Source organism: Bidens hawaiensis, unplaced genomic scaffold, assembly GCF_021521415.1.
Source record: "Bidens hawaiensis isolate Kalapana, Puna unplaced genomic scaffold, B.hawaiensis_p1.1 tig00010069_1, whole genome shotgun sequence".
In the NCBI taxonomy this organism is placed as follows: Eukaryota; Viridiplantae; Streptophyta; class Magnoliopsida; order Asterales; family Asteraceae; genus Bidens; species Bidens hawaiensis.
This window is the reverse complement of record NW_027491760.1, coordinates 155,042-227,130: the sequence shown is the minus strand read 5'-3', so window position 1 is coordinate 227,130 and position 72,089 is coordinate 155,042. Positions and strand designations below refer to the sequence as shown.

General features: G+C 39.2%; 5 protein-coding genes across 6 annotated transcripts; 3 read left to right on the top strand and 2 right to left on the bottom strand.

The window, feature by feature from the left end:
* The first annotated feature begins 18,014 nt into the window (after window positions 1-18,014).
* On the top strand, window positions 18,015-26,693 carry LOC143534135 (ABC transporter C family member 4-like). The gene is made up of 11 exons (XM_077028710.1): window positions 18,015-20,072; window positions 21,765-22,085; window positions 22,169-22,255; window positions 22,337-22,963; window positions 23,139-23,303; window positions 23,383-23,677; window positions 23,757-23,971; window positions 24,045-24,350; window positions 25,068-25,131; window positions 25,212-25,451; window positions 26,359-26,693. Exons 1-11 carry the CDS (start codon window positions 18,015-18,017, stop codon window positions 26,457-26,459), a joined length of 4,479 nt encoding a protein of 1,492 aa, XP_076884825.1. The 3' UTR covers window positions 26,460-26,693.
* A 3,575-nt stretch (window positions 26,694-30,268) lies between these two features.
* LOC143534155 (ABC transporter C family member 14-like) lies at window positions 30,269-30,943 on the top strand. The gene has a single exon (XM_077028727.1). It carries the CDS (start codon window positions 30,269-30,271, stop codon window positions 30,941-30,943), a length of 675 nt encoding a protein of 224 aa, XP_076884842.1.
* Window positions 30,944-41,141: 10,198 nt separating this feature from the next.
* LOC143534108 (universal stress protein PHOS34-like) lies at window positions 41,142-42,843 on the top strand. Its single transcript, XM_077028693.1, has 4 exons — window positions 41,142-41,381; window positions 41,482-41,576; window positions 42,324-42,445; window positions 42,549-42,843. The coding sequence occupies exons 1-4, from the start codon at window positions 41,192-41,194 to the stop codon at window positions 42,640-42,642; spliced, it is 501 nt and encodes a 166-aa protein (XP_076884808.1). The 5' UTR covers window positions 41,142-41,191; the 3' UTR covers window positions 42,643-42,843.
* A 5,548-nt stretch (window positions 42,844-48,391) lies between these two features.
* LOC143534133 (caffeoylshikimate esterase-like) lies at window positions 48,392-52,727 on the bottom strand. Of its 2 annotated transcripts, XM_077028707.1 has the most exons (8): window positions 52,645-52,727; window positions 52,420-52,510; window positions 52,291-52,323; window positions 50,399-50,545; window positions 49,511-49,641; window positions 49,284-49,421; window positions 49,095-49,193; window positions 48,392-48,825 (listed from the first exon to the last, which is right to left on the bottom strand). In XM_077028707.1, the coding sequence occupies exons 4-8, from the start codon at window positions 50,472-50,474 to the stop codon at window positions 48,505-48,507; spliced, it is 765 nt and encodes a 254-aa protein (XP_076884822.1). In that variant the 5' UTR covers window positions 50,475-50,545; window positions 52,291-52,323; window positions 52,420-52,510; window positions 52,645-52,727; the 3' UTR covers window positions 48,392-48,504. The 2 variants fall into 2 exon arrangements, with proteins under 2 accessions (XP_076884822.1, XP_076884823.1); XM_077028708.1 differs by lacking the exons at window positions 52,420-52,510; window positions 52,645-52,727 and having other exon boundaries at window positions 52,291-52,341.
* Window positions 52,728-55,502: 2,775 nt separating this feature from the next.
* Window positions 55,503-57,435, bottom strand: LOC143534134 (outer envelope pore protein 16-4, chloroplastic-like). Its single transcript, XM_077028709.1, has 6 exons — window positions 57,308-57,435; window positions 57,146-57,197; window positions 57,044-57,075; window positions 56,043-56,076; window positions 55,828-55,895; window positions 55,503-55,751 (listed from the first exon to the last, which is right to left on the bottom strand). Exons 1-6 carry the CDS (start codon window positions 57,377-57,379, stop codon window positions 55,617-55,619), a joined length of 393 nt encoding a protein of 130 aa, XP_076884824.1. The 5' UTR covers window positions 57,380-57,435; the 3' UTR covers window positions 55,503-55,616.
* Window positions 57,436-72,089: the final 14,654 nt, after the last annotated feature.

Below are 72,089 nucleotides of genomic sequence, written 5' to 3'. Positions count from 1 at the left end.
GCCAGGAGGCCCCAGCAAAGAAGGCCCCATCGTCATCAGAAGCCAGCTGGGGCACTACATCACTTCACGCACTCTTGCTGACAACGGCGCTTCGTCGACAGTGATGTACAGACAGTTCTTTGATAAGCTGGATGATGAAGACAAAGAACGCTTGGAAACGGTCTACGCTTCAATGGAAGGGTTTGACGGAAGTACAGAAACACCCCTGGGTATCCTCTCTTTCCCCGTTACTCTTACTGATGGGAATCATTCACGCACAGAAGACGTGGATTTTGTCGTAATGAAAAAGCCACATCATACGTACGACATCCTATTCGGAAGAGACGGGATGGCAAGATTCAACGCCGTGGTATCTTCAGTCCATGGCATGATGGGATGGCCAACAGCTGAGGGTGTAGCAATGATCTCTGGCATTCCCCAGGTATGCATTGCATCTGTTTCATCTAAACCCAAACCGAAAAAGGCTAAACCAACCATCACTGAACCAGAAAAATGGGCCTTCAATGGCAAATACCCCGACCAGGCCGTTACCATTGGACCAACAATCGTTGATCCCACCCGCACCTTACTCAAACGCTTACTACAGAAAAACGCTGACATCTTTGCGTGGGCACCAGCTGACATGACTGGTGTACCCCGAAGTAAGGCGGAGCATAAGCTCAAATGCGATCCGGCTGTTACGCCAATCGTACAAAAGCGCAGAGTAATGGGGCCTGAACAAACTAACGCGTGTAGAACCCAAGTCAAGGAACTCCTTGACGCAGGCATCGTACGCGTTAGTAGATATCAAACATGGGTTGCAAATCCCGTAATGGTACCGAAGAATGACAAACAATGGCGCATGTGCATAGATTTCAAAGATTTGAACAAAGCATGCCCCAAAGATTGTTATCCGTTACCAGAAATTGATCTCAAAGTGGATTCGTTGGCACCATTCCGCCTTAAATGCTTCTTGGATGCGTATAAGGGGTACCACCAAATCCACATGGCCATTGATGACCAGGACAAAACCGCATTTCGGACGCCCGATGGTACATTTTGTTATAAAATGATGCCATTCGGACTTAAGAATGCAGGGTCCACGTACCAACGACTAATGGACAAAGAGTTTCATGCCCAAATCGGGAGAAACTTGGAAGTCTATATGGATGATTTGGTCATCAAAAGCCTCGAGCCTGAGGCGATGTTGAAAGACATTGAAGAAACTTTCAACACGCTCCACATGAAGCTCAACCCGAGCAAGTGTTCATTTGGGATGGAAGAAGGGAAGTTCTTGGGAGTCATTGTTACTAAAGATGGCTTTAGAGCGAACCCTGAAAAGGTCGAAGCCATTGTTAAAATGGAATCACCTACCACCATCAAACAGGCTCAGACACTGAATGGACGACTAGTCGCACTTAATCGCTTCTTGGCAAACCATGCAGATAAGTCGTTTCCTTTCGTGTCAACATTGAGAAACTGCTTGAAGAAAACGCACTTCCGCTGGACACCAGAAGCGGAAGCAGCTTTTCAGGAGATTCGGTCACGCCTGATCGAACTCCCAACACTTACAGCACCGCAAGCGGGAGAGGAGTTAATCCTATACCTTTCCGCAACAGATAGAGCAACCGGGGCAGTCCTGCTAGTAGAACGAAAGGGCATCCAGATGCCAATCTATTATGTTAGCCGTGTACTAACAGACGTAGAAACCCGGTACTCTACCCTCGAAAAATTAGTCTTAGCACTTATACATGCTTCACGCAGGTTAAGACGATATTTCCAGGGCCACCCAATCACCATTCTCACCAACTTCAAACTCTCAAACGTTCTAGGCAAACCCGAATTATCGGGACGTCTAGCCAAATGGGCAATTGAATTGGGAGAATATGCAATTAAGTACAAGCCAAGACCAGCCATAAAAGGCCAGGTCCTGGCCGATTTTATTGCAGAAGTCCCCGCTTCGTGGGTGAAAGAGTGCCAGGAGGAGGCTCAACCCTCCCCAGCACAGGACGTCAATGATGTCTGGCGACTCTATACTGATGGAGCAGCCAGTAACGAGGGTTCAGGCGCAGGGTTAAAATTAACCAACCCAGCGGGCCAAGAATATACTTACGCTATTCGGCTGGACTTTCCAAGTACGAATAACGAAGCCGAATATGAAGCATTCTTGGCCGGTTTGAGAATTGCGCGTAAGATGGGAGTGAAAAACTTGGAAGCCCATGTGGATTCCATGCTGGTGGCCAACCAAATAAATGGAACATACACGGCTGTGAACGACACCATGGCCCTGTACCTCGCCCAGGCAAAAACCCTTATGCGTAATTTTAGTGATTGTAAAGTCATACATGTCAAGCGCAGCGAAAACAAATCTGCGGATGCGTTAAGCAAGCTTGCATCACTAGCCTTCACCCACCTGGGAAAGGACATCCGCATTGAACTCCTCGAAGCGCCATCAGTCCCGCACAAGGAAATTTGTGTCATCCAAACCAGTACAGAAACGTGGATGACACCAATAATAAATTACCTTGCAGCAGGAATACTACCAGAGTCAAAAACACAGGCAAGAAAACTACGCTGTAAAGCACTGAATTATCAACTCGTCAATGACATCCTTTACAGACGTAACTTTCTTGGCCCACTCTTGAGATGCGTGGACAACCAAGATGCCAACTACCTCCTAAGGGAAGTACACGAAGGCATCTGTGGGGTACACGCAGGTCCCCGCGCTGTTGTAGCCAAGCTAAACAACGCGGGATACTTTTGGCCAGGGATGCATACGGATGCACTGGCATACATCAGAAAATGCAGATCTTGCCAGCTTTACGCACCTAACACGCATCGCCCGAAAAACGAACTGGTTCCAGTCACTTCTTCGTGGCCATTTCAGAAGTGGGCCATCGATGTGACAGGCCCATTTCCTACAGCAGCAGGAAATGTTCAGTTCCTAGTGGTAGCCATCGACTACTTCACCAAGTGGATAGAAGCAAAACCTTTAGCCCAAACAACCGCAAAGCATATCAAAAAATTTATTTGGCAATTTATAATTTGTCGTTTTGGACTTCCACAGAATTTGGTGAGCGATAACGGCACCAACTTTGCTGACAAAAAGCTACAACAGTGGCTAAAAGAACTTCAAATCACCCACACCTTTACCTCAGTGGCACACCCGCAAGGAAATGGTGAGGTGGAAAGAGCAAATAAAAGCATCGTCGAAGGCATAAAGAAAAGACTCTTGAAACACAGATCCGGCTGGGTGGACGAGCTTCCGCACGTCCTTTGGGCAAACAGAACGTTGAAGAAGGCCAGTACGGGAGAAACCCCGTTCAGCCTCACTTATGGCACTGAAGCCATGGTCCCGGTCGAAATTGGTCTACCCTCACCAAGGGTCTTGAGTCAGCCAGAAGACAATGATGCGGAAAGACGGTTGGATCTTATGCTAACCGAGGAACGCAGAGACTTAGCCGCAGTGCGTGAAGAGAACTACAAACGACAAATGCAAAAGTACTACAACACGCGGGTAAAACTCTGCAACTTCAAGGAAGGAGACTACATACTGCGTAACAACGAGGCTTCGAACCAAGAACGCCCAGGAAAGTTGGCCCCGATCTGGGAAGGGCCATACGTTATCAAACAGGTTCTGGGAAAGGGCGCATACCGGCTCGAAAGGCTCGATGGCACTCCCATCCCAAGAACATGGAATGGAGCTCAATTACGCAAATGTTATATGTAGATCAATTCCAAAACTTGTAAAGAAAAGGCCAAGAGCCACTTCTAATGGAAATGATTCTCCTTTCATAATGTGTTTACCTTTATCCTTATGAACTCCCCACTGGTGCCGGTATTTACCGCATAAATGAGGAGAAGTAAGTCATTGCGTGTGGAAGGCGGCAAAACCCGCATAAACACAACGTTAAAAATAAGGGAAACCTACACGCAGGTATGATGTAAGTAAAGTTTAGCCATCTTTGTAAGTGCAAGTGACGGTCTTATCCGCACAATCACAAATAAGGAAGCAAAACTTCAAACTATCATCTACCACGTTCAAAGGTTATCCTAAAAAAAAAAAAAAAATACTTAGAAATAAGGATAAGGAAAACCTACACGCAGGTCAGGTATGGTTAAAATTTAGCCATCCTACCAAGTGCAAGTGACGGTTTACCCGCACAATCACGAAGGAGGAAGCGAAACTTTAACCCACTATCAACCACGTTCAAAGGTTAACTTATCCTAAATACTTAGAAATTTCGAGGAAAAATGAGGAAAACCTACACGCAGGTCAGATGACGGTTAAAATTTAGCCATCCTACCAAGTGCAAGTGACGGTTTACCCGCACAATCACGAAGGAGGAAGCGAAACTTTAACCCATCATCAACCACGTTCAACAGGTTAACTTATTCTAAAAAACTTGAAAAATTGCTAACTTAAACTAAGTCATGAGCTTATAAAGCAAGGAATCCAAAGAAGGAAATAACAATCTTATCCGCAAAAAGATTTATATTCCAATGATATATTACAAGAATGGCCGGGTTACTACCCGCCTGAAAGAATAAATCTATACAAGTCTCTTAGCAATGGAAAGGGATCTTCAGGATCAAGCTTCAGGGCCGCTTCCACTTGGACCCGCTCCGTCAGAAGAACAGGGTGGTTCGAGGAACGCTTTAAGGACAGCTAACCCATCATCAGCAGCAGCTACTTCGTCCACCTTTTCCACCACTGGATGCGGGAAGGCGGCGTATTGGTTCAATGCTTGGTCATAAATGGCTTCGGTATCCACATCGAACAAAGGGAAGTTGGAAGGCGGGACGCCTTTCTCAACAAACCCTAGACCAAGCAGGAAGCCGGCCTTTTCCCCATCCTCATGAGAAGCGTTGAGGGCTGCGGTCATAGCATCATCGTAAGAGGTCTCTGAAAAGACCCGACGCACAACCTACAAAGAAAAAATACAAGTATTAAAACCTTTTCTTACAAAAGAAAAGCGAGAAGATAAAGCTAAACATACCTGAGGCAACGCTTCTCGAAGAAGCCATTGGAGGGCAGCTTGAGCTTCGTTATGGGCGCGTTCGGCTTCGCTCTTGTTAAGGTTGGCAAGTAAAACTTCCTTTGCGGCAGCTTCTTCGACGCCCTTAAGCTTCCGCTCGGTGTGGTCAAGCACCCCTCTTTGGTCCAAGATTTCCTGGAGTTTCTTGGCATCTTCCATTGCCAAGGCATCATGAGCGCGTTGGAGAGCCTCTAATTTGGCCTTGAGCTCCTCATTCTCCACACGCAAAGGCTCAGCAATGGCTTCAGCCTTGGCAGCCCTCTCGGTTGCGTTTCGCGCAGTCTCCCTGGCCAGCCGAAGCTGTTCATTCACAGCTTGGGCAGCCTTGGAGCGGGCCTCGAGTCGCGCCTGAACTTCAACCTCGAGAGCCTTGAAGGCCTTCTCCTTGTCGGCGGCAGCTGCCGCCAGCTGTTGGTTCTCCTCCCGGAGAGCACGCGCCTCAGATACGTCCTTGGCGCGAGCTGCTTTCAACTTGTCGTTTTCACGACAAAGCAGCTCGACGCGCGGCTGCATCCGGGCTTGGAGAACCCGAAGCTCATTGGTTAGCCTACCCTCCTGGTAGCTAGCCATGGCTTCCCCCAACGCACCATGAGGAGCGGCGTGGCGAGCCCAGTCCACGCACTCCACAGGGGTACGAAGGGTTGTTCCTCGGCGTATGTTCCATCGTGGAACATACACTTCATTGGAATCCGACACTGCAAAAGAAACAAAGGCAGTAAGGAAAAGATGATAAAAAACATAAGGGAAAAAGAAAGGAACCCTACGCACCTGTAGGGTCAATGACAGGCCGATAGCCGCCAAACCCATCACCTGAACCTAAAGGAAATCCATCCAACAGGTCAGGCAGACGGGAAGGGGGCAAAGATCGGCGGGAAGCCCTGCGCGTACCTGATGGTCCGGCCGTAGGTGCCGGTGGCGCGGGCATGGTGGCAGCCGCCGTGGTCGCCGTTGTGGTCGCCGCCGCGGTCGCCGCCTCCTCAGCAGCAGCAGTAACCGCCGGCTCCGTGAAGGATGCTGTAAAAATCGCACTCACGGCCGGCGGTGACGTCATTTCGGCCGGAACAGTTGGCTCAAAGGAACGAGCAACTGGACCAGCGGATGCAGGCGCAGGCGCCTGGGTCGACGCCTCAGGAAGGCTGACCGAGCCTACCGTCATTGGCGAGGAGGTACTCCCCTGCGCTTCACCCCGGAATGCGTCAACATCCACGCCTGCACAAAGAAGAAAGTGAGAAATTTATGAAGTAATAAATCTGCAAAGACATTATGATTGTACTTACGGGTTCTCTTGACCCTGAACGTACGGACGGGCGGGGAGGAACCCGATGGAGCCGGCCTCTTGGTACCGGTCACCGTCGTCTTCGTTGGTTCCCCGGAGGTAACGGTCGTAGCCTCCGGAACAGTGGTCTTCTCACAACCGGGCTTCCCCGCCACCTCTTCACTATCTGACTCCGAGTCAGATAGAACCACCGGACCAGCCGTGGAGGCCTTCTCCTTCCCTTTCCCGCCGGCAGCAGCTTTCTTCTTCCGCACCAACGTAGGAGCATCTGAGGATTCCTCAGAAGAAGACAGGTCAAGAATTCCAACAGCGGGTACAGCGTTAAGGGGTTGAGGAAAGAATATCGCCTTACCTGGCCGCCGGTGGCTCAGGATCTCGTGGCCCAGCGGATAGACCTCCACAAACCGATCCGCTGTTTGCTCCAGGATGGGCAACTCGCCCTCGTCCAAAGCACGAGTACCCATCCGCGCGGGACCGTCGGCTTCCCGCGGAAACAGAAGCGACTCCAAATCATTTCCCTCTGAAAGAAAAGAAACAGTTAGAAGACAAACTTGTATCAAAAAAGAAAAACAAGACATACCATAGGGAATAGAGTTCAAACCGTATTCGAGGAGGATGGGAACCAGAGATGCATCTTTCCACACCCGGCTCATCCCTAACATGACCATCCCGGACTCCGCAAACCGGTAAACCGGAGATTGGATCCGGGATATCTTCGAAAACCATTCCGCCTCCTGGTAGTTGGGGGCGTGAAGGCTCGGTATCGCTTGGCCATTTTTAAACTTCATGGCAAGGGGGATGGCGCGGGCAGAAATGTAGAAGAATTCCTGCTTCCACGCGCGAAGACTGCGCTCGGTGTCGCAAATCTTCAGACCCTTAATACGGGTCGTCAGGGTGTACCACCCTTGGATGCACCTCCAGGTATAGAAGGTCATCAGGCGGTCCACATGGGGCTCGATGCCCAAAATCCGGCACACCCACTCAAAATGGCGAATCTTGGCGATCGCCATGGGGTGCAGCTCGGTCAAATGGACACCGTGCCTCTCAAGGACATGGTAAACAAATTTTGTCAATGGGAATCTAAGATTCCCATAGACAAAAAATGCAGCATAAACCCCGATCTTGCCACTGGGGGCATCGTACACGGTCTGGTGGGATTCAGGAAACTCAGGCTCGAGATGATCGAGCATGAACTTCCTGACAACATACCGGTACTGATCGCCGGGCAGAGCACACTGGCACTCACCAGCAGTACCCCTGTCGTCAGCTATAGCTTCAGCATCACGAGAGGACATTTTTGCAGAAAGAAGAGTGATTTCGGGAAAATGCTTGCCTGAAAAAGGGGAGTATTTGCCGGAAATCACTAAGAAGAAGAAGAAGAGTGAAAAGTGTGAATTGCAAATAACCCTCTCCCCCTTTATATAGTAATCGCAATTAATGCGGTGAATTTAATGCGGAGGAGAGAGAAATCAAAGGTGCAATGAAACTATGACACGTGGCAAAAAGCAAGCTGGCAACAGCTGTTGAAAGGACGTGTGCCAGTAATTTCGCGGCCACGCGCCCGAAAAATCATGCCCACGCGCCTGAAAAAGCGACTGGAATGACCATGTTCTGTCACGTCACCATAACTTCCTGCACGTCCTGAGACAGTCAGAAGAAACCGTCACACGACGTTTCAGATGTTTGGACTGTTCTTATCCTCACCAACCTTTCGAATTTCAAAATTCAAAATTCAAAAAGATTCAAAGGTAAGCGGGAAAATACCCCTTACCTTGGCAACCAAGTAACCATAAGACGGATGCGGGTACAGTGTTAAGGCAAAACCTTCCACATACCTAGCACCCGCAGGGAATTGAAGCCAAGAAATACCCCGGCAACAAAGTAACTATAAGACGGGTGCGGATACAGTGTTAAGGCAAAACCCTTCACGTACCTAGCACCCGCAGGGAATTGACGCCAGGAGTACCTTGAAAGTAAAGTAACCGTAAGACGAAGCGCGGGTACAGTGTTAAGGCAAAACCCTTCACATACCTAGCGCCCGGCAGGGAATTGAAACCAGGAAGGATCTTCTGGGCAATGCTTGTGGAAACGGAAATAACATCCCCGCATAGCGGGAACGTCGAGAAATACATTGTTTGAGGCTCCAGGATGGAATTGGTGGTTTAAACATAATTGATCACTATGTTCAAAACCACTAAAACCTCAAGGAGAATCCACACAAGTGAGACTCAACGCTCCTGACTTGCGAGAAGGTTACATACCTACCCGCATCATACCCAAAGATCAAGCAAAAAATCGGGAATTTTTGCAAGTGACATTAGGAAATCCGCGGGAAGAATCCCCACGGAGAACCTTAAAACTAAAAACCTTTTCAAAACCCCTTGCTTAAAGTCCAAAAGTTCACCTCACTTTATTGAACATTCATGAGAAGAACATTGGACTGGGGGGACTTGAAGAGGTAGGTCCCAGCAGAGCCCAGTTGGTCCCGCAAGACTCACCTTGAACAGGGACGTCTGCGCAAAGACCATCTGCTCCCGCAGGACCCACCATGCTCATAGAACCTTACGCGCAGTACGCAAGCTGTACACGCAGGGAAAGCCTCCCAATGGTGAAGTACCCCGCCTGTTCCCGCAGTTGCGGATACAAGCCATCAGGGAAGGCTACCCGCAGACAGCAGGGCTACACGCACAAGACAATAGATACTTCAGTAGTCACATGAAGGAATGAGCAAGGCGGGAACAATCCCGCCTAAATGAGCCAGTCTATGATTCTGAAAGATCTTTTGTACTATACCTACCAAGGTATGGATAGGACAGGCGATCTGACCAGAACAACCCATGAGCCAATCACAGGGTGACAGCTCACCGACAACAGTGCGAGGAGGAGCACCCTCTAGTACTGTTTGTCACTATTAGCCGCTGCCTACTCACCAACCCTTACTGTGGGACATGCACAGCCTACAGTTGGTGGAATAGTGTTACTATTGGCCGTAACCTTTTCACCAACCAGTATGGCCTGCGTACAATCCACAGTAGGTGGGACGTGCATAATCTACAGTTGGTGGAATAGTGCAGCCGACTTTGTCACTGTTGGCCGTAACCTACCCACCAACCAGTATGGCCTGTGCATAGTCCACTGTTGGTTGAACAGGAATACTATTCAGCCGGCTGTACCTTCTTGGAAACCTACCCTCGGCTATAAATACTCCAATATCTTGGAATGGTAAGATCATCTGCTATCCAGTTATCTAGCAATCTCTTAATATACACTTATATTCAGAGCAACCTAGTCTGATTCTCACGCCGGAGGGTGGTCACAAGGAGGAACCCCCCCCTTCTCAGTGACGAGCTTACGGTGTTTGTTTTGCAGGTCTCCTGAAGAACAGCCTTCTCAGCTAGACCTCATCCGTGGGAAACATTACTTAACCCCCAGATTATCTATAATCTGTACAGGGTCACTTAGTGTTTCTTCAGGGAACAAAATAATTTTATTGTTGAATAAAAAACATAATTTCTGATGACTATTAAGTTTATAAATACAAATGATATAACAAATTAAAAGCAATAATTATATTTCGTCGATAGCGAAAAAACTTAGTTTCCAATGACAATAAGTCATATGACATCGGTTCGTTATGATACATGCATAATCATATTTTGCCGATAAAAAAACTTTATTTTGAGTATAACTCCCATGTCGGTACTCAGTACTGTATTGGAAATTATGTTGGGACTAAATGGTCGGTACTGCCAATGACCAAAGGGGTTACGACTAAGCAAACCAGTTGGGACTAAATGTGTATTTTCGGAAAACTTTGACCAAAACCGTAATCCACTGATACCAAATACAACATTTATGTAACTAAATCTAAGGTTTGGTAAGAGCTTGATGCCGGTTGGCCTCTCAAGTTCGAATCTTGATGGCGACACGAGTTTTCTATTAGAGTGTCCCTTCACAGAAAGCTTGCTCTTGTGGGTGGGCAACTCCTGTCAAGTGGCAGGGGGCTCGAAATTTTCTCGTGGAACGCATAGCCAAACTCGATGCCAAGCGTGGGCCCGGTTAAGACAATATAGTCTTGGCCCGAGTGGGACGGTTGGGGCTCTCTCCGAGAGCTGTGGTTGAATATTCAACCACTATGAAAGTCACCGTTCAAAAAAAAAATAATAAGGTTTGGTAAAAGTACCATATTTAATGTTAACTTTAAGAAATTTCATGGTTTGAAATACCTAATTAATTTTAATTTTAACATTTTTTATGTCACTGATTTCCATCAAAAGTTTTGTTAAGTCGTATAAACAAACTGTTTTATACTTTAATTTTGAAAATAAAAATACAAATATATTATTATTATTATTATTATTATTATTATTATAGTTGTAACAATAACAGCAAACACAACCTCTTAAATTATTAAATAAGTATATTAGTTATTTATTAAAATTTACGCAACCTCTTAATATTTTCTTTTTAATCCCCGTCCAAAAAAGTATAATCGGATTAGTTTTTATATTAATTTAATATGAACTTACGATTTACTATTGAAGAATTCATCGATTTAATGATATGATGTTTGTCTTCTAAAAATTGAGATTGTAGGTTCAAAATTTTATTAAAGACCAGAGGATTGTATGTGAAAAAAAATTGCTGTTAAAAAGAAAAATTCCCCTTTTTAAAAAGTTATAAAAAGTTTTTAAAATTTTTTACTCTCTTTTGAGAAGCTGTCATGATTGTAATATTGTAGGGGTAAAATAAATAATTTTGATTTTTGGGTGATATGAGTTGGTGGTATTCGTGGTGGTTAATAAAATAAATTGGTTTGTCTTGACCGTTGTCACTTTAGGGTTTTTAATTATTATTATTACCTTTTATCACATGTCCATTGGATGGTAGTAACTCTTATTCCACAATTGCACACGATTGGGTTATGTCCGTGCATTCATTTCAATAAAAGTAAGGTAGCATTTGGTATGCATGAATAAGAGACGGAATGGAATGGACATTACGATGGAATGAAAAAAGATGTGTTTGGTTGAGCGATGGAATGGAATCACTCATTACCATGTTCATTTCATTCCCTCTAAAACATCCCAAATTCAATCTATCCACCCCCCTTGTTTTTTTCTCATTACATCCCTCTTTCACACTATTTCACCTCCACCACCCACCCATCACCACTACCCATTGCCCTCTTACCACCGATGCCACCACCCAGTGCCGCCTTCGCCGCCGTCCACCACCACCACCACCCGCCTTTGCCGCCTCGCCTCCGCCACCCGCCACCACCATCCCGCCTCCGTCGCCCGCCATCACCACCAATCGCCTCCACCGCCTGCCACCACCCTCTCCCACCTATCGGCGCTGCCCACTACCACCACCACCAACCGGCCATCACCGCCCGCCACCCGTCGCTTACCACCACCACCACCACCACCACCTACCACTACCAACAATTGCTCCTGTTTCCCGCCCATCGCCACCGACAGCCACCCGTCGGTTACCACCACCACCACCTACCACTACCAACAATTGCTCCCGTTTCCCGCCCATCGCCACCGCCACCATCATTATTGCTCGCCGCCCACCACCACCATCCCATCGCCGCTCACTACCATTTTTATTTATTCCTGTTTTTTCTAGCTTACCAAAAAAATAAAAAAAATAATAGTTTATTTCATTCTCACATGATAACCAAACATGTCAATAGAATGGTAATGAATCATTCCATTACCTCGTTCATTTCATTCCTTCGCTTATTCCATTCCATAGTCTATTCCATTACCCCTTACCAAACAGAGCCTAATATCAAAACAAAACCATGTGACACGAGTTTACTTGAGATTTAATAAAACATTATATTTGAAAAAGAAAGAAAATACGTTACATTTATTAAAGAATAAAAACAAATACCGATACTAGTTTCAATAATATAGGCAATAATACTGACGCTCGTTATAGCTTATGATACCAGAAAATACCTTATTTCGAATACAATTTGGTTTTAGCAAAATATACATCGGAATGTTAAAAAAAATAAACAAATAAGCGTATTGCGATGTCTTGCGATCTCAACAACACTTCGATTTCTTGTTGGAGATTTCGTATAATCTATCATGTAATATTTCATTCCGGCCATTCCTTTATACGTGTACTCTCCTGCTCCGCCATCTCCTTCAACTATGCTTGCATATCAGAACAAGAGAAGAAATATTTAGGTATTTATAGATTATAATACCAACGAAAATTCTCTCGAAAATCTATCGGTATTGGTTCACCCCGTGAATCACCGAAAAAGAGCTATATTATACTCTTATCGGAAAACAAACCTCAACGAAATTTCCAATGGACTACGAAGGACACCGGGGGTCACACCAACAAATTATTGAATCTTAGCGACAATGAATCCCATATTATTGACAGAATTATGAGGGATTGATCGTCGTTAATACTCTCCCACCAAATCAAAAAAATTAAGATCAAGCGCAATGTTTTAAATGTTGTACGTTTCAAAAAAAATTGTCTAAATTTATCCATCAATAAACACTGACGGAATTCGAATACGCCAGATGGTAACTTGGTGTCGATTATACTCATTTATTTAGTAGTATAATCATTATTTGGTTCTCCTGTCTACATAGAAAGATTAATATTTGTGGGCGCACAGCGAGTTATGGATAATCGCATTCCAACCCAGCCTAATTTAATGGCCAAAGGTAATTGATGTTCTGTCTACTCTATGCCCTTGTGTAATGACGAAACGGAATATGCTCTTCATGTGTTTGGTGATTGTAACGTGGCTAACAACATTTAGATTTTGATTGAAATGTGGTTTGATGTGATTTTACCCATTTTAAGATTTCATTCAGACTTAATGGATTAGATGGGTAACTCTACGTTAAGTGTGGCTAAAAAAGAAGTTGTATGTATGATTATATATGTATTTTGCTAGGTGGTTTGGAGGCTTCAGAATGATTTGGTATTCATGAAGAGTCAGCAAAAAAAAATTCGCGGTTGTTTGATGATGTTATGTATTTTTCTTTTTTATTGGTTTTCGAGTAGGAAATATAAGTGTAAGGTGTCTTGGACATCGTGGATGAAAAATCACATACCTTTCATGTAATCTTTTTTTTTTTCACGTCTAGTTTCTTGTTGGTCGATGCTTTATAAAATTCCGGCATTCAAAACAAAGGAAAAAAAGAGCATGGTGCATGCATGCATAATTACCAATACTCTACTCGAGATGTTGAAACACAAGCCTAGAAGTTTTACAAAAATCGTTAGTACAACTTAAGTCACCAACACACACACTGGTCTTTAACCTCAACGTTCCTTTCTATATTTTCAAATCTAAAATCATACTTAAAAATACTATATTAATTAATTTTTTCCAAAACCCAAAGAAGCGTCACGATACGCTGTGTACAAAAAACCCGAACCCGGAACCGGATCCGATATAAAAACCCGAGACCGGTTTTTTTAATATCCGGGTTTTTAATACCCAAACCTGTACCCGACCCTACCCGCAGGGTACTGATAGGGAATGCCTTTTGGCACTAAAACCCGAACCCGAACCAGACCCGATTTGTATACGGTAATACCCGAAAACCCGAACCGGTTCCATACTCGGAACCGGGTTTTTCCAAAACCCGAAACCGAGTATTTCAAATGCCTGATGTATACCCGAAAAATACCTTAAAAAGTGCAAACTTTTAAAAAAACCAATCTATACCCGAAAAAACCTCGAAAAAAACCCCAAAAAAACTCATTACTATGGTTTTCTCAATACCCGAACCCGGTTCCATATCCGAACCCGGGTATTTAAAAAACCCGATTTGTGCACCTCTAGTCACGACTAGTTTATAGCAAGATATAGACAAGACGAGTTAACTACCAATAAATTACTCGTATGGTTAATGTAAATCTGGTAACTTATCAGAACGAGTTTATTAACAATAAAATACTCGTATTGGGAATATAAACAAGGTAAACTAGTCACGACGAGTTAACTACAAATGAACTACTCGTAAGAGTAATGTTTACCGGATAAACTTATCGAGACGAGTTAGTTACCAAAAAAATACTCGTATAATGGATATAAAGTAGTCGTTGACCAGTGTCTACTCGTAAAGACTAGTTAACCAAATAAACTAACCATTCCGGTTAGTGTTTTGTAAAACAAACCAGTTAGATGCATTTGGTAATCAAACTCATCGTCGTGGTTAGTTTGATAAAATACTCGCGACTCTTAAGGTTTTATAATCTGCTCGTCGCGACTAAAGAATATCTTATTTACTCGTGTGGCGCTGATTACGAGGGTTTAAACTTATTTAATCTTTACGAGTAGATTATTAATGAAACTGGTCGCTATGGTTAGTTTATAGACACGTGGCAAGTTTTAATTGGTTATACAAACAACTCGTGAATAATCATAAACTATTCGTCATGACTAGTTTATAATACATATTTTGGGAATATGTTGAAAATGGTACTTAAAACCTGAAAACATAATCATAGATACCTATTTTGAGAATTTTCCTTTATTTTAATGAGAGCAAATAGAATTCATTTAATATTTTTTAGTTAACTACCACTGACAGATTCTTGTTGAATGTAGGCAATGCCATTGCTCATACATTAATGGATATATTATAATAAGAGGATACAAACAAGTGTGCAATGGTTAGATTGAATACGGCCGTTAAGTTCCAAAAATGATACCAGTACGTATTATGGGCCAACATTCAGTTTCTTTTTGTATAAATGAAATCAACCTTCAACTGCTTAACGTTTGTTTTTATGAATTATGATGACTCTACAACTAAAACACAATGTAAATTACACTGAAATTCAGATAATGATGAAAACTATTAATTAAAATATTTTTGCATTTTTTTATTTTACATAAAGAAGGATCTTAGTACAATACTAATATAAAATTGAAGTATTTTATTTAATGATTAAATTTCTCTGTTTCTGTTTGTGGCTACTAGTAATAGTATGCGAGTGATTACATATCTAAACATTAACAATATTTTCATGAAAATTTAAATCATACCAAATTTCACCATATGCTTTTGTATGAGTCGGAAGAATGTTGGAGAACTTATTAATTACGACATATTTATTAATCAAATATATAGTATAATCTTGTAGTAGCACTGTCAACAACAATTCTGACATATACATCAACAAATTTATAGCTTCTTACAAATGACCGAAAATGACCATTTTGAACCATCATTTTTCAAAACTAACCTTTTTTTTCAAATCCTAAATTGGTGGATCGCCCCTTCCCTGCATGGCATCTGCACAACAAAATCCATAGACCTTTTAACAAGATTGGTCGATCTCACAGTTTTTTTTTTTTTTTTTAAATAGACCGGTTTTCTTTAGAAATTCGACGGTTTTTATGATTATTTAAAACCCGTAAAGAATTTTTCAAAAAATCATAAAACCGTCGAATTTCGTTTGAAAAACGTCTATTTTAAATGTAGATCGACCAATATTATTTACAAGTGGATGGATTTTACTGGATTACAAATCGAGCGGATGGATTTTACTGGATTCCATTATCGCAAACAATTGTCATTTTTATTTATTATACTTATCGATTACTTGCTCAACATTATGTTAACAAGCTATATTATTATGTATATCGTAGGTAGCTATAATGAAGTAATGTTTGTAGGCTTAGTTTGAACCTTAGGTTTTAAATAAAATGAAGAACAATATGCTTGTTTTGGGATTGATGTATTTTGTTTGGATTTGTTTTATTCTGTCGAACAATTGTGTATTTGATATGGAATAAATTAATTAGTTATTGTCACTATATTTTTTTAGTTTCTTTTGAGCTATGATACAAATTATGTCGCGTCTCGACATGTTCTGCCATTAGGTTGGGGTGTGACAACTTTCCTTTTTGTTTATCTCCCCGACGATCAGATGGCATACTTGATTCTTTATGTCGACGATATTGTGCTCACCGCTTCTAATAGGGCACCCCTCTAGCCTAAGGCCAGTGCTAATGAGGGGGAACTTTTACCATATGACGCCTTTTATCATAGTCTTGTCGGGGTGCTTCAATATCTTACATTTACACGTACAAACATATCTTGCGAGGGCCAACACCTCTACTTGTTTATGCATGCCCCCCTGACTCGCATCTTGCCTTCATGAAACGTCCATTGAGATATATTCATGGTACTAAAGACCTCGACTTTCATATTTCAGCTTCGTCTACTTACGCCTTCATCACATACTCATATACGGACTGGGGCAGGTGTCCTAATACACGTCTGTCTACTTCAGACTACTGTATCTACTATCTTCCTCAGTGACAACTTAGTCTCATGGTCCTCGAAACGACAACCAACCTTGTCACGCCCAGTGCTGAAGCTGAATGCACGGGGTCGGTGGTGTTGCTGAAGCTACATGGATTCACAATATTCTTCTTGAATTGCGTGTACTCGTTTGTAAAGCCACAATTATATATTGTGATAACATCCCCGCGGTACACCTCTCAGGCAATCTAGTACAACATCAGAGGACAAAAGCATATTGAAATGGATATACTCTTTGTCAGCGAAAAGGTTCAAATCAGACATGTTTAGGTACTTCATGCATGTTCCATTAGCTTTCTAGTACGTCGACATTTTACCAACGGTCTTCCACGAAAACTATTCGAATCATTCAGGTCCAGTTTAAACGTGCGTTCATACTCCTGCTGAAACTGAGAGGTAAATATTAGCGGAAGATAAATTATTTATGTGACGAAGATACAAGGTATATGTCACCTCGTTTATAATTATTCGGTAACTTTGACATGTTTAATGGTTTACTTAGGACCCAAGAATCAACCATATTATTTAACCGAGTCTAATCCAGGTCAAGTCTCGCGGGTCTTTCCCAGTTTATGCTCACCCACGTCGTTTATGTCTAACTGTTAGGTGATAAGTCCTTCAAAATTGTATTAACTAACGGTTAGTAGACGACATTAACAGGTTGGACTAGGAATGATAGTCAAATAAAAGTATTTTATACCATAAAAGACTAAAATAAAGTACTAGACCAAAATTAATCATTTTAAAAAACCACATAAACAAAAATCAAGGTTCTCTTATTTTAAATAAATATATTGAACCAATGGCAACGAAAAAGTAAATGAGAATTAAGAAAAATAAATGGGAATTAACAAAAATAAAATATAAAAAACTTATAAAAAGATATGAAAACAGAAACTGAAATAACATTTCCTAGTTAAAAAATTATAACTAAATAATAAAAAATACATTTTAAATAAAAATACTAGAAATTCATTTAAAAAAAGTACAGGAAAATAATAAGGGAAAAAGTTTAAAATAACCACGTTTATCACTTGGTTTTCATTTCTAGCCAAATACTTATTTGTTTTTTCAACCTATGTTTATTTTAATTCTTCATTTGCCCGCCGCTTTATAATAAAAAACAATTAATTTGGTCTTACAAAGTGTTAAAAGAGACATTTAAGGGTCTAATCATCTGGTTCCAAAGTGAATGGAAGACGCCAAATAAGAATAATTGATAATATTACGTCCCATTACAATACCTCGTATGCTACTTATACATATACATACACACTCCATGGATGAAGATAGTAGGTAGAGGTGCATAAAAGAAACCAAACCAAACCAAACCAAACCAAACCAAACCAATCCATTGATGCCATTTTTGATTCCGTATCAAAGATGACGTGGTTAACCTCTGTTTCTTGTTCTTCATCCTATTCCGTGTCACACAACGCATCAGGCGCTTCACTTTTTTTTCAATGGCTGAGATTCGTCTTCCTCTCTCCATGCCCACAAAGAGCTCTTCTCTCCGCCGTTGATCTCCTCTTCCTGCTCGTCCTCTTCGTTTTCGCTGCTCTAAAGCTGTATTCAAGACACACATCCAACAACACATCACCCGTTGATGAGCCTTTTATTGCTAAAAACACAACTGTTCACACCAATTTCTGGTACAAGTTGTCTCTGTCTGCAGCTATCATATTAACAGTGTTGTCTATTGTTTCATCAGTTTTGGGATTCACCGAAAACACCGAGTCGCATTGGAAGGCGCTTAATGGGACTTCTTGGCTAATTCAAGCTTTATGTTTTCTTATAATCATTGTTTTAATCCACCACCAGAAGAAACATCAAGCATTAACTCATTCAGTCACGCTCCGTGTCTTCTGGGTTGTTAATTTCATTGTTCTTGCATTGTTGGCTTGTTCGGGTATTATCCGACTCGTTTATAGCACCGGGAACGCTACGGACATAGTTTCGATTCTCTCTGTACTGTTTTTGGGTTACCTGTTTATTGTATCCATAACTGGCTCAACTGGAGTTAGAATATCTAGAAACGATAATGGTAACAGTAACGGTAACGATGACGAGAAAGTGTCAATTGTAAGTGGATGGGCAACAGCATCAATCATATCAAAACTATTTTGGCTATGGTTGAACCCATTGCTATCAAAAGGGTACAAAACCCCTCTAAAGGTAGTAGACATCCCGACGCTATCACCCGAGCATCGGGCCGAGAAATTGGCAAACCTATTCGAACGAAACTGGCCTAACGCGAATGAAAACTCGCAACATCCAGTTCGAATCACGCTTATTCGAAGCTTCTGGACATCTGTGTTATTTAACGCGTGCCTTGCGCTAATAAAGCTCTCGGTCACGTATGTCGGGCCTTTGTTGATCCAACGGTTCGTTGATTACACGGCCGGGAAGAGATCGTCACCGTTCGAAGGGTTTTATTTGATACTAACACTTCTAGTTGCAAAGTTTATTGAAGGGTTGGCATCCCACCAGTTCAATTTCCACTGCCAGAAGCTCGGGATGATGATCCGGTCGACGTTAATAACATCATTGTACAAAAAGGGGTTGCGCCTCTCGTGTTCGGCCAGGCAATCGCACGGTGTCGGTCAGATAGTGAACTACATGGCGGTGGATGCTCAACAAGTGGCTGATATGATGGTTCATTTGCATGCTGTTTGGGTTATGCCTCTACAAGTTGCATTGGCACTTATTATTCTTTACACATACATTGGGTTGCCAGCAGTGGTAGCGTTGGTTGGGCTAGTGTTGGTTCTTACATGCGTGATATTTGGTAATAACTTGATGAACAGGTTCCAGTTTCGTCTTATGCAAAACCGGGACAAGCGGATGAAAGCGATGAATGAGACGCTTAATAACATGAGGGTGATCAAGTTTCAAGCGTGGGAAGAACACTTTAAAAAGCGGATTAAAGCGTTTCGTGAGTTAGAATTCGGGTGGTTAAAGAAGTTCGGGTACGCCATAAACGGGAACACGATTATTTTATGGAGTACCCCATTGCTAGTGTCCGCGCTCACCTTTGGGAGCGCGGTACTACTTGGGATCCCGCTAACTTCGAGCACTGTTTTCACAGCGACGTCGTTGTTTAAGACGTTGCAAGAGCCCATTCGGACGTTCCCTCAGTCGATGATCGCGCTATCGCAGGCTGTGATATCGTTGGGGAGATTGGATAGGTTTATGCTGACTCAGGAGTTGGATGAGGGGGCGGTGGAGAGGCTGCCGGAGAGTGGCGATGGCGCGACCGCGGTGGAGGTTAGAGATGGGTCTTTTAGCTGGGATGATGAAGCTGCTAATGGTGCTGTAGTCATGAACTTGAACATTGACATCAAAAAAGGACAACTTGCGGCAATTGTTGGGACTGTCGGTTCTGGGAAATCATCTCTTCTTGCCGCAATTCTCGGCGAAATGCACAAAATCTCCGGGAAGGTACTTACCAGTTTGAGTTTAATGAAAAATTTCTTAAATTATTATTATTATTATTTCCCCTCCACTCCGTCATATCATAGTCAATTTGACGCGAGGTGTTTTTTATGAACCAAATATCTTTTCTCCTTTACAACCAAACAAGCTGACCGTATGTTTTGATTGGGAAAATCTTTGAAATAGTCATGTTGAAATTCTTATATTCAATTTTAGCCATTAATTAGTCAAAATTCCAATAACAGCTATCAAGAATCCTTAGAATTGATGGAACTCGTTAAAGAACCGTCAGATATGACAAAACTCGTTAAAAAACCGTCGAATCCGACGGAAATCAATGAAGAACGTTCTTGATGGCTATTTTGAGAATTTTTACTACTTAATGGCAAAGATGGAAATGGGGAGGTCAGCATGAAGTTTCATTCATAGCCTGAATTTCCAGCACAAACTATTCTTTTATTTTAATGAAAACATATTTATGTTAGTGTAGTTAAAACATATCAATTCATCCTTTAATCTAATAACTAATTACTTAAATTATAAAGATTAAAATTATACAAATATTTATGTCAATATAATCAAGATATTTATATCTTAAATGAAATCAGATCTAACCTTTTTTTTATTAAATCAATTTATATACATTTTTAGAGTAGTTGATGAATGTGGTAAAGTTCATCTAACGATATTTATAGGTATAAGATGATTAAGATAACAAAAAAAATATATGAATAGCAATTTTATTCTCGCATATTTATTCAACTTTCATGGATCTATGAAGTTTTCATCAATCTCCTTCGATATTATAATACAAAAGCGTATTTTATTCATGCTAATTTTCTATATGATCTTTTCTTATGTTATTCATAATAAAATATCTTCATCATCTTTTGTTAAAATTCGTTATTTCATAGAAAAATATAAATACAAATTATAGTCGCTATGTGTATCTTTTTCGTGATTATTAAGAAATTGCGTGAGAATACACCGCGCATTCGTATAAAGATTCCATTAAAAAATATAATTTGAACTTATTAAAAATTTAATTTGATAAATATAGTTTTTTTTTCAATTTAATCATTTATTTTTTTATGGCTTAATTGTATTTCTTTTAAGAATCCCGTGCATCACATATTCACATGGGTTCTAAAGCTTTTATATATACACATACATACATAAACCACACATACATATATAGAGTTATGTTAAAAAAGAAACTCCAAAAAAGTGTGAAATGAAGAACCCCTTTCCGAGCCCTTGAACATCTCTCTCCATCCTGTTATGCACCATCGATAAACTACATCACATCTTTTTTATAGGGAAAAAAAACCCTAAAGAAAGAATAAAAATAATATAAAAACGCAAAAATAAAAACCATAATGTTTATCTAGCATCACTCGTTCATTAAAAAAATTCGGTTAAGTCTTCAGATTTGGTTTTTGAGGGGGGTTTTTAGTTTAGTTATGTCATGTAAGATGTAGATTATCAAATAACACAAAATGTCATGTGTCATGTTCCTACAGTATCCACACGGTCGACATAACGTAGAAACATGTCCATGTGGGCTTTGATTTATTTATTTATTTATTATTATTTTGGTTGAAAATTCCCTAAACTTGTTGGGTTATCATTTCTTGATTACATGATATGTCAACTAATGCATGTCCTACCCTTTGTTGATGATCTTATAACAAACAGGTGAGGGTATGTGGGAGCACCGCGTATGTTGCACAATCAGCATGGATTCAAAATGGGACGATTCAAGATAATATTTTATTCGGTTTGCCAATGAATAGGCGGAAATACAATGACGCGATCAAGAACTGTTGCTTGGAGAAAGATTTAGAAATGATGGAATTTGGAGATCAAACTGAGATCGGAGAGCGTGGGATTAACCTCAGTGGTGGCCAGAAGCAGAGGATTCAACTTGCACGCGCTGTTTATCAAGATTGTGACATTTATCTTCTTGATGATGTCTTTAGTGCTGTCGATGCTCACACGGGTTCTGAAATATTTAAGGTGATCATGCACATTAGAACAAAATTTATTCATTTGTTTCGAGTTGTAATTCTAACAGTTTTGTTTTTAAACTTCGATTGTAGGAATGTGTGAGGGGGGCTCTACGAGACAAGACAATATTACTCGTCACGCATCAAGTTGATTTCCTCCATAATGTTGATAAAATCCTAGTAAGTATATTATATCATAATCTTTGACATTGTTTGCATGCACGTACTTTAATTAATTTAATTTAACTTGAACTCTGTCAGGTTATGCGAGATGGGATGATTGTCGAATCAGGAAAGTACGATGAACTACTAGAAACGGGTACGAATTTTAAAGATTTAGTTTCTGCCCATGAGACCTCTATGCAACAAGTAGAAATGGAACCCACCACATCAGATATTGTATCCCCTAAAGCTGTTCCAAAGTCTCCTAGCCAACACCACCACGAAAAAGATCAAAAGGCGTCAGAACAATCCAAATCTAGTTCTGTCGGAGGATCCTCAAAGTTGATCAAAGAAGAGGAGAAGGAAACCGGAAGAGTCAGTTTAGGTGTTTATAAGGCTTTTGTCACTGAGGCTTTCGGATGGTGGGGTCCGGCTATTGTTGTATCACTCGCATTACTGTGGCAAGCTACGGTGATGGCAAGCGATTACTGGTTGTCATACGAAACTGCTGATGCTCGTGCTGCCTCTTACAGTCCTTCACTGTTTATAGAAGTCTATGTAGCTATAGTCTGTTTATCTTTCGTTTTGGTATTCACTAGATTCATGTCTGCAGCAATCGTTGGTCAAGTAACTAGTCAGGTATTTTTCAAGCAGATGCTTAACAGCGTACTTCGTGCTCCAATGTCTTTTTTCGACACCACCCCTTCTGGAAGAATTCTTAGCAGGGTGAATATTCTCAAAAACTTTCCCTTTTTGGAAATTAATATTTGAATGCTTTAAGTAGAAACCATACTACATATACCTATATGATATCAAGCATAACGCAATTAAACCATAACTACACAATATTATTAAATAAGTATATTTAATAACAGCTAACTTTGAGTGACTATCTTTTCAGGCATCAAGTGATCAAACCAACGTCGATACATTCATTCCTTTCTTAATGAGCATCACTCTTTCTCTATACATAGCATTGCTTGGCATTATTATCATCACTTGCCAGTACGCTTGGCCGACTGTCTTCTTATTGATTCCACTTGCTTGGCTCAATTACTGGTATCGGGTATGTTTCATTTATGTTATGCAGTTAGTGAACTACTTACTAGATTTTAACATTTGAACTAATTAATTAACTTTATCAGAGGTTCTATCTTTCATCGTCTCGTGAAATAACACGGCTTGACTCAATCACAAAAGCCCCTGTTATTCACCATTTCTCAGAGAGTATCTCAGGCGTTATGACGATAAGATGCTTTAGGAAACAGGACATGTTTATTGTAGAAAATGTTGATCGCGTGAACGGGAATCTAAGAATGGATTTCCACAACAATGGATCCAATGAGTGGTTAGGATTTCGGTTAGAGTTCATTGGAAGCTTATATCTATGTATTTCCACTACTTTCATGATTTTATTGCCTAGCAGCATTGTTAAACCAGGTATGTATATTTATGCATCTGCAACACCATGTTTAATTTATCTGAAACTTCAGAGAAATAATCATAAAATGGATTACAGAAAATGTTGGATTATCACTCTCGTATGGATTATCACTCAACGGAGCTTTGTTTTCGGCTGTATTCTTTAGCAGCTTTGTTGAAAACCGAATGGTTTCGGTTGAAAGAATTAAACAGTTCACCGTCCTACCTTCAGAAGCCGAATGGGTGAAAAAAGATAACCCTCCTCCTTCAAATTGGCCTTCTCGTGGCAATGTAGAACTCAAAGATCTTCAGGTAACTTAATCTAAGCTCGTATCTTATGTTCATTTTAAAGTTAAAGTTTCTGAATGTTTTGTTTTGAAAACAGGTGAGGTATCGGCACAACACGCCTCTGGTTATTAAAGGGATTACACTAAGCATTAAAGGAGGCGAAAAGATCGGTGTGGTTGGTAGGACCGGTGGTGGAAAGTCAACTTTGATCCAGGTTCTGTTTCGGTTGGTGGAGCCATCTGGCGGGAGTATCATCATCGATGGTATCAACATCGCCACCCTTGGATTGCATGATCTAAGGTCAAGATTTGGGATCATTCCTCAAGAACCAATTCTTTTTGAAGGCACTGTTAGAAGCAATATTGACCCCATTGGTCAACATACTGATGAAGAGATCTGGAGGGTAAAACTTATTTGTTTTTTTATTACTTCTTGTGAAAATGACTACATTTTTAACTGAATCATTATAATGGCACTAAATATATACTAGTATACTACATACAAATGTACCCTGAAAATACAATATCAATTACTATATTCAACAGTTTTCATGGATGCACCTATAATGATGTCTAACATCTTTGGCCTCCATTGATTCATCTCTAGGTTTGTAAACAAACCAAGCGATGTTCGTGTTCATTCTCTTAACTTAAACCGAACAACCGGTCAGACACGAACAATTAAACAAACGATGTTTTATTGTTTCTGCCGTTTGTTAAGAAAATGAACATGTTCGTGCACGTTTTTGTTTGTTCGTTTATAGTATAAACGAACATCAACGAACAAACATAGCTGAACATAGATGAACGAGCATAACTAAGCTAAAACTAGTTAAAAGTAATGTGAAGAACAACGTGTTGGGCCTAAAAGGTTATTAAAACTAGTAATTTCAATGAATATACTAACGAACTTAAACAAACGAAAACTAATGACAAAAAACAAATTTAAATAAACAAACGTTCATGATCATAAAAGTAACAAACGAGACACGTGTTCATGTTTTTTTTGTTTAACAAAATGAACAAACTTTCTGCCAAGCAATTCACGAACCGTTCACTGAACGTTCGATTCGTTTACAAGCCTATTTAGTATTTATCTCACGCGAAATTTTGTTTTGCAGGCCCTTGAGCGATGCCAGCTTAATGATGTTGTAGCTGCAAAACCAGGAAAACTAGATTCTGCAGGTACTAAAAACAGTTATTTAACAATAGACGTCGGGGTGTGTGTTTAAAGTAACATATTGATCTTGTTTGTTTTTTGTTAGTTGTTGATAATGGTGAAAACTGGAGTGTGGGACAAAGACAGCTTCTTTGTTTGGGAAGAGTGATGTTGAAGCACAGCAAGCTGTTGTTCATGGACGAAGCAACTGCTTCTGTTGATTCACAAACTGATGCAGTAATTCAGAAAATTATACGCGAGGACTTTGCCAACTGTACCATTATTAGCATTGCTCATAGAATACCAACTGTGATGGACTGCGACCGTGTCCTCGTCGTCGATGCTGGTAACTGATAACTCTTTTTCTTATCTTTAGGCTTGTAAACGAACCAAACGAACATATAAACAAACGGGTTTTCTTGTTCATGTTTGTTCGTTAAGAAAATGAGCTTGTTCATGCTCGTTTATGTCCGTTCATTAATAGTATAAACAAACGGATGACGGACATCAATGAACAAACAGAGCGCACACCAATTAATATGGTGTGCCTAAAAGTTAGATAAAACTACACTAAATTGTAAGAGGAGATATCTCAATTAAACAAAACTAACCTAAATTGTAACATGCCTAAGTATACTAAATGATTATATTAATGAACGAACTTAAACTAATGTGAAGATAAATGTACGTAAAGGAACAAAAAGAAACGATCATAATTCATCGTTCACAAACATAAATGATTAAACGAGGCATGTGTTCATGTTCACTTGTTTATTAAATAAACGAACTTTCCATCAAACGGTTCCGTGAACGTTCAGTTCATTTACAGGCCTACTTATCTGTGAAAGACTGGAATTAATATATCCAACGTCAGTAAAAGAAACTAGAAACCTAGATAAACCTAACTTAGCCTGCGGGGCATATACTAATAAATTCTAATAATAAGTTAGTAGGATTTGGATCAAATACAAATGAAATTAACGTGCTAAACGTGAGAATCAAGTAGAGTAATTATATATATAAGTGGAGTAATTATCATAGAGTAATTGTAATTACTCTATGATAATTACTCTACTTGTATATATAATTACTCTACTTGATTCTCACGTTTAACACGTTATTTTCATTTGTACGTTAATCTTCCCCTAAATTAGTAACACTAATAACTATTAACTAACCTTATTTCCTTATCTAAATAATAGTTGTTGAATATGTGGTTTTAAACTTGAATTCACTTGTTTTGTTTTAAACAGGTTACGCGAAAGAATTTGATAAACCATCGCGGTTGATCGAGAGACCGTCACTATTTGGGGCTTTGGTTCAGGAGTATGCGAACCGGTCCTCTGGTTTATAAACAGTTAAGTCAAATGAAAGCATAAGGTTTAAGAAGAGGCTTGTGATTTGACAGTTTTGATGAATCAGTTGTCTAGTATGTGGTAATGATATTATGCTAAACTTGTGTCTAAAAGTTTGCCATTTGAATTCTATTACGTTGAGATGATTCATTATTATTCTACAGTGTAATTTTGGTGGTTGTAATTTCTAAATAAGTTCATGTGACAATACATTTAATTGCAGGTTTCATTTAGGCATTTTAAGTTCATGTGACAATACATTTAATTGCAGGTTTCATTTAGGCATTTTATCAAGCACTTGATTTGTATTCAATCTTATTAAACAGAAACTTGATCAAAATGAGCAATCAATTAACATGCCAATTTTTTTTTTATTCATAATCAATTGGATAAATTTTGGTTACTAAGCCCAAACCAAAATGGCATAAATAATATTTAAAAAACAATCAATTAAAAAAATGCCGATCAAAATACTGGTATATGCTATATGGCGACGCTTCATCGTTCTCGTTGCTCCTTCCAAGCTCCAACCTTCCTTTAGTTCGCTGCCACCAGTCACCACCATCTCCAGCAATCCACAACCGTCGGCGCCATCGAACAGAACACCGACCACCCCCATACCAACTCCGTGACTCACCAAGGTATGATTTTAAGTTTTAATTATTTGATTATTATATTTTATGGTTGTTTCACTAGTTGGTCGAACGATTGGATATTTGGATAATATAAACTGCGAAGAGGTGATCAAACAATTTGCTATCAAGAATGCAAGGAGAGCTTCACGATTCATCGATTAACGGTAAGCTATTATTGTATTTGTTTTTATTATTATATTTTGTTGTTTTTATTGTTATAACGTTAATGTCGTTTAAAATTAGCTTATGTACTTCGGGGTATACTGCCATTTTCGTCCATAAGTCAACTAACAGAGTTAGTGATTTGAACTAGAAGGACAAAAAATAAAAAAGCCAGGAGGACAAAAATAGCTAAAAAAAATTGGACGGAAATAACAAAACTAAGCAAATCACGGGGGACAGAAATAACAATTCACTCCCGAACCCAATTATACTTCTAATCTAACTTTACATAATTTAATCTTTTAATGCCTATCTAATAAAAACAAAATAAAAAATATAAATTGGATATGACTCAATGGTAGAGCACTCACTTTACTAGTGAGATGTAAGTGGTTCAAACCTCACTATCACCAATTTATATGAGAGATATGAGGGATGCCTCTGGCTTGACAAGGTTCAAGTCCTTATCTCACCCGGTTTTACCGGCTCCTCGCTGTCGTGCCGTTTGGCGGGCGTGGGGGTCGGGTTTTATCCGGGGAATCCAATAGATGGACCGCTAGGGGCTCCGTCCGTTCAGACTCATGGCCTTATCGAGCTACCTTTAGCCAATGGAGGCCGCGTACAAAATATCCGTCGTTACTTAGTTGATCGTTCAAAAAAAGCAAAAAAAAGAATAAAAATAAATGTAAAGGGTCCTCAAAAATAAATTCAGCAATCCCATTAAACCTTATGTAAAACTAATGCATTAAATGATTGGACCATAATAACCCAGTGGTTAAGAGGTTCCTCATGATCGATGGTGATGAAGATGAATGCTTTTCATAATTCTTTACTAATTTTTTACACCCTGGTTAAGTTGGATGTGGCTCAATGGTATAGCACTCACTTTACTAGTAAGAGGTAGGGGTTCAAACCTCACTATCACTAACTTATATGGGAGATATGAGGGATGACCCTGGCTTGCCAGGTTCGAGTCCTGATCTCACCCGGTTTTACCGGCTCCTCGCTGTCGTGCCATTAGGCGGGTGTGGGGTCGGGTTTTAGCCCGAGCCGTCCGGAATAGTGGCCGGCTCGGGCTACCTTCGGCCAATGAGAGCCGCGTACGAAGTACCCGGCGTTACTCAGTTGGTCGTTTAAAAAAAGTAGACTATTTACATGCTGGTTCGTTAAGATTGACTGAACATGTCCAAAATTATAATTACAATTTTGATAGAAAGAACAAACTAAAATGGTCAGGTTGTTTGGCCAGCCAAAACTAATAGATATTTACGGGTTGAAAAAAATAATAATTTGTCTTATGTTGATGGCCCAGTTGCACACTTAAAAGTTAAAAGTTCTAATTAAAATCCTGAAAAGTAAAATAAATTTGGCTTTCCAAAGAAGATAATAGTAATTTCCTTTTGAAACAAAACTTTACACATTACAAAATTTTTATTAATCAATTTCATACATATATGTAACTTTATATTCCTAAAATAGAATAATAATAATAATAATAATAATAACATAGCAAATTTGAATTGTCCTGATGCAATAGTATGAGAACGATTAAGATTTGAAATCAGAGTTCTCGAGTTCATATTAATATGTAACTTTATATTCCTAAAATAGAATAATAATAGTAACAAATGTTAAATAGCAAATTTGAATTGTCCTTCTAATTAAATGGCATGAGATATTGATTAAGATTTAGATTCTTTGAGATCTCTATTTAAAGAGGTTTTTCCAGAGTAGTTAATTTCTTCTCTGTATGCATCAGACCTGGCATGAATAGTTAATATCCTGTCTTAAAAGGATCATTTTTTTATTTTTTGATATTGGGGGTACCCAAACAATGTTTCAAAAAAATCATAATTGTGAAAAGTGTTGTAACACGATAGAACCATGGCTTCCCATTTAGGCAAATGAATCTATTTTGACCTTTTCATAAACACCAAAAATGTACGTATTTATTTTTTATTTGTAGTACTTTTTACTTGTCGTTCTAAAGTTTGGCACGTTGAAGGGTTAGTTAGAGCTAACAAATGAACCCCCACTTATGACGTAAGCAATGAAGCATGGTATCTCTGTGAACGGCTCCACCAAATCATGTCCCCGTCCTCTCTTTCGTACTATTTTAACTTCCAACCACACACTCCACCAAACCTTACCTGACCTCTTATAGTATTATTATTATTATTATTATTATTATTATTATTATTTATTTTTATTATTATTATTATTATTTTAAATTGGTTGTGAATCAATATCAATAGTAGAGGTAGCACTCACTTTACTAGTGAGAGGTAGCGTTCAAACTCCACTATCATCAATTTATATGAGGGATATGAGGGACGAGGGTTCGAGTCCTGATCTCACCCGGTTTTACCGGCTCCTCGCCGTCGTGCCGTTTAGCGGGTGTGGGGGTCGAGTTTTATTCAGGGAATCCCTCAATAGGTAGATCGCTAGGGGGCTCCGTCCATCCGGACTCGTAGCCGGCTCGGGCTACTTTTGTCAATGGGGCCGCTTACAAAGTACCTAACGTTACTTAGTTGGTCGTTCCAAAAAAAAATTATTATTATTGTTGTTGTTATTATTATTATTATTATATTCTACACGCTATGCATATGTACCGCCATTAATACCACTCGTGACAACCCTCATTGCACTACGTGTCCGTTGACTGAACACTCATCGTCTCCGGTAACCTGTAACTTTCATTAACTCTCACTTCATTTTAGTCGTATAAAACTTATTAACTTGACTTTCTAATTATCATACTTTTTCACGTAGCAAAGAAAGAAGGAAAGAACCGTGTTTGTTTTTGGTTGGTTTTAGATTTCAATAAACTTGTCTCAATCTTTTGTCGTTTCCTTATTAACTGGGATCTTGTTGGTTTCTCGGTTCTTAAATAATAGTAATAATAATTCTTTTGTATATATTTACTTACAGGAGTATGCAGATTGGTTAAGGTGTGTAAGAGAAATCAAAAGCTTAATTTCTTTCCACTAATTAGTTATGTAAAATCCAAGATGATTTCTTCATCATCATCTTGGATTACTTCCGTTTCATGTTCCTTAAACGAATCTGGACCGTCTGTTATTATTATCCAATGGCTAAGATTTATCTTCCTAGCACCATGTCCACAACGAGTGGTTTTATCCGCCGTTGACGTCATCTTCTTGCTCGTACTCTTCATATTCGCTGTTCAAAAGCTTGTTTCGAGGTTCCGTAATGGCGGAACCGAAAAAGTCAACGGTTCCGCCATCCACGAACCTCTTATTGCCAAAAGTATAACTACTGTCACTACTAATCTTCGGTTTAAGCTGTCAGTTCTCGTGGTGGTCGTTTTGACTGTTTGTGCTGTCGTTTCGTCGGTTTTGGCGTTTACGAATGGTAATCAGACGACATGGAAGTTGATAGATGGGTTTTCTTGGTTGATTCAAGCTTTGTGTTTCTTTGTAGTCTTGGTTTTGATCCTCCATGAAAAGAGGTTTCAAGCGGTGAATCATCCGGTATCAGTTCGGGTGTTTTTAATTGTTAATTTCGTTATAATCGCTTTGTCGGCTTCTTCCGGTGTTGTCCGGTTAAGTTCGGGTACTGGAAACACCTCGGATTTCAAATCCGACGACGTAATTTCGTTAATTTCACTACCGTTTTCGGTTTTCCTGTTGATTGTATCCATAACCGGATTGAAGAAACACTAATCGACCCCGGGCAGATTACGGATAATCTGGGGATTAAATAGATGTTTCCCACGAGGGTTAGGTCCGGCAAGATGGTTATTCTTCTGATGACCTGCAAAACAGACACCGTGAGCTCGTCACTGAGAAGGGGGGGTACCTCCTTGTGACCACCCTCCGACGTGAGAATCAGACTAGATTGCTCTTGAATATAAGTGTATATTAAGAGAAATAGCTAGAGAGAAGATATCAGATAATATATGAAGATATAAGATGATGATACCGTTCCAAGGTGTTGGAGTATTTATAGCCGAAGGTAGGTTTCCAAGCAGGTACAGCCGGCTGAATAGTATTCCTGTTCTACCAACTGTGGGCTACGCACGTGCCATGCTGGTGGTTGGTGGGTAGGCAGCGGCTGATAGTGACCAGGCCGGCTGTGTACTATTCCTTTTCCACCAACTGCAGGCTATGCACGTGCTACGACAGGTTGGTGAGTAGGCAGCGGCTGATAGTGACATTAAGTAGTTGAGCGTGCTGCTCGTCGTACTGTTGTCAGTGAGCTTTCGCAGCTTTGGTCAGATCTTTTGTCCATACCTTGGCAGGTACAGTACAAAAGATCCTCCAGTAGCGTACGGACTGGCTCATTTGGGCGGGAGTTTTCCCGGCTTTGGGCGGGAGTATTCCCGGCTTGCTCACTCCTTCTTCAGGTGACATTGCTGAATTATTTAAGAGTTAGTGCCTTGTGCGTGTAGCCTTGCTGCGCGGGTAGCCTTCCCTGATGGCTAGTATCCGTTGCTGCGGGAACAGGCGGAGTACGTCGACCATTGGGAGGCTTTTCTTGCGGGAACAGCTTGCGTACTGCGCTTAAGGACGTCACGTCTCTGAGCATGGTGGGTCCTGCGGATCCAGTTGGTTTTTGCGCAGACGTCTCTCTTCAAGGTGAGTCTTGCGAGTTTAGTCTTTGCGCAGACGTCCCTCTTGAAGGTGAGTCTTGCGGGTTCAACTGCGCAGACGTCCCTCTTTGAGGTGAGTCTTGCGGGTCCAACTGGGCTCTGCTGGGACCTACCTCTTCAAGTCCCCCCAGTCCAATGTTCTTCTCATGCATTGTTAATAAGTGAGGTGAACTTTTGGACTTAAGCAAAGGTTTTGAAAAGGGTTTAGTTTTAAGGTTTTCCATGGGGATTCTTCCCGCGGAAGTCCTAATGTCACGTGCAGAAATTCCCGACTTTTCTGCTTGATCTTTGGGTATGATGCGGGTAGGTCTGTAACCTCCTCGCAAGTCAGGAGCGTTGAGTTCCACTTGTGTAGATTCTCCATGAGGTTTTGGTAGTTTTAAACATAGTGATCAATTATGTTAAACAACCAATTCCATCTTGGAGATTCAAACAATCTAGTTCTCAACGTTCCCGCTATGCGGGGATGTTATTTCCGTTTCCGCAAGCATGGCCCAGAAGATCCTTCTTGGTTTCAATTCCTTGCGGAGTGCTAAGTATGTGAAGGGTTTTGCCTTGACACTATACCCGCACTCGTCTTATAGTTACTTTACTTCCAAGGTATTCCTGGCGTCAATTCCCTGCAGGTGCTAAGTATGTGAAGGGTTTTGCCTTGACACTGTACCCGCACCCGTCTTATAGTTACTTGGTTGCCGAGGTATTCTTGGCTTCAATTCCCTGCAGGTGCTAAGTATGTGAAGGGTTTTGCCTTGACATTGTACCCGCACCTGTCTTATAGTTACTTGGTTGCCAAGGTAAGGGGGTAAAGTCCCGCTTATTTTTGAATCTATTTGAAATTCGAAGAGTTGGTGAAAGGATAAGAACAGTCCAACTGTTGAAGGGACGTCAGCGTGGTCTGACGGTTTCTTCTGACAGTTTTAGGACGTGCATGAAGTTATGGCGACGTGACAGTATATGGTCATTCCAGACGCTCTTTCAGGCGCGTGGGCGCGAGTTTTCGGGCTTGTGGCCGCGAAGTTTACGACGCACGTCCTGTCGACAGCTGTTGTCAGCTTGCTTTTTCCACGTGTCATAGTTTCATTGCACCTGCGTTTTCCTCTCTCTTCCGCATTAAATTCATCGCATTCATTGCGATGAGTATATAAAGGGAGGAGAGGATGCATCTCAACTCACAGTTTCACTTCTAAGCGATTTCCGGCGAATACTCTAACTTTTGTCGAGCATTCTCCTGAAATCGTTCTTCTTTCCATCTTCCAAAACATGTCTTCCATTCGTGATCCTGAGGCTATTGCCGAGGAGTCCGAAGTATACACCGAGAATCCGATGTCCGCGTCTGATAAGGATGATAAGAGTACTGCTGGCGAGTGCCAGTCTGCTCTTTCCGTCGACCTGTACCAGTACATCGTCAAGAAGTTCATGCTCGAGCCTTTCGAGCCTGAGTTTCCTGAGTCTCACCAGACGGTGTATGATGCCCCCAAGGGCAAGATAGGGGTGTATGCTGCATTCTTCATCTATGGGAATCTGAGATTCCCATTGACGAAGTTTGTGTACCGTGTTTTGGAGAGACACAGTGTACACCTAACGGAGGTGCACCCGATGACGATCGCAAAGGTTCGCCATTTTGAATGGGTGTGCCATATTCTGGGCGTTGAGCCCCGCGTCGACCGCTTGATGACCTTCTACTTTTGGAGGTGCATCCAGGGCTGGTATACCTTGGTCAATCGGATCAAGGGTTTGAAGATCTGCGCTACCGAGCGCAGTCTGCGTTCTTGGAAGCGGGAGTTTTTCTATGTCTCCGCTCGCGTCGTCCCCATTGCGATGACGTTCAAGAACGGGAGGGCGCTCCCTAGCCTTCACGCCTCCAATTACCAAGAGGCGGATGGTTCGCCAAGATCTCCCAGATCCAGACTCGGTTTACCGCTTTGCGGAGTCTGGGATGGTGATGCTTGGGATGAGCCGGGTATGGAAGGATGCTGGGGTAGAGGCGCCACAGATTCCCATCGTCCTCGAATACGGTTTGAACTCTATCCCTTACGGTATGCTTCATATCTTTTTGCTGATTTAGGGTTTTTCTTCTAACTGCTTTTCTGTTTATTCAGAGGGGAACAATTTGCAATCTCTTCTGCAGCCGCGGGAGAGCGGTGGTCCCGCTCGGATGGGTATTCGTGCTCTTGATGAGAACGAGTTGCCCATCCTTGAGCAAACTGCGGATCGGTTTGTGGAGGTCTACCCGCCGGGCCACGAGATACTGAGCGCCACGCGGCCAGGTAAAAGATTATTTAACCCTCGCCCTCTCAATGCTCAAACCTCTGCTGGAATTCCTCTAATTTTGTCATCTTCTGATGAGGAATCCGCAGATGGTCCTTTCTTCGCGAGGAAGAAGAAAGCTGCTGGCGGGAAGGGCAAGACGAAGGTTGCCTCCACTGCCGATCAGGGGAACCGGTCTGAGTCGGAGACCGAAAGTGAAGAGGCGGCGGGGAACCCTGGTGATGGTGAGACCACTGCTCCGGAGGTTGAGACAGCTGTCACCTCCGAGCAGCCTAGGACGACGACGGTGACCGGCGTGAAGAGGCCGGCTCCATCGGGTTCGTCCCCGCCTGTCCGAACCTTCAAGCTCAAGAAGACTCGTAAGTATAAACTTCATTTACTTTAACTGCATATCTTTCCGCCATTGTATTTAAATATCTTGTCTTCATGCAGGCGTGGATGCAACTGCATTCCAAAGTGATGCGGGGAGGAGCAGTTCTGGACCCATGACGGTAGGTTTGGTCAACCTACCCGAGGCGATGACCCAGGCGGCTGCGCCTGTTTGCAGCATTGGTTCAGTTGCACATCCTGTTGAGGCAACTGTTCCAATTGTAACGTTATCTCCGCTGGCTGTCAGTGCTATATTCACGGAATCCTTCACTGAGCCGGCGGTGGTTTCTTCTGCGGGTTCTTCCGCAGCGGCGGCCACGGTTGTGAGTTCACCTCCAGTGAGTTCACCTCCGATGGTCTCTACCGCGGCGGCTTCAACCGTGCCTCCGGCACCGGCGACTACCTCGTCCCCGGCCGGTTCAGCAGGTATGTTCGGGGCTTCTAGCCAATCTCTGCCTCCTTCCCATCTGCCTGACCTCTTGGATGGTTATCCGTTAGGTTCGGGTGATGGGTTTGGCGGCTACCGGCCTGTTGTCGACCCTACAGGTACGTAGGGTTATTTTGGCCAATTTTTTTTTTTTATATCATCTTTTCCTAACTGTTTTTTTGTTTTTTGCAGTGTCGGATTCGAATGACGTGTATGTTCCGCGGTGGAACATCCGCCGGGGAACAACCCTTCGGACGGCTGTGGACTGCGTCGAGTGGGCGCGTCACGCGGCCCCAAGTGGCGCGTTGGGGGAAGCCATGTCTAGCTACCTGGAGGGTAGGCTGACATGTAATTGCAGGTTTCATTTAGGCATTTTATCAAACACTTGATCTGCATGCATATCTTATTAAACAGAAACTTGATCAAAATAAAATGAACAATAATGCACAAAATTAAACCAGTACTGAGATAGATGCTTACCTCTGAATTGAAAGTAGCTTGAAATCAACAACTATGTTTGCGAGCAGGGCCGGCCCAGGCCCATGGCAGGGTAGTCGACTGTCATGGGCTCGACCACCCGGTAGGCTCGAAAGTTTTTTAAAAAAAAAATTATATTTAATAAAAAAATTGTTTAGGCCCACTTATAATTGTTTGTAGCCCAATCTTCCAAATTTGTTTAGGTCCATACCCATTTACTGATTAACCATGGAACGGAAGTCTGAAAGAGTGAAAGGTTTTAAAAAAATAAAATACAAATTCTATTTTCCATACCAACGTACCACAAAAACTCAAAAAGGCAGACAGCCAGCCACCAACCACCGTGACCGCCGGCAGCCTCAGCCTGCACCACCAGACACCAGTCCACCACCACCGCAGCCGGCTCCGAGTCTGACTCCGTCAGTCCGTCGAGCGACAAGCCGCCAGCGCCAGGGTTAGTTCTGACTTCTGAGTTCTGACAATCTGACTTCTTGTTTATTTGTTTAGTTTTATACTTTTTATTATAAAAGTAGTGAGTTAGGGAGTTAGCGGGTTAGGGTACTAACAGATTAACAGTTTGTCAGTTTTATTATAAAAGTTGTTGAATTATTGTTTATCAGTTTATCAGTTTATGTCAACAGTAGGTTTGATTGTTAATTGTTACTTTGTTTTTGTTTATTGAATTAACACATATATATTATTTTTTAGGAAAATGCCTCCTAAATACAAATACCTATCCGGTAATGAAAAACGCAAAAAAAAGAAACGTGACGAAGAAATAAGAAAGTCTCAAGCCGGGGATATATTTAAGTTTTTTACATAACAACCAGAAACTTCTAATGTTAATGAAGAACAAGAACGTGTTTATGTTGATGAAGATAATGTGGCTTCGGCCGAAAGAAGTTTTTCAAAATTGAAATTGTTGAAGACTTACATGCAATCCATAATGTCACAAGAAAGACTTAATGGCTTGGCGATGATATCTATTGAGAGCGATGTGTTGGAAAGCATAGATTATCAAGAATTGATCGAGAGTTTTGCTTCAAAAAATGCAAGGCGAGCATCGCGTTTTGTTTAGGTATGTAAATTAGATTATTTTGCTACAATATTTATGTTTTGTGTATTGAAATTAATATTATCATCGTATGATTTTCTTTTTTATTTGCGTTATCGAGTTTATATTTTACTTAAGTCTTAAGGCCCAAATTTAGATTCGCCTTCGGCTCAAACTTTTTTTGTGTTTCTCGGAGCCGGGCCTGTTTGCGAGGGAACAAGTGCTGACGCTTTTGCGTATGCCAACCATGATTGTCAACTGGTGCTAGAATGTTGTCAACAAGTGAACAAGAAGATGAGTCATTGTGTTGCCTTGCGTTTATTGTGCCTCACATTTCTTCTGCTCTTTGTATTTATGGTATGAAAAAGTGTTGTGTTTGTACTTTTTTATGTTTATTACTTTTTTTTATAGTAGCACTATTTTACTACCAACTCGTTTTATCTTAGACCACCCATTATCTTAGACCACCCACTATGGGGCGTGGTCAAGTGAGGTGGCGGGTGCCTTTGGGCGCGGAACACCATCAACGGGCGTCCTTGGTAGTGGGGCAAGGACCATCTAGGTCGTTCAAATGATGGGCGCCTTTGTTTGTGAATGTGGGCTCTTCTCTCAGCAGCTCTTTCCATCTCTCTCACACACACATACATGCATATGCATAGGATTGATTTCTTTTGAGAACCGCTTTAAGTTTTAAGAACTCAACGTAACATTATTTTTTTTGAATTTTTTTACACGTGTAATACGTAAGTGTAAGTAATGAACAAAAAATTACAGTATTTTTTTACACATCGAATCGACTTATTACACTTGTGTAATTAACATTTAAACTTGTGTAATAATTAAAAATACTTATTCTCTCTCCTGATTCATTTTTTAATTAAATTTAATCTCAGCCACATATTTCATACCATTTAATTAAATGTGGTCCAGAATTGAGTTCTCAAGGTTCTTAAAACTCGTCAAGTTCTCAAAATATCCCTCCCTCATATGCATATATATACACACACTAGTTTTTATCCCCGTATTACGGGGGTTGTTTTATATTGTTTGTTCTAATATTTATTTATTTTTTTTAATTTATATTTTTTTTATTGTATGAAAGTTAATAATATACTTATGGTATGATGATAAATTGTTTCACGAATAAATGAGATGTTATAACCCGGTTTAAAAGCTAAATGGTTTTGATGAGACCCAAAACCCGTTTATTTTTTTTACTATGAAATTGGTTTTTTAATTATTAATAATATTTATGAAAGTTAATAATATACTTATGATTTGATGAGACCCAAGACCCGTTTATTTTTTTTACTATCCAATTGGTTTTTTAATTTAAATAATATATATATAGAAAAGATCAAATAATAAGTTTGATTATCCTAAGAAGGCTAGTAATGAGGGTATCTTTGTCTAATATCTTAATAATGAAAACCCACTTAATTTAATTTCAAAAACACACTTAATTAAAAGCCACTTAAATTTTCACTTATCTCCTACAACCACCACCGCCCACCGCCACCACCTTGCCGGAAAAGTCTTCGGAAATTTCGTAGGAAAATAAAACACTATGAAAATACAATGAAAAAGACACAATGTAAAAAACACAATGGAATAAACACTATGAAAATAAAAACACAATGAGAAACACAATTAAATTACACAATGTAAAAAACAAAATGCAAAAAACACTATATAAAAATAAAACACACTTGTATAACACAATTTTGTAAAACACAATTTTGATAAAACACACTTTGTAAAAAACACACGAATTTTTTTTTATTTTTATATAGCAATATGGTACTCATATAAAAGATAAAAAAACACTCGTTATTATGGTGAAATGGTTTTGAAAAAAAATGTCGTATAAAAAAGTTATGGGCGTTTTAAAATGATGGGGGTATTAGACATGTGTCCTGCATGTGGAGATAGAAAGTCAACACACGTGTTATCCCTATTATACCCTTGTCCTTGTTTTACACTTTATGATCTCTCTAATCTAATCTCAACCATTCAATTTTAAAATCAATGGACAGGATTATTTCCTATCCTTCTTAGGAAAACTAATCTTCTTATTATAACTCAACCCTATATATATATATATATATCTTTTTTAAAATAAATAAGATATTATTTTTTATTATATCCTATTTTATAGGATTTTTACGTAAATAATTTGGTGAGAATAATTTTTAATTTAATGAGATGTTATAACCCGTTTAAGGAATATCTGGGTTTGGTAAGACTCATACCCATGAATTCGGGTCAAATGCATGAGAAGCCTCCATTTAAAAATCAAGCAAATCTGGTGACTCCAAAAAAGGGGGAGCGACCACATCACGACACGTAGGATTTTTATGTCTTCGTTTATATATATTATAGATAATAGGGGCGTCCTTGGAGTATTAAACCATAACGGAACATCTTTGGGGTAAGGCTTCGATGTCCTCGATGCTTACGTGACGCTGACGTGGCACGGTGGAGGGGCTTCGAAGCCCCCCACCATAAAGGATAGCCTTATAGAGTTCAATATAACATTGAGCCAAAACTTTAAAAAAATATAATTACTTAATAACTATTAATTTATTTATTTAAGAATTAAAGAGTAAGTTTTATACTTTTTATATGTACTACTTTTTTTTTAGGGAAAATTATGTCCATTTTTATTGGATAAGTTAAGTAAATGTTCATAACTAAAGAAAATTCTCAATATGTCTTTGACAATAAGCTAGGTCTCATATATTTATTCTCGGCCAACCTATCTTTTTTTTTTCAACCAATAAATAACGGTCACGTGTTTATTTATATACTAGGTTCCGTGTTTATATGTTAAAAAACATGAGGAAACAACTCTATTGTAATGATCTTGTCCCCGTTGAAACCTAACTTATTATATTTTATCAGTATACATGCAGCCTCACTTTTTTACACCTACACATATGTATTTAAATTTACATATACCAAATATATCTTTTTTTAAAAGTAAAAAAAAAGTCAAATATATCTACCCCACTTATTCTCACTTAACTACGTTTTTGTATTTCAATTAAATACCATTTTTTAAATAATAAAAATATAAAACATAGTATGACCAAATAATTAAAAAGAAACAAGTATTTGATTAATAATAACAAATTTGAAGAATCATGGAATGAATTCGGGTCGGATCCATATCGATGTTTCCCGGTCTTTGAGATGAACGAACCGACGCCTTCATCTTCTTCTCCAGTTGCTCGAGATATGCCATAGAAAAGTGGGGGAGTGGAGGTGACTGCTAAGAGTTTCCTCTTATTTACAGACACAAAAATATGTTGGAGGCCAATGGTCTCAGAGAAGGTCCTTCAAATGAATGATGAAGACTCTTTATATAGGAACTCCATGACCACCATTATAAAACGCTAATCTTTATTAGGCCAGACCCGGTTAGGGGTTACCTCCACAAACCTCCAACTCAATGGGCCTAGTTAGTAGACAATAATATATGTAATAAATATAAGAAAATGGTTCAAATAAGAATAAAGAGTTTCCTAGGAATGGTAAGAACCAACAAAATTTTGACATTTGGTATTACAAATGATGGTGAAAGAACAATTGTAGGAAACTATGTCGGTTATAATGATGAAAGAGTAATTATAGGAAACTATGTCGGTTATTGGTAATTTTAAATCTCAATCATTGATTAACATGATCCAATGGCTATGATTTATTCCTAGTCTTTCTAGGAAACTACTTATTTTAGGATAACCCTTCCCATAAATATAATACATAATATAATAAATAAAAGGTCGTACCAAGGTTTGACTTACCATACACCTACAAACACATAAATATAAGTATATTCCAGCCCTAGCACAACTCTGGGGCCTCTGGAGGATGTGCTAGAAAACCCTATGTATGTCAAACCAAATAATCCTCTGGTCAAAGATCATGTTATATAAAACGGTTTGCTTAACCCTATGCTCATTGCTTGGTTTGACTTAGCTTAATCGACTTTAATGTAGATTTGAACTTTAATAAAAGTTAAAAAAAAAAGCAGTTTTAACAAATTTAATACATATCGAAGTGTTTGTTTGATCTCTCCCTGAATGATACTAATGGTTGAAAATATACAATTTTGTTAGTTATCGGTTTAGCTATTCGTCACATTAGTTTGGCTTCAGTTTTATAAATTTGAGTAAATTAAGCCAAACTAATATAGTCGGTTATCGAAAATGAACAAGATTAGGAGGTGATTACGAACTTTAGGTTTTTAATTAACTTTTCCAAAATAAAGGTATTTCAATAATTTTGCAAAAGGTAACAGAAAATCTAACGCAAGTTTGCTTCACTTACCATTTACCAAACATGTCACGTTAGAACAAATAGTGAAAAACAATTAAACAAACTTGTAAAACCATAGAGACCAAAACTATAATATACACGTATCCAAGAGTGGATACTTATTAATATTTTTAGAAAATAATATACGGAAAATTAAAAAGTGTGGTGACCAGGCTTATTGTTCACGAGAATCATACATACACCATTACCATGTGCCTTTGAGGTGGTGGTATTCAATTTCCAAATGAATTCCCGTTGAAGGTGTCGTCGTATGGGTCCCAACGTCACTCAAATTATAATAATAATCATTGCCATTTCCATCCTATAAATATTTATATTCATATTTGTCACATACTCTACACACATCGCGAAGGAAGAAGGAAACAAAATTAATAAATAAATCAATGGCGAACACGGAAACGGAACAGAAACCGGTGATGGTAGTCGGCATCGATGACAGCGATCACAGCTTTTACGCATTGGAATGGACTCTGGATCACTTTCTAGTACCGTCTGCTCCTAATACTCCATTCAAGCTGATCGTTGTTCATTCCAAGCCTTCTCCCACTTCCGCCATCGGTTTCGCCGGTCCAGGTAAATCAATTATTAGTTATTCATTTGTTGTGAACTTGTGATCAATTATTAATTATTCAATTGTTGTGATTATTGTGTCTGTTTTTGTTGGTGAATTCAGGTGCAGCGGATGTGTATCCGTTTGTGGATTCGGATTTGAAGAAGATCGCTGCAAGAGTCCTGGAACGAGCCAAGGAGCTTTGTCATTCGAAATCGGTTCGTGTAGTTTTGTCTTATTTGAATTATTATATAATTGAGGATTGGTATTAAATATTAATCTAGCTGGATGATTTGAATTTCGATTCCGATTCTGAATCTATGTTACCTGCCTCTCTGTTGTAACTGGATCATTAGGATCATTTTGTTTAGTATTAATGAAATGCATATTTTGAATCTATTGCTGTAATTGAAATTGAATTCGGCGTTAAATTTGTGAGGTTATGGACAATCCCTAGGTTGAAGGTTATTAGGTTTTGTATGTTAAATAATTGTATAGATTTGTAGAAACTTAGGCTAATGGTAGTGGTATTGATCATTCACTTTTGCTGTTTTTCTGAGATTTTATACCTAGAATAATAGGATTAAGGCTTGTGTGATTGAAATTGTGAACCGAATTTGAATTATTGGAAAACTTTTAGCATCTAATGATCAGAATTACAGAATTAGGGCTTGTGCAATTGGGATCGTTTAGGGATATTGAATGATCCTTGCTCTTTGTGAAATGAGTTTGAATTTTTAGAACACTTTTAGCTTCTTATGATCATCACTACACGATTAGGGCTTGTGCAACTGGAATCGTATGCGGTTATGAATGATCCTTGCTCTTTTTTATTGAACTTTTAGCATCATATTATTCATATGCATTTGAAATCTTGGGTGTGGTGTTGAAGTGTTTCATTTGTGTATTACTTAAATCATTTGCACTTGTTTGGATTGTTTATTAAAGATAATTTCTCGATGTAGGTGAATGATGTGAAGGTTGAAGTTGTGGAAGGCGATGCCAGGAATGTTCTATGTGAAGCTGTAGAGAGGCACCATGCTACCATGCTGGTAGTTGGTAGCCATGGTTATGGAGCAATTAAAAGGTAAACTTTTATTCTATTACTTAACATGTAAACTTAATGACTCTTGTTTCAATTTATGTTTTAGTTTTTCATGATTAAACACTTTACATGATTGTTTATCTAGGGCGGTTTTGGGGAGTGTAAGTGACTATGTTACTCATCATGCCCATTGCACTGTGATGATTGTGAAGAAGCCAAAGACCAAACACTCGGGTTAGCTTTACCCCAAGTAAGCTGCAAATTACTTGTACTTATATTCTTCATAGTCTTGGCTTTAGAAAGTTAAGACATGATTGGCATGTGCTTACTTAGTCAACTGCCTGCAGCTTGAAACTGCTTGAATCTTTGTTACTATATACTTGTGTGTATGTTTTCCATCGATAAACTGTATTATAATATACAGTGTTTCATCTGCTTATTTTACGGCTATTGATAAATCTGTTTTTGCTGGTGCCTATGTGACTTAGATCTTGTGGACAGTGATATTCATTTTGTGAGTAGTCTTCATAACTTGGTGTCAACTATAGGCAACATTTTAGTGCCACCAATTCTGGATACCCCCTAGCTGTGCCGGCACATCTAGCTACCATTACCGCCACTTACTCGGCGGCACCTGCTACCACATCTAGTTGGCAGTGTGGCCAATTTTTGCATGTAGTTATGCGTAGTATGATACCACCGATTACTTTTTTCTTCCAGCAGCCTGGGGACTTAGGGGTGTTTTTCGTGACGGGTTGCGGGTTGGGAGGTTGAATTGTTCAAACCCGAACACGACTTGAAGTCATCCTGACCCATATTTTGAATCGTATTCGGTTTAAAGTTAGAGCCGATCTTGAAGTCATCCTGACTTGGCTTGACTGGCGTGGATTGGCTCATTATAAACACCAGTCAGTTCTTGCAATCGTTTGGATAAGTAAACTCGATCCACTGGAGGTATTATGCCTTCGGTCTTAGGTAAGTAGCTTATGTAAGATAGGATGGGGATGAGGATAGTGATAAGGATAGAGATAGGGATGGGATAAGGATGAGGATAGGGATAAATCTGTACACTAATATTGGTAACTAAAATCTTAATAACTTGGTGAAAACAATACTAAACATTTCAATGCCGCCTTTTTCTGAAATCTGATATCCCTAACAGTGCCGCCACATCTAGCTACCATCACTTACCACCGGGCACCGGCCATCACATCTAGCTGGCATTGTGGCTGATTAGTGCATGTAGTTATACTTAGTACCGCCCATCACTGTATTCTTCCAGCCGTGTTATGGTGGCGAGTTGACGAGTTGCAGGTTGTTAGGTTACATGGTTCAACCCAAACACGACCCATATTTTTATTTGTCAAAAACATCAAATTTTTATTTGCGCGTTATGGCCTTATGGGAATGGTGAGATGGGGGATGCAGGTTTGGCGCCTACATTGTGTTGTGTGGAGTATGGTTTTTAGCTGAGGTGGATGGGAAGTGACGCCCCTTCCACCTTCACAACACTTATATATACAAACTGAACCCAACCTTTATATAGCTTTAAATTTATATATTATGATATATTATTGTCTTTTCCTTTCAGTTTGTAGATTAACAATTGTGTCTTTTGTTTAATCTAAAACTTAACTGAACTTATTAACTAAAACGGACTTAAAATAAGCAGACCTGTAACCAACTATTAAGTTAATTAACCAAGACTCCCTATCAGGCTATCATGTAACCTATAAAATACAATCATTTATGTAAAGAAGATGGTTGTAGTGAAAGTAATGTTTATTACTTGAAGGTGTGAGAAATACATAAACAACTACATCTATTTATACACAAATAAACCCTAGCTATCAACCCATAAAAGGCCCATGGGCTTTAGCCAACTATATGGGCTAAAACCCTAATTATAACTAAATACAACTAACACTCCTCCTCAAGTTGGAGCATAGATGTTAATCATGCCCAACTTGTTACAAATAAAATCTATCTGAGCTTTCCGGAGCGGTTTAGTTAGAATGTCTGCTAGCTGAAAATTTGTCTTCACATGAACTGGTTGAATGGAAGGAGGATCAGTTTGTGTGCCTACTACTCGATCTCTGATAAGGTGGCAGTCGACCTCAATATGTTTTGTCCTCTCATGAAATACTTGATTCTTGGCTATGTGAATGGCTGACTGACTATCACAGTATAACCTCATCAAGTCATTAGAAACAACCCCGAGCTCTCTGAGAAGACGACGAACCCATGTCATCTCTGATGTTACATCTGCCATGGCTCTATACTCCGATTCGGCACTCGACCGGGAAACCGTGTGTTGCTTCTTACTCTTCCATGATACAAGATTTCCTCCAACAAACACACAATATCCGGTGGTAGATCGTCGAGAAATCGGACAACCTGCCCAATCTGCATCTGAGAACCCTGATATCCGACCATCTCCTTCTTCCGTGAAGGCACCTACACGACAATGACCCTGATCAGAGTATAATATACCCAAGCCAGGTGAGGTCTTAAGATATCTTAAGACACGAATGGCAGCATCCCAGTGACCGGTGTATGGTGTAGCCATAAATTGGCTCAGAACACTGACAGTAAAGGAGATATCCGGTCGTGTGACGGTTAAATAATTAAGTTTACCAACCAACCGTCTGTATCGCTCAGGATCTTTCATTGGATCTCCTTCCTTTGGGAGGAGTTTCTTTGTAGGAAGCATTGGGGTATCAACAGGTTTACAACCCAGTAAGCCACATTCAGTTAACATATCAAGAACATACTTTCGTTGGGAGAGAAGTATTCCTTGTGGAGAGCGGGATACTTCTATGCCAAGGAAATACCTCAATCGACCTAAGTCGCTGACCTAAAACTGAGACTGAAGAAACTGCTTGAGTTCGATAATCCCGACCTCGTCATCACCTGTGATTATAATGTCATCCACATAAACAACTACGATAATCCTCTTTCCTTTCTGGTGTCTAAAGAAGACAGAGTGATCGTAGGCACTCCGAGTCATCCCAAACTGTCCCATAACACTAGAGAATCGACCAAACCATGCCCTGGGAGACTGTTTAAGACCATATAGAGAACGGCGTAGTCTACAAACTTTCGAGGCCTCCTCCTCAACAACGAACCCTGGGGGCTGCTCCATATATACCTCCTCCTCAAGAACACCATTAAGAAAGGCGTTCTTGACATCAAGCTGATGGAGCGGCCAATGATTAATGGCAGCAAGAGCGATACAAATACGGACAGATGACATTTTAGCAACCGGAGAGAAGGTTTCATCGTAATCAATGCCATATGCCTGAGAATACCCTTTTGCAACCAACCGAGCCTTTAAGCGGTGCAAGGAGCCATCTGGGTGTAGTTTAACCGTAAACACCCAACGACAACCAACAATACGCTTCCCTTTAGGAAGTGTTTCAAGATCCCATGTATGATTGGACTTTAGAGCCCCAATTTCATCTTCCATAGCATGTCTCCATCCTGGGTGAGCGAGAGCGCTCGTCACATTCTTGGGAATCGGGTAGGAATCAAGGGTAGTGGTGTACGCATGAGATTCAGGAGATAGGTGGGTGTAGGCAACATAGTCCTGAATTGGGTAACGAGTACATTTCCGGGGTTCCTTGCGAAAGGAAATAGGTATATCGGGAAGTGGGGCACCAGGAGGATCATAAACGGGTGTATCAGAGGTTGTTGGATCGGGTAAGGATGTATTAGTGAGAGGTGTGGATTGCTCAGATGTAGACGGAGTATCGGAGGGTATTTCGGGGTCGTGGCCAGGGTGTGAATCAAGAGTCGCTGATGTTTGACCCCTACCCCGCCTAGCATATGTGAAAAGCAGTGGCGGAGATTCTGTCGGTGGGTCAGAATCAGTAGAGATTGGATCGGTAGAAGGAATTGACACAGGAATGGTGGGGATGAAGGGAGATGTGGGTATATCGAGGTCGGGAAACGGGTCAGAAACAGGAGTGGAATACTCGAGAAAGTAAGGAGACTCGTGAAAAGTGACATCGGCACTGGTAAAGTATCGGTGAAGTGATGGGCTATAGCATCGATACCCTTTTTGAACCCGTGAGTAACCAAGAAAGACACAACGAATGGCTCGGGGATCAAGTTTGATGGTTTTTGGACTATGGTCATGAACATAGGCGACGCAACCAAATACTTTAGGTGCGAGAGGAAATGGATCATCGTTGGGAAATAGTACAGAAAACGGTGTTTTACCATGAAGAACGGTTGAGGGCATGCGGTTAATCAGATATGTGGCAGTGAGAACGGCATCTCCCCAAAAACGATGAGGAACACGTGATTGGATCATGATTGTGCGAGCAACATCCAATATGTGACGATTTTTGCGTTCGGACACACCATTTTGTTGAGATGTATAAGCACACGATGATTCATGAATAATGCCGTTGGTTTTTAAGTATGAAGAAAAGTCGGTGGAAAAATATTCTTTAGCATTATCAGATCGAAAAGTTTTAATGGTGGTGTTAAATTGGTTCTGAACATAAGCATTAAATTCTCGAAATATGGAAAATACATTACTACGAGATTTCAACAAATAAACCCAAGTAGTGCGAGAATAGTCATCAATAAAGGTAATAAAATATTCAAAACCCAACGTAGATTTGATAGGGCAAGGACCCCATACATCAGAATGCAACAGTTCAAAACAAGAACTGACTCGATTGGGCACCCTAGGGGGATAGGGACGTCTGGTATGTTTACCAAGTTGACACGACTCAATGAAAATTAAAAGACGAAAGTGGTAAATCTGGTCGCATTTGCCTCAGAACCGCTGTAGAGGGATGACCTAACCGACAGTGAGCCTCCCTGACAGCGGAATCACATAAGTTTGCTACAGGATGCGAAAACGGGGATATACGATAGAGACCTCCTGATTCAAAACCAGTACCAATTATCCGGTTTGTTCCTAGTTCATGAAAAACGCAGTGAGTTGGGTAAAAGGTCACAGAACAGTTGTTTTGTTTGGTAATCTGACTCACTGAACAAAGACTGGTAGGAAATTTAGGAACAAATAGGATAGAAGACAGTTTTAGGTTTTCCGAGTTACTGATGGATCCTATGCCGAGAACGGGACATGAAGATCCATCGGCAAGACGTACCGGTGCATGGGAAATATTTTGAAGACTAGAAAAAAAACCCGATTCCCAGTCATGTGATGTGTGGCTCTAGAATCAATCACCCATGATAAGTCAAGGCTAGAAGGTTTACCTGAATGTGCCGAGCTGGTTTGAGGATGAGGCAACTGGGAGGTAAGAAACCGTTAAGATCATGCTCCTCTTTAGTAAATGTATACATGTATGTATTTTCGCCCAAATTGACTGTGAACAGTAACAGGTGGAGGGCGGGAACAGATTCTGGCGTAAACAGTTAATCGTCGTGAACAGTTAATCCCGGCAGCAAACAGTTAATTCCGGCAGCAAACAGTAATTCCGGCAGCGAACAGTAACTTCCGGCATGAACAGTGATTTCCCGGCATAAACAGTAATTTCCTCGTGAACAGTGATTTCCGGCGATGAACAGTACTCCGGGGGTGAACAGTGATTCCGGCGTGAACAGTATTCTGATGAACAGTGATTCCCACGTGAACAGTGCTCGTCGGTGAACAGTACTTTCACGGTCGAAAAAAAAAAAGATTTCGTGACAGGACAGAACAACAAGGCAGGGGCTTGTTTCAGATCTGAAGGCTGCTGGTGACGGCTGGTCAGACTCGAGTTCGGGTCAGATCGCGGCTAGGGTTTGGATCGAGAGCCGTAGCTCTGATACCATGTAAAGAAGATGGTTGTAGTGAAAGTAATGTTTATTACTTGAAGGTGTGAGAAATACATAAACAACTACATCTATTTATACACAAATAAACCCTAGCTATCAACCCATAAAAGGCCCATGGGCTTTAGCCAACTATATGGGCTAAAACCCTAATTATAACTAAATACAACTAACAATTTATAACATGATGAACCATTGCTACTAGATTCTGTTGTAAAGACATAATATTATCCATTGAATAAACCACATGTCTATATATATACATTATTCAACTTGAACAAGGAAAACAGTTTGGCTGCAGGCTGTTACATGGCGGAATGCAACCGCCCTGCTTTCCACCTGCGCGCCTGTTGTATCGATGGTGATGAAACATTAACCAATGTGTCCTCACATGTTGCTGTAGTTGTACACGTGTCACTACATCGCTTGTCAAGCCAAGAAATGATGTCACGAAAAACAATATCAATGTTGTGGTCTGTCTCACCAGCAGTCAAGCCGTGCCACATACCTGGGTAGAGTTTTATGGTCTTGTCTTGACTGCTCGCTTGACCATATAATGCCTTGCTTACTTCTGGGTCCGTGACTGTATCAGCTTCACCATGCAACACAAAGAAGGGTATTTTCACCTGCCAATAAAGTCAAAGTTAAAACTGTTTCGGACTTTTGGCTGGTAGGTCTGTAAACAAATCGAACGAATTTAAGCAGGGCATATTGCGTCCGTTCATTTAACAAACGATCGTACACAAATAATTAAATGAACAGGGTATTCTTGTTAGCATGTTCGTTTGTTGAGAAATTGATGGTATCCGTGTTTGTTTCTGTTCATTCAATAATAGTATAAACAAACGGTTTACGAACGAATTGTCAACGCAAGAGGGTAATTTTGTAAAATAACCTCGTTTAATGTGTCTTCAAGGCTCATGCTAGTTCTAAGCAATTCAAGAGCAGTTTTAAGCCTGGGCTTCTCTTGGTAAATCAACTTGTTCCCGCGAATCTGTACACACATGTTAGTTTACAGAATTAGCCTTGGATGACATGAATATAAGAGGTGCAATGAGGGGTGGTAGTGGAATTTAACTAGTACCTCTTGTCTTTTAAGAGGGTCCTTAAAAGCAGCCTCAATGACATCTTTTGTAGGAACAATCTTCCAAGTGGGAATCAAGTCCTCTACTCTTGTTAATATTTTTACCACTAGTGGGTGAGGCTTCACTTTCTCTGATATCTATCAACAATATATATTGAAAATTAATACAAAGTAATTATGAATTAATTAATATATAAATCAAATTAGCCCTTAGTTTATAGTGTTACCTTACACATGGGAGCCACAAGAACAGCACCATGCCAGAAATTTACATCTTTTTTGTGTACAAGAAGGGCTACTGCACCACCCATTGACTCTCCATACAAGAATCTTTTTTTGTTCTTGTATTCATCTTTTCCTGATATACAAAATTTATCATGAAGTTATATGATTTAAACAAGTGAACATTATTGTTCTGTTTAAGTGATATCACTTGTTGAAAATGTTTGACGAATCAAGGTTATGCGAGTGTCGGATGCATATATAACACATAAATCAAGTATCATATACTATGTATAACAAAAATAGATTTCTATCACTAAAAGTGATTACACAACACTTAGATTGATCGTTGCGGGCTCACATGAGAAGCCAAACAAGTGTGTCACATGGGCACTCTAACAAACTCTATACCGTGCCGCTTCACGTAAAAGGAGAGCCAAAGGGCAAGGCACAGCATGTTAGCACCATCTTCACCAAATGGTGGGTGGGGTTCAGCCCGTGACAACCAATCAAATTTTTTGTTTGTTTCATTTAACTTTATTTGACCCATAACACGCTAGCTAAAGGTTGACTAGCTAATGTCTCATTGCCTATGGGGCAATGACACGACGCTTTAATTAGCATATTCCAGTTAGCCCACAACACGCTGTCTTGTTATTTTCAAGTAATCAAATGGTCGTTGGAATGGAGAGTCGATGTGTATTTATTGGTTGAAGTTGCAATAATTAGATACAAGTTGTTTTGAGTATGGTACAAGTTACCTTAAAATAATTTGATAATAATAGATTTGATTTATCCAAAAAAATTGATTATGTGACACTTAAATATATACTAAAATAAACATAATTCATAATTATCACTTCAAAACTTGATTTTTGATAAGTGATGCTTACCAGAAACAAGTTTAAAGTAGTTGTAACAATCATTAACGATGTCATTGAACTTTTTGATGTAACAACGTGCACCCATAGACCGCCCATGTCCTTCATAATCGATCCCAAACACAGCTTATCCATAACTAGCTAGCTTGGTCCCGCATCCTACAATCGAATTTTATTTTCTATATTAGAACGATTAATAACTTAATTAACTATGAAAGTATACACCACAAAATATACAATAACCACGTCAAATAAGATGATACAGTTATACAATACTAATGTAGTATAAAACTAAAAAAATGGAATATCAATATTATCCAAAAACCTTAAACTTTCTCTTTAATTATAAAAAATATATATTTATGCAAAAAATTATCCTCTAAAAAAAATCAAAAAATGTATTTTGAGTGATCATGTTGTACTTGTAGTCTTCTTTCCCTTTTAAGTGGGCATTGATATTAAATGCCCATGTTAAAATTGAGCATATCAATCTACAACCAAAATAGGTATTAAGTTATTATAACCATTTCAAGTGAGGCAAACAAATATCAAAATGTTTTTGACTATAGATTAGATCTACATATTTTTGAAGTGATCATTATACCGAAAATAGAAGGTAAAGAGGGTAAAGAGGGGCCATCAACCTTGCTATTATCAGAACTAGTTAGCTCGGTATACCGAAAATCACATATTTTTGGTACCATTACCGGTACCGAAATGTCGGTACCGGGACCAAGAAATCATAGTTGTCAATAGCGAATAGTGGTAAATAGCGACGGGTCACCTATATGCTACATAGCGAATAGCGGTAAATAGCGACCGCTATTTCATATTTAGCGATAAAGGAGTAGAAAATTTTTAAGCAAATAATTAGGCTTTATATTCACAAAATAAGCTTTTATGGTGGAACTTGTAGAAGGTGCAGCTGTTTGGTCGATAAACAAGCCTTAAAAATAGGTTTCTATAATTTTTTATATTAAAAAATAAAATAAAAATTAAAAAAACCCTAAATACCGCTATAATCACGCTAAATGACCGATATTTAGTATATAGCGGTCTATAGCCGCATTGCTACATAGCGCGCTATAGCGCCCGCTATCATCGCTATTAACAACTATGCCACGAATATGTGATTTTCGGGAAATACCGGTACCGTGTCGATCCTGAAACTCAAAACTTTGGTACCGGTACCGAATTTGCTCATTCCTACCTAAAAATGAATTTTCATTCTTAGAAATTGTGAGTTGAACAAGGATGGGGTCGGTACCGTACTGGTACCGGTAACGGTACCGAAAATCCCGATCCCGAAATCATAATTTCGTGGTACCGGTATTGAAATTTTCGATTCGGTACCAATATTTAAGATAAATTCAGAAAATGCCGGTACCGTACCAATACCGAAACTCAAAACTTTGGTACTGATGGTACCAAATCAGTACCGGTACCAAATTTGTTCATCCTTGACTTGAACCTTTCAAGTCATTATTCACAAAGACTTCAGGAAAAAGTGGTATGGTAATTCAGAAAAATCAGAGTTTTTTAAATATTCAAAAAGTTTATGAATCAATTTAAAAAAGATTTCAAACTACTCGTGCACATTAACTTATCGATGCCGATGAAGCATAGTTTTCTTTTCAGTAGGATCGGTTTTGTCATTCAAAATGGGTTGCGTCGTAACTTGTTGTCCGCTTATCTACCTCTTTGATGTAGTACGTTGAATCTTATATTAAGAATTGAAATTAGAAAACATAAGTTTTGTTACTATATGTAAGAAAATTATAGACAGGCTATATTGCCTATAAGTTTCAATATCGTCACTATCTAGTATCTAATATATTAGTCATCCATCAGGCATGACCAAAAGTGTAAACAAAACTCAATTCAATACGAGAAGATACATTTACCTTTCATGAAGTCACCACATTCCATACCATAACCTGCAAAACAACCATCAACAATCGATAAATCTTACATCACTAAACCCTATAAATCACAAACTTTTATGTGTGTGAATGATATATACAAACACATACCATGGCAGAGGAAGACAAGGGCTTTTGGAGAAGAAAGAGGCAGCCATCTACAAGTAAAAAGCTGAACTCCTCTTGAATTCTTTATATAATCCTGAAAAGTTCGCAAAAACCACCACTAAAAATCCAACTTTTATTACAAAATCATAACACCCATGTAACAAAGATTCAATATTAGTGACAAATAAACAAAACCCATTTGCTAAAATCAATCAAACAACTACGTACCTCTTGGTATTCAACCTCCATTAATGGTGGTTTTGAAGTGAATAATATTAATATTGTGGATCAAATGATATACGAAGATGAAAAGATGGATTATAGTGGGTGATGGTTTCCAAAATTTATACGAGACCCATACCCTGTAAGTATGCCCATAACTTTCGGTATCATCATGATTGGTGACGTGGAGAATGTTTCCTCAAATTATTTGATTTCATATTAGAATATGCATTGTTTTGTTGGATAGATAAGTATGTATAACTCGTACGCTTGGAATATTGATTTAATAATCACTTCAAAACTTTGTTATATAATATATAGTCACAAATAAAGAAAGTTGGTAAGTTTTATTGATATTTATTATATAATTTTTTTTTTTGTCATAACGAAGTTTTATATAATTTACTATAAAACGATTACAATAAAGTGGCAGGCAAACGAGCAACAAGCTGCGCCGCAACCCCCTTTTGAATAGCAAAGCCAATCCTGCTAAAAACGAAGCTTTGGGACCTAGAAGCTGAAGAGGTTCCGTGTACGACGCGCTGAACCCTACTCAAAAATTTCACAGCCTCTGGAGCCAGAAAACCAAATGTATCAAAGACAAATGGTAGAAAGACATGTTGATTATCTAAACAAGCTTTCTCGTGTTTAATTTATATTGTTAATTGATCTTAAGCTAATTCAAGTCCTGAATTGATATGAACACAACACGAAGAAATTGGAGAATTGTTAAACGTTTATTGACCAAGAAAAATATAACCTTAAAATATTTGATTACAATTGTTAACCTTGTTAAACTATAATATGTATTGCTAACTAGTAGGATAGATATACCCAACTAGTTATTATCTATGTAGAGTTTTTTCTTAAATGAGTTGAGAGGAAATAATATTTATTAAAAATGGGTACTTTGAAAAATATTTATTAAAATAAGTTTTTCTAAAAGCGCATTTTCTTACCACTATTTTTATTGGTTACTAATATTTTTTCTTAAAAAAATTTGTTTAAAAAACATAAACCAAAAAATGAATTGAAAAAGAAAATAAGTTTTATTACTTTTAAATTCATTTTTTTTTTGTTAAATCCAAGATGATTATTTCAAAACCAATTATTTTTAATTCTAAGATGTAACTGTTGATGATTAATACAAAATAATGAGATCGACTTCATGAGTTGATATTAGTGGGAATACTAAAATACATATTTCTCACATAGCTCAATTTCCAAGTATCCCAATATAGCTCGATTTCTTTCTTTGAAAATTGACTAAAATAAAGAGGGTGGTAGTTATAAGTCTTATAACACATCATGAGATAAGATCGCTTGAGCACGTAGCATATGCAAATAGCATGATTTTACTTTTATATGAAACCCAATATTGTGTAATTGGTCCGGGTCATTCTAGATTTCTAGACCATCTAGAAAGGGGTCATGTGGGTAGCCAGAATGATGAGTCTAGATGCTTAAACGAGCCAAGCTACTTAAGATAGACTCACAAGCCTTGACAACCTATAACTAATGAGATGGTGTAACTCTCGTTTTATACAAAAATTACGATTGAAAAAAGTAAATAATTTATATTTGCTATATGTATAAAATACAGAGAGAAAGGTTCTCCTACGAAATTGTTTTTTCATACGAAACATACAAAGTGGTGTAATATCAAATCAAGCTTAAGTTGGATAATGACGCAACCTATCACACAACCTTTACAACACAACAAGTTTTTCTAAAAGACGTACCTTTTGTTAGTTATAGCGACACTATACTAATACTAAAAGTAACAAAAATTTATGGTATATTTATAAAAAAATATTGAAGAATGAAGATAATATATGTAGAAATAGATAAAAAGTCAACAATTGTGGTTTCATTTTCTATCCTAATTTTCAAACTAAATACATTATACACACTTGTTCAAACCTCACTATCACCAATTTATATGGGAGATATGAGAAATGACCCTGGCTTGCCAGGGTTCGAGTCCCGATCTCACCCGGTTTTACCGGCTCCTCGTTGTCGTGCCGTTTGGCGGGCGTAGGGGTCGGGTTTTATCCGGGGAATCCCTCAATAGGTGGACCGCTAGGGGCTCCGTCCGTCCGGACTAGTGGCCGGCTCGGGATACCTTATGGGGGCCGCGTACGGAGTACCCAGCGTTACTTAGTTGGTCGTTCAAAAAAAAAAAATCAATGTCTCAGGCTTAGCAATAGATTTGTTCACATAAAGGTCCAGTTACTTGGTAATTGGTATGTTTAGCACAAAAAGAAAAAGGCTTTGTATCTATTGATCTGATCCCTCTCCTGTATATATAACTTAATTAGATATGTAATCTCGGTTTTACAAAGCTCAAGGCGCACCGGAAGTAGTCCGAAACAACATGGTTTCAAGCTAAGGCGTTACGCCTTTTGTATGCAAGGCCCAAGATATTTATATAATCATTTTTAATAATTCTTATAGATCTTTAACATCACTCACCAAAAATCTAGACTAAGTCAAAGTAAACTATGTGTGACTTAATATATAAATATCTTTATGCACAAATCTTTCCCCTTACAAGAGCCAAGAGCCGCGCCTCAAGCTGCTTTTTTCGTGCGCCTGGCTCGCCTTTTGTGCACCCAACTCATTTTTCAAGTTAGAACCGACCACGCATGAGTCGCCTTGCACGCATTTCAAAACCCAATATGTAATAAATAATGAACAAGCCAAACACAAGCTTAAAGAATTATTACTGAGCTCGAGGTTTGGGACATATAAAGCTTGAACCAAGCCGAGCTCGGCTCGTTTACACATGTAAGACAAGTCCGAATGATCAAAAGGATGTCAAGTTGTCAACTTCAGAGTCTTATCCTAAATAAAAAGCAAAAAGAAATTAGCAATGGGATCCTATCATTCTTCAAATTGTTCAGGATACGGTTCAAAAGTCTCAAACTAGTTCATATGATTCTTGATGCACTATATTAAGCTGGTTCAAGTCTCCTTCAGATTGCTCTTGATTGGTCAGCAATGGCGCAAAAACCAGAAAGAAAAGCAGTCATCACCGCAACCTGCCTCCAGTTTCGGGTCCCAGCACCAATGGCTGCACCTGCAACCCCACCTGCAACTAGAGCATTCACCTGTTTGAAAAATCAAATCTCAGCCACTTAATATGCTAATTACAATCTAATGAACATCATGTGCAATGTAGCTCACCCAATCATTTTTGTTGCGGTATCTTCGAATCCCACAACGCGTAAATGAGAAAATTCCGGCAAAGAGTCCTAATTAGGACATATAAAGAGATGCGTAAAAATAAATGAATGTTTAAAGCATAACAAGACAAGTAAAAGATAAATTCTTTTTTACAAGATTAAACTTCACAAACAGGAAATGTGCACTGCGAATGAAAAGAAAAACAATGAGATTACCACATTGAAACCCGTATTTACCAACGGTCTTGGCCTGCAAATAAGATAAAATATGGAACCATTAATCAAACTGGACCTACAAATTTGAGCACACATGATTTACTTATGCCATGTTTGGTTCGCGAATCATGTGAAATCGATCAACTTACTTTTAAAGTGGTTTAAAATCATTATGTTTATCAACAAATCGGCGGTGTCCTGATGATTGAGTGTTATGTGCCTTATGTCCAAGGCTTGATGCAAAACTACTATCGAGCCGGGGGGTCTCACCGGAAGCAGCCTCTCTATTCCTAAAGGGTAGAGGTAAGGCTGTCTACATCTTACCCTCCTCAGACCCTACCATAGCTTTGCTATTGGTGGGATATACTGAGTAAGATGATGATGATGATGATGATGATGATGATGATGTTTATCAACAAAAGGTTTGAGTAACACAGTCACCACAAAACACAACATTGCCAAAAAGAAGTGGCATAGGCCCCTTTACTAGGCGAGGCCCAATAAATGTGCTTCTAGTTCCCAGACGAGTGCTTCGGTATTGTCTAGTTCGTCTAGGCGGAGGAAGGAAAAAAAGATCGATCTTAAATTGCGATTATACTAATCCTACATTCTAAAAATTAAGAATAGTGCTTGAAGAATTAAACCGATTCCAGCAAACACCGAGGCCTGGAATTACGGCTGCGACATCAAAAGAAACGCAAGGAGTGTGATTGAACCTTAGATCTAGGAGAGGTCAAATTAATTACATCGAACATTTTGTTATCCAAGTTTTGGAATTACATTTGAATCTTGACCATTTAAGAACTTTTAGTACTAATTAGTAATAATAGCTTTTGTTTATTTTATTTGAAGAACAGTACTAATTAGTAATTATTATTTTATCTCAGGCTTTGCGTCTTGCGCATTTGATAACTATGAGACTTTGAAATTTGCGGGTTAATTTGAAACCTAATCAAGTGGTTATATTATAATAGCATACCAATAAAGAAGGAAAAACTTACAAGGAAAGAAGCTCTGGAAATACCGGTAAGCCCTAAATCAATAAACAGAGAATATTATTTCATTTGTTTGTGGCATTTGGGGGATAATAATAATTTACTTACCTTTTTGGTTGGCATCGTAGGAACCAGCACATGAGCCCCAGATTAATCCGCCCTGTAGGGGTTTAACTAATTTCATTTCATTTGATTGTGTAACAGATGATTATAATTAGAATTAATAAGAAAGAAAAGAAAATAAAAGAAAAGATGAATGTTGGTGCTTACAGTTCCGACGCTGATGATGGATTCGACGGCGATGGAGGAGCAAGGAACATCGTGGTACCACTCTGTCTCCATCTTCGTCTTCGGAGGTCTGTAATTAATTTTAGGCACACGGTTTTAGCACGCCATGCCCATGCCCATGCCCATGCCCATGCCCATTTTGGGTTAATTAAATATTATTATTAAAGTGATAGGTAGTATGTTTAAATATTACTATCACCAATTTATATGGGTGTCCTGATCTCACCTTGTTTTATCGAATCCTCGTTGTTGTGTCATTTGGCGGGCGTGAGGGTCGGTTTTTATCCGGTGAATCCCTCAATAGGTGGACCGACGTCCGTCCGCAGTAGTGGCCGGCTCGGGCTACCTTTAGCCACGGCGTTACTTAGTTGGTCATTTAAAAAAAGTATTATTTATGCCTAATTGTATTTTCCTTTCAATTCTCAAACTTTTTATGTTCAAATTTTTTTATACCTTTACAAAATTTTGTACTTGAAATAACTTATGGGGTGTTTAGGATTGCTAATTTTTACCAACCTATAACTTGTTAATTTTTTAGAAAATGAATAAAGTGTTTAAGATTAACTTATTAAAAAGTTATAAGGAAGCAAAATAAGGAATCATAACTTATTAACTTTAACCGAAATCTAACCAACCTTGTATGTTTGTGTTTTTTCAAACCTTATACCTCTATTTCTTTTTTTATACATCCATTTTTTTAGCTTCGAACATTTAAATATATGTTGTAACTGATTATAGCATAGCTTGAGACACTATATGGTTGAAACCGGCATACATTAGCTTCAACTTCATAATTAAGCTTGGAACACCATGACCGAACCATTTTTAATTGGAACAAATGAAAAAATGCATCGGATTATTAACCGAAACTGACCCATAACCAACATATGATTAAACAATCATTAGCTTCGATGTGAGGTCATATTGATGAGTAATACAAAACCAGAATCATTATATGAACAAATGCATCATCTTCAAATATGTTTATTATTTGCATACAGCGTTTATGTGCAACCAAATAAGTTTTATTCACAATCAAAAACTACAAACAAATAAATTTTATTTACAACCTCGAACTGCATATCTCTCGTATGTTTTACATGTGAACCTATTTATTCAAGGAAACTATTTACAGTCCATCCCTCACATTGTTTTTACACACAAACCTTTTATAGTTTCTATGATCTAATTTTTTACACATAAACCTTTTACACACATATATATGCAAACATAATACCTGTTTAGTTGTATTTCTTGAGATAGATTGCATTTAAATGCGGTTTTTAATTATTTTAATGTGCTTTCAGGTAGCTTAAGTATCTAACACAGAAGTACTTGAAGAAGCACAATATGCGATACTAGCTTCGTGTGATTTCTTCTAACAAAGACCGCAATGTCTATGAGCTGCGGTATTTCAACATTGCTGAAAATGAAGGTGAAGATGAAGATTAAGCCGACTTTTTGTTTAATGGTTTTGATCATGATTTTGTTTCACAAAATTCATCGAAAGTTTCTAGAAGTTCTCTTCTAACTTCTTTTGGTACATTAACGTGGTGCTTGATTCATAATGTTATTTGGAAAGATAAAAGATGATTGCTTGGTTTAACTATAACAAAGTTCTCAGTAACAGCTAAAGCTTAGCTAATCTAAGCTTGAATGTTTATTATATAAGACATTTACAAGAGTACAAAGATGTCAACTCATTTCTGGGTGAATGGTGATAGAACTTGCAAATATAATATTTTTCTAAGCTATAGTGGCAGAGATACTTGAAATTCTTTTAAAGTCATATATACGATAGATTATTTTGAGCACGGTACTAGATTTCCGGTAACTTCTCTTGTTACTTCTTGTTTCTATAAATTGTACTGAAAGCGTTCTTTTAACAAACTTTGATTTTTTACTTCATTTTGAACATCACACTGATGCTAAAGATTGGCCTGAAATAAATTATAAAATCTCATGGAACAATTATCTATTATGTAATTAAAGATATGTATTAATTTAATTTTAAAATTTAGAGCATAAAATGACGATATGAAAACGATTGAACCTTTTTTTTTAAATATAAAACTTAGAAAGTGGGTGAAGATAACAAAAAATAATATTGGTGATTGGATCGATCAAACGAGCAACACGACCCACAATATAATATCTGCCGACAACAAATGTCTTCTTCCTTGCGAGCTTCTATTAGGCTATCTTTAGTGGGGCGCGGATTTGGGCGAAAATGGGCGAATTTGGGCGCGAACACCCCCCTCCCCCGGCTATTTTTGGGCGAAAAGGGGCGGGGGCGAGTTCTTCTCGTCGCCTGGAAGAAGGGGCGAATTTCAGTGGTGGGGCCGGCATGTATGGATATGTGAGTGTTATATATATATATAAGTTCTGTAATAATACTAATCCTATATGGGTTAGTATCATTTGAGAACTCTAAAAAAGTTAAGAACTTCTAGGAACTCATAAGAAACAAACATTTTTTTAATTTTTTTCATATATCAACATTGTTTAAGACTCATATCATCATCATCATCGTACTCAGTATATCCCACCAATAGCAATGCTATGGTAGGGTCTGAGGAGGGTAAGATGTAGACAGCCTTACCTCTATCCCATAGGGATAGAGAGGCTGCTTAAGACTAGTTTTACCATATTTTATATATAAATTTGTTATTACATATATAAATCACAAGTTTACATATGTGTAAAATTTATGTAATAACAAATTTACATATATGCAGAAAAAAATTTAGATATGTGTAAAAACTAATTTTCATAATTGTAATCGTAATTATAGATATAAAAAGTGATAAAACTACACTCAAATAAGACTAACATACAAAAAAATTTATAAAAAACGTTAATTTTTTTAAGGGTTCCTTCAAGTTCTTAAATAATTTAAGAGTTCTGTAATGATACTAATCCTATATATATATTATCCTATATATATAATATATATATAGGATTAGTATCATTACAGAACTCTTAAATTATTTAAGAACTTGAAAGAACTCTTGAAAACTAACGTTCTTTATAAAAATATATATTTAAGAAGAAAAAATTACAAATTTTGTCATTTTGAATTACATAAATTATGGAATGGATCCTTTTTCAAAAATAGTTTCAATCTTTGTCCTTTATTTACATGTTTGCCATGGTTTTCGTCCTTTAAGCTAACACCCGTTAACTAGCCCCATGTGCATAAAATGTGAGGGGCATAAAGGTCTTTTCCCCTACCTTCTCTTTCCTCCTGCTATCTTTTAAACACGAACACATTTTAGAATTCTCAAACCCTAATCCCCAAATTCTTCCTTTTGTGTGTTTCAACCAGCCATCCAATCCACCACATAGCTCCTTCAATGGCGATTTATCTCCTCCGGTGTACTCCATTGGTGCCAATTTCATCATAAAACTCACCTCGGTCTGATTCGCACCATAAAAAGTATTACAAATTCGTCCGAAATTGTCGTTGTTAAGCTATTTAACCCACACCGGTTTTTAATTTTAAATATAGACGGTTTTTAAATGCAATCTGCGGTGGAGGACCGCCGTCGGCGTCTGCATCGCCGTCGTCTTCGTCGGCGCCGACGAGGAGGATTAGAAGAGAAAATATGAGGGCGAGCGTCCAGCAGAAGCAGCGGCAGCATAAACTCCGTTTAGGTTTTCGATTAGCGAGTTTTTGAATCTTCTTGAGTTTTCTGGCGGCGGAACGTGGTAGATCTGGTCCTTGGGGATCTGGATTATGTAGATGCCTTGCTGTGGTAGTAATGGCTTGTCGTCGGAGGGCGGTGGTTTGACGGCGTCCGGAGACGGTTGAGAGTGAAGATGATCTGCCATTGGAGAGTTGAGTTGATTGGAATGAAGGTGGAGGATTGGGGAAATTGTTTGAAGTGGAAGGAGTTACTTGATTGAGGTGAGTTGTATGATGAAATTGGCAACGATAGAGTACACCGGCGGAGATAAATCGCCATTGAAAGAGCTATGTGGTGGATTGGATGGCTGGTTGAAGCACAAAAGAGGAAGAATTTGGGGATTAGGGTTTGAGAATTATAAAATATGTTAGGGGGAGTTTGGTACAGAGAATGGAATTGTAGAGAAATGGAATAGAGAAATGGAATTGCAGAGAAAGGGAATTGGTCTGGAGAATGAGAATTGACTGTTCTGTTTGGTAGTACAGAGATTTCAGTAGAGAAATATAGTTGAGAATCATTTCTCTTGTTTGGTACATAGAAAATAAACAGAGAATTATATCAACTTTATCATTAGCACAAGTATTTTTTTCATAACAAATATTTATTAAAAAATAAAAAACATATAAAAAGATGCATAAATTCCAACCAAAATATGCATTGATCAAACCAATTCACATACAAAACATAGTTTTTAAGCAAAAAACATCAACCATAGTTAAAACCAATTCACATATAAAACATACTTCAACCATACACAACTATCTCATTGAACCATCGGTATACAACTCGACCATCTCAATTTTCTCTTCTATTGTCAACGCAAGAAAAGAACGTCTTAGATCCACATCTTTACCAATCAAATGAGCTGCTTTGAACCGTTTTTTCGTAGTGATACCTGGTAAAGCTTTCAACTCATCACTAACATTTTCATAGATTTCACGAGCCTCCATACCTTCTTTGCTAAGTTGTTCACCCACCATCTCCCCAAATCAAAGCAAAACTTCCTTGATATCTTTGCAAGACTCTCGATATATCTCATCTGCATCCGTGCTTCTACCTCTTTTGCGCTTGCTTGTTACACTTCCTGTTTGTCCTTCAGATCTATCAACATTTGGAACGGCTTCATCAACAAAATCAAAGTCTTCAATATCAACAGGTGAGCTTTTTTGCGTCTCTTGAACAACATCTTCTTCTCCAAGGTCAACTGCTTTACTACCAGTAGCTCTATCCTTACCGAATATGGTACACAATTTGTCATAGAAAGGAAATGACTTGTCACGAAAATTCACAGCACCTTTGTGAGACTACAAGACAATTACAAATAAATTAGACTAAAATTTTAAAATCTAAAAAATATATTTTTTAGAATATACCTTCACGTATTCATTCCAAACACTATCATCGGCAATAATACAACATTTTTGTTCATCCCAACCAAACCCACTTGTATGCACCATATCATATACAATGCTAAAGTGTGTCTTCCATGTCTTCATCCTAGACTTTATATGTGGTTCTGCTTTGAGGCCAGAGTTAGGAAGACTTACATCTAGCAATTGTTGAACACTATTTAAATAACCTGGTTTGAATCCATTGTCAGCACCAGCATACTTTCATGATGCATGTATCTCCATTAATGCATCAATTAGCTTTGCATCTTCATCATTTGTCCAGGTATGCTTGCTCCGAGTAACTCCTCTCACTATATTTGAATCTGCCATGTCTACGTACAAATGCATAATTATACAATTAAAAATCATAATTCATGTAACTACAAATACAAATATAACAAGAAACATTAATAAGAAACAAATAAAGTGCATAAATAAACATTAATAAGAAACATCCTTGGTTCTACAAATAAAAAATACATAATTGTCAAACATAATTAAGAAACATTGCTGGCACGCTGCGCACGCATCGCAGTCCAACTATTAAATATTTCATTAGCAAGAAGGTCTCTACGATCGGTCCATTCTTGTGAGGGCTCGATCATAGAAATAACATTGTCATGGTCATTTGCAGGTTGTGTGTGATCTACTGGGATTTCGTTATCAAGAGGGTCTTCACTCATTGTTGTTCGTATGAAATTGTGCAATAAACAACAAGCAATGATGATACGTGGCATGGACTCTATGGGATGATATGAGTTATCACGCAAAATAGCCCATCTATCTTTAATCATTCCGAAACATCTTTCTATAACATTCCTGGCCGATGAATGTCTCATATTAAAGAACTCCTTAGCATTCGTAGGAGGACGGGACCAATCGTTAAGATGATAACGTTGACCTCGATATGGAGTTAAAAATCCTTCACCATATGTATAACCGGCATCACAAAGGTAGTATGTTCCTACAATTAACCATAAACTCTATGTTAATTATCATACTTAAATCTATGTATATTCTTTGAAAATTGTCTATCACATACCCGGAGTTATTTTAAGACCATTGGGTCTACTGATTGCATCACGCAAAACTCTACTATCAGCTGCAGAACCCTCCCATCCCGCTAAGACATACGTAAATAAAAGGTCTCTCGTACATACTCCGAGTACGTTAGTACAAATCTACCATTTTCTTGTCCTATAAGGTTTTCTATCAATAGCAGGGACTTTAACTTTAATGTATGTTCCATCTAATGCTCCTAAGCAACCCTGAGTTAAAAGAAATCATTACTTACTAATGTATGTTAGCAAAAAATATCTTTAATAAAAAATGTGTTTGACTAACCTTAAACCATTTCCATCTTTCATCAGTTTCATTATCTGGCACTGGCACGGGTGACTTGTAGAGTTCTTTGTGTAATCGACATATAGCATTTAAGACTAACTTGAAATACCGACTTACAGTTTCCCCGGACCGATGAAATCTGTTGACTAGTATCCTATTCTTTGCATTATGAGCAAGGGTATGTAAAAACATAGCAACTTGCTCATCGACTAGCATGTTTTTACTATTCTTTAGTCCCCCTCTAGTTTCTAGCATATCACAAAGTGTTGTAAATGCATGTATATTCATTCTTATGTTAACAACACTCGTAACATCACTTTCATAAACCATCATCACCATGTTTTCACGCCTATTATGGTAACTCATTAAATATTTTGTACGTAAAGTCATTGACTCAATCGACCGACGCAAATGATAAGTACACAACATCCACCAACGAATCGTAACATAAATGACATAAAATGCACCTATGGCAACTATTCTTTGTCTGGAAGGTGATCTTGCCATCTACACATAAAAATATAAGAAAATTCAAGAAAAACAAATAACTCCAAAATATAATCCAAATATTAGTTTGCTTTGTATCTGTTAAATCTAAACATCATTTAGCTAAGACTATTTCGAAGAGGCATCAATGAAAATAGTCGAAACCCAATAGACTACATCACCAGCTAATCGATTAGAAATTATAAAGGTTATTGAAGGAATAGGTGAATGTTGCAACCGATTGGTGAGTGACTGTCGAGATAACGATTAATAGGAGGCAATTGGGTTGCGGTGCTATGAGTTAACAGATTATAAGATGCATCAAAAGACAATATCACAGATCTACCTTACAAAGCAAAACCAGCAAAAAACAATTGCACTGCACAAAGCAAAACCAGCAAAAAACAATGAGTTAACAGATTATATGTAAGGCCCCGAACCCAGTGACCCTACTTTAGCGTCGGATTTACTCATAAACACAGTTCTTCAAATCAGAGTTTATTAAAACTTTTCGTGGAATATAAAACATCAATAATTTGTTACAAAACATTAAAGCTTTTCTTTGATACCATAACACAAAACTTTATATTTAAAACATCTTTACTTCTTTCTTCAGATGCCAGCCGTTCAATCCATGCCATGTGTCATCCTCATGCTAACTCTATAATCAGCTCACCTGCGTGCATACTAAAAGTCAGCTACGCTGAGTGAGTTCTAGTTAATCGAACGCCATACAATACATACACATACATACATATCCGTAGATACATATCCATACTTCACTAGTTACCCTTCTGTTCTACATACATACTTGCTACCATACATACATACATATCTACAATCACTAGCCTCAGTCTACCGAGAGTACGTTCATAGTCCACCGTCTATACCCGTACTCAAGGTTGTGAACACGTACAAGGTTCGCAGTCCTTACCTATGTTCACCATTTATGGTACGTACAAGGTTCGCGGTCCTTCCCTATACCATAATACATCCACAACACGTACAAGGTTCACAGTCCTTCCCTATGTTGCAACCTAATTCATAGCACGTACGAGGTTCGCAGTCCTCCCCTATGCTACAAAATCAGCACGTATAAGGTTCACAGTCCTTTCCTATGCTGACATACATCCACAACACGTACAAGGTTCGCAGTCCTTCCCTATGTTGCAACCTAATTCATAGCACGTACGAGGTTCGCAGTCCTCCCCTATGTTACAAAATCAGCACGTATAAGGTTCACAGTCCTTTCCTATGCTTACATCTATTATCTACATCACGTATAAGGCTCGCAGTCCTTAACTACGCCATCACCTGCCAAGTCTATGTCCAACAGGAGTTAGAGGGATTCGCCACCCTAACTTACTATGTCGAACGTAGGACTCACATACCATTCGTGTACCTGTATACACATACTTCACATATACAATAATTACATTATAGCATAAGAACACTCTAGGCGTTCTTTACCTCATTCATTTAACAACCATACCCCTTGTCGTTACGTGCAATATCCGAAGATCGTTCACGCCCCGACAAGTATTCATTTGAAATATTCATACATCTTCGATATATAATATTCGTACCTTTATTTTTAACCTGACAGTACGCGCAATATCCGAAGATCGTTCGCGTACCGACAAACAATCATTCATATCTATCACACGTATCACATATGACATACACTTATCACTTAGGATAAATGTATTAACAACACATCGAGTATGCACACAGCCCCGAAAACATAACAAGGAATGGGGCTAGAAACTCACCTGAACACGGTTACGTTCACCGTTGATCGTAATCCCTTTCTTCAATTGTGCACGGCTGACTGTATAACAAACATACGTGTCAATACTCGCCTGATCTACTCTGGCGGCCTAGTATTAGCATACTTTTACTTATCGTTTTTAACTTATTTTCTAATCGAACTTGACTTTAGGCGAAGTTAAACCTTAGGCGAACTTGGCTTTAGGCGAAGTTAAACCTTAGGCGAACTTGGCCTCAGGCGAAGTTAAACCTTAGGCGAACTTGGCCTCAGGCGAAGTTATCAATTAGGCGAACTTGGCCTCAGGCGAAGTTATCGCTTTGAAGGCGAAGTTATCGCTTTGAAGGCGAAGTTGCCCTGATGCAGGCGAAGTTGCCCAGTTTCGCCGCTGTTTCGGTTTCTGTCCAGCATTTCGAGCGATTTTAACACCCTTGCTATGGTTCAATATCACCCACTACGTTCCCCAACCGTTTCCGGTCGTTTATACACTAAAAAGCTTGGATCTTTAAACTTCAAATATCAAAAATCATACCTTTTTGAGCTTGTTTGGATCTTGTTCAACTTGTTAATCACAACTAGCCCTCACTCTCTCTCGGATCTGTCCGTTCCTCTTCTCGGCCGGCCGGCGGTGTTGGTGGTGTGTGGTGTGTGTGTTTTGGAGTGTGTTAGAAAATAGATGGAAAGAATGATGGTATGGGGTTTTAGGGGATATTTATATCCCTTAAATCCCATGGACCTAAGGCCCATTGTCATTTAACCCATCTCCATTAATCTAAGTCCAAAACCCATATCCACTACCCAACGCTAGCCCGACCCATACCAACTCCTACTCTATTTATTTATTTCCCGAACCCGAGTCAACTTTCCCTCTATTATTAAGTAATATAATTAATATCATTTTGGAAATTTCGGGATGTTACAAGTCTTCCCTCCTTAAAGAGGTTTCGTCCCCGAAACCAAACTTATTCCCTATAAAAGGAAAACTTCTTATATTTACACACTTTATTGAATCGCCTTCGCTTTCTGAGTTATCCTTCTTACTCCCGACCTTGCAGCCATCGAATGGTGGTCATGTGTTTTAGCTATTTAAGGTAGCTTGTCCATGAGACCCTCGATGTACCAAGACTCATCTCATCCTTCCAAGGGCTTCGATTAGTACTTTTAACACTATTGTCTAAAACAACCTTTCATCATAACATAATAATCATTCATAACCTACTCAATATATTACACGTCACTGATAACCATAAGTTTTAAACCTTAACACACAACAAGTCCTTAAGCAAAAGTAACTTAATAAAACCATTGCATGAACAATTATTCCTTCATCAAGCGTTCCTCTCTGCAGTTTCCCCAAGTCTTTATCTTTCCGCACCTCCCGCCCCTGATTCCTTGCAATCCCTAGCCATGTGGTCAGCTTTTCCGCATTTGTAGCACTTTGGACGATCAGGGCAGTCTCGAGAGTAATGCCCACCCTTTCCGCACCGATAGCACCTGTCTGTCCCAATCCTGCATTCCCCCGAGTGCACTCGCCCACACGTCTTACACGCATCCTTGTCCCCAACCTTGGCCTTCCTCTCATCTGTTGTTGTCACCATCTCGCCAGACCGTTTAGCAGAGGTAGCCCATTTCTTCTCCTTCTTTTCCCCCACCACCACATCGTCCTCAGCCAGGTCAGCATAAACCACTTCTGCAGTTCAACAGCAGAGTCAAAAGTAGCAGGTTTATTTGCCCTGACCAACATGCGGACTTTTTGTGGCAATCCCCTCACATAACATTTGATTCTCTGGACCTCAGTGTCAACCATATCAGGCACCAACCTAGATAGTCGGTTGAATTCAGTAGTATACTCACGATGCGTCATCATACCGGCCTTTAAATTCAGGAACTTCATCTCCGTCCTCTCGACCTCGGTTTCTGCACAAAACTTCTTCATCACCAACTCTTTCAGATCGTCTCATCTCAACGCCTTGATCTCATCTCTAGTCTTTCTCTGCTCCACACTTTCCCACCAATACATGGCTTCATCCTCGAATGATTGAGTAGCATAACCTACCGCTTGATCGGGACGGCACTCGCTAATGCGGATAACCTTATCCATGGCGGTTATCCACTGAAGAGTAGCGACGGCGTCTCCTAAACCAGTCAGCTTTGGCGGGTCGCATCCTTTGAAGGACTTATAGTTGCACCCATCTTGGCCTCTTTTCCTGTCATCGACCTTCACAGACTTATCCTCACTCGAGGCCTCTCTTTCTCCTTCCCCATCCTTCCTACCATCACCACCCGCCCCTTCAGCAGTTCGTTCACAGCTTCCAGCAGATCTTTCGGGATTCAGGTTCTTCACAGCAGCAACTACAGCTTGAACAATGGCTGCTTGAACTGCAGGGCTAAGTTGAACCTCTTCGTTGTTGCTCGAGTTTCCTCCAGCTGCGCCTCCTTCGTCTCCGGTGTTGGAAGCTTCTTCTACCGAGGGTTGCCGGACAGGACGAGGCCTGCCACGACGTCCAGTGCGACCCCCAGTTCCAACAATTTCTCCAGCTCCAACCATTAGTATTCTAAAAGGGAAACACAAACATCATCACTCAAGGAACTATTTAGTACAAGGATAGCAAGGCTAACAGGTAATAACAGTGGCCAGCTGTGACTAGCTGATCACATTGCTTTCCGTGTCCTATACACTTCCCTTTATGAGTCTCTTTGTGCTGGTTCTACTTAAGCATTTAGTCAAATCAAACAATCAATTATTTCTATCCTTATCGTTCACATATCTTTTCTTTCTCATTAACATATATCATTTAATCATACACTTTACCTTTACTGATCTTGCTTGAGCGACACATAGCATTCTTGAACTGGCATCTTCTTTCCTTTCTTACTTAAATCTCATTCTCTGTTCGAGTCTAAGCATGTAGGATGCTTAAATCTCTCGAACTTATGCTCTGATACCAACTTGTAAGGCCCCGAACCCGGTGACCCTACTTTAGCGTCGGATTTACTCATAAACACAGTTCTTCAAATCAGAGTTTATTAAAACTTTTCGCGGAATATAAAACATCAATCATTTGTTACAAAACATTAAAGCTTTTCTTTGATACCATAACACAAAACTTTATATTTAAAACATCTTTACTTCTTTCTTCAGATGCCAGCCGTTCAATCCATGCCATGTGTCATCCTCATGCTAACTCTATAATCAGCTCACCTGCGTGCATACTAAAAGTCAGCTACGCTGAGTGAGTTCTAGTTAATCGAACGCCATACAATACATACACATACATACATATCCGTAGATACATATCCATACTTCACTAGTTACCCTTCTGTTCTACATACATACTTGCTACCATACATACATACATATCTACAATCACTAGCCTCAGTCTACCGAGAGTACGTTCATAGTCCACCGTCTATACCCGTACTCAAGGTTGTGAACACGTACAAGGTTCGCAGTCCTTACCTATGTTCACCATCTATGGTACGTACAAGGTTCGCGGTCCTTCCCTATACCATAATACATCCACAACACGTACAAGGTTCACAGTCCTTCCCTATGTTGCAACCTAATTCATAGCACGTACGAGGTTCGCAGTCCTCCCCTATGCTACAAAATCAGCACGTATAAGGTTCACAGTCCTTTCCTATGCTGACATACATCCACAACACATACAAGGTTCGCAGTCCTTCCCTATGTTGCAACCTAATTCATAGGACGTACGAGGTTCGCAGTCCTCCCCTATGCTACAAAATCAGCACGTATAAGGTTCACAGTCCTTTCCTATGCTTACATCTATTATCTACATCACGTATAAGGCTCGCAGTCCTTAACTACGCCATCACCTGCCAAGTCTATGTCCAACAGGAGTTAGAGGGATTCGCCACCCTAACTTACTATGTCGAACGTAGGACTCACATACCATTCGTGTACCTGTATACACATACTTCACATATACAATAATTACATTATAGCATAAGAACACTCTAGGCGTTCTTTACCTCATTCATTTAACAACCATACCCCTTGTCGTTACGTGCAATATCCGAAGATCGTTCACGCCCCGACAAGTATTCATTTGAAATATTCATACATCTTCGATATATAATATTCGTACCTTTATTTTTAACCTGACAGTACGCGCAATATCCGAAGATCGTTCGCGTACCGACAAACAATCATTCATATCTATCACACGTATCACATATGACATACACTTATCACTTAGGATAAATGTATTAACAACACATCGAGTATGCACACAGCCCCGAAAACATAACAAGGAATGGGGCTAGAAACTCACCTGAACACGGTTACGTTCACCGTTGATCGTAATCCCTTTCTTCAATTGTGCACGGCTGATTGTATAACAAACATACGTGTCAATACTCGCCTGATCTACTCTGGCGGCCTAGTATTAGCATACTTTTACTTATCGTTTTTAACTTATTTTCTAATCGAACTTGACTTTAGGCGAAGTTAAACCTTAGGCGAACTTGGCTTTAGGCGAAGTTAAACCTTAGGCGAACTTGGCTTTAGGCGAAGTTAAACCTTAGGCGAACTTGGCCTCAGGCGAAGTTATCAATTAGGCGAACTTGGCCTCAGGCGAAGTTATCGCTTTGAAGGCGAAGTTATCGCTTTGAAGGCGAAGTTGCCCAGATGCAGGCGAAGTTGCCCAGTTCCGCCGCTGTTTCGGTTTCTGTCCAGCATTTCGAGCGATTTTAACACCCTTGCTATGGTTCAATATCACCCACTACGTTCCCCAACCGTTTCCGGTCGTTTATACACTAAAAAGCTTGGATCTTTAAACTTCAAAGATCAAAAATCATACCTTTTTGAGCTTGTTTGGATCTTGTTCAACTTGTTAATCACAACTAGCCCTCACTCTCTCTCGGATCTGTCCGTTCCTCTCCTCGGCCGGCCGGCGGTGTTGGTGGTGTGTGGTGTGTGTGTTTTGGAGTGTGTTAGAAAATAGATGGAAAGAATGATGGTATGGGGTTTTAGGGGATATTTATATCCCTTAAATCCCATGGACCTAAGGCCCATTCTCATTTAACCCATCTCCATTAATCTAAGTCCAAAACCCATATCCACTACCCAACGCTAGCCCGACCCATACCAACTCCTACTCTATTTATTTATTTCCCGAACCCGAGTCAACTTTCCCTCTATTATTAAGTAATATAATTAATATCATTTTGGAAATTTCGGGATGTTACATTATAAGATGCATCAAAAGATGTCCAATATCAAGCAAATGCATGTGTGTGAAGTATGAGTGAAACATATATGAAGGGTGTCATACTAATAAATATAAATTAGTATGCACAACGGAGATAAGCAAATGCATGTGTGTGAAGTATGAGTGAAACATATACATGTATGAATAACATAAGATACAATCATCTATATTCAGTTCATTCTTCCATTCCACAAGCTATAAAAGACCTTTAATAAAAAGACTAAAAAAAGCAGCAGTGAAGCAGAGCATAATCATACCCTGAGCTTATAGAGCCAAGATCCAAATCCTTAGGCATAAACAAAACTTCAAACAATTATATTCAAAGTACAAAAAGATAAACTTTTTTTTAATTAAGTTTACATGCCTTAGTTATTCTGAAGGTGTTGAGTAGTCCTAACAAAACAAAGTCTTTGTTTATTCGTTAACTTAATAATAATAATAACTCATTCATCATCATCAAGTACTATGAATCGAATAATAAACATCTATTCATTCTTTAAAGTTTAAACATCTAGATGAGAAGTCGATTCCAATACAGATTAAAAGTTAGGTTGCTTGAATCAATCAGTAAAAGCAGAACATAGAGATAGAAAGAAACAAACAAAGCAGCATACATCATCCGTACATCTAAGCTAAATCATCAACACCGATCTATTATATATAAATATAAATATATGAAGATCGAATATGCATAAATAAATAAAGAGAAAATCAGAGTGATAAAATTAAGGATCTGCTGCACCTGAATCGAAGGTTGATTGGAAGCAAAAGTTGGAGGCTTTTTTAGGGTTTTCTAAAACTCCTCGGAGTGGCCGTGGAGGAGTTGAGACTGAATGAAAGATGGGAGAA

Excerpts from the sequence above, each read along its gene's own strand:
- LOC143534135 (XM_077028710.1), top strand. The coding sequence starts at position 18,015 with ATGACGTGGTTAACCTCTGTTTCTTGTTCTTCATCCTATTCCGTGTCA. Across the intron at positions 22,256-22,336 it reads ATAATGTTGATAAAATCCTA|GTTATGCGAGATGGGATGAT; the intron begins GTAAGTATATTA and ends GAACTCTGTCAG. Across the intron at positions 25,132-25,211 it reads AGGAAAACTAGATTCTGCAG|TTGTTGATAATGGTGAAAAC; the intron begins GTACTAAAAACA and ends GTTTTTTGTTAG.
- LOC143534155 (XM_077028727.1), top strand. The coding sequence starts at position 30,269 with ATGATTTCTTCATCATCATCTTGGATTACTTCCGTTTCATGTTCCTTA.
- LOC143534108 (XM_077028693.1), top strand. The coding sequence starts at position 41,192 with ATGGCGAACACGGAAACGGAACAGAAACCGGTGATGGTAGTCGGCATC. Across the intron at positions 41,382-41,481 it reads CATCGGTTTCGCCGGTCCAG|GTGCAGCGGATGTGTATCCG; the intron begins GTAAATCAATTA and ends TGGTGAATTCAG. Across the intron at positions 42,446-42,548 it reads GGTTATGGAGCAATTAAAAG|GGCGGTTTTGGGGAGTGTAA; the intron begins GTAAACTTTTAT and ends TTGTTTATCTAG.
- LOC143534133 (XM_077028707.1), bottom strand. The coding sequence starts at position 50,474 with ATGGGTGCACGTTGTTACATCAAAAAGTTCAATGACATCGTTAATGAT. Across the intron at positions 49,642-50,398 it reads CTACTTTAAACTTGTTTCTG|GAAAAGATGAATACAAGAAC; the intron begins GTAAGCATCACT and ends TTTGTATATCAG. Across the intron at positions 48,826-49,094 it reads TTGAAGACACATTAAACGAG|GTGAAAATACCCTTCTTTGT; the intron begins GTTATTTTACAA and ends CTTTATTGGCAG.
- LOC143534134 (XM_077028709.1), bottom strand. The coding sequence starts at position 57,379 with ATGGAGACAGAGTGGTACCACGATGTTCCTTGCTCCTCCATCGCCGTC. Across the intron at positions 56,077-57,043 it reads TTTCCAGAGCTTCTTTCCTT|GCCAAGACCGTTGGTAAATA; the intron begins GTAAGTTTTTCC and ends TCTTATTTGCAG. Across the intron at positions 55,752-55,827 it reads ACCGCAACAAAAATGATTGG|GTGAATGCTCTAGTTGCAGG; the intron begins GTGAGCTACATT and ends TTTTTCAAACAG.